The 72,089-nt window shown below is 35.0% G+C and overlaps 4 protein-coding genes across 4 annotated transcripts; 2 read left to right on the plus strand and 2 right to left on the minus strand.

Annotated features, from left to right (window-relative positions):
• The first annotated feature begins 19,829 nt into the window (after window positions 1–19,829).
• On the plus strand, window positions 19,830–23,777 carry LOC111895160 (aspartate aminotransferase, chloroplastic). The gene is made up of 12 exons (XM_023891260.3): window positions 19,830–19,989; window positions 20,981–21,052; window positions 21,137–21,214; window positions 21,292–21,486; window positions 21,722–21,760; window positions 21,857–21,946; window positions 22,033–22,141; window positions 22,231–22,340; window positions 22,435–22,578; window positions 22,724–22,890; window positions 23,110–23,374; window positions 23,457–23,777. Exons 2-12 carry the CDS (start codon window positions 20,981–20,983, stop codon window positions 23,586–23,588), a joined length of 1,401 nt encoding a protein of 466 aa, XP_023747028.1. The 5' UTR covers window positions 19,830–19,989; the 3' UTR covers window positions 23,589–23,777.
• A 1,210-nt stretch (window positions 23,778–24,987) lies between these two features.
• On the minus strand, window positions 24,988–28,025 carry LOC111895217 (probable receptor-like protein kinase At1g80640). The gene is made up of 10 exons (XM_023891319.3): window positions 27,605–28,025; window positions 27,292–27,459; window positions 26,969–27,216; window positions 26,752–26,884; window positions 26,578–26,641; window positions 26,391–26,487; window positions 26,163–26,262; window positions 25,643–25,761; window positions 25,449–25,538; window positions 24,988–25,348 (listed from the first exon to the last, which is right to left on the minus strand). The coding sequence occupies exons 1-10, from the start codon at window positions 27,762–27,764 to the stop codon at window positions 25,205–25,207; spliced, it is 1,323 nt and encodes a 440-aa protein (XP_023747087.1). The 5' UTR covers window positions 27,765–28,025; the 3' UTR covers window positions 24,988–25,204.
• A 9,958-nt stretch (window positions 28,026–37,983) lies between these two features.
• Window positions 37,984–38,882, plus strand: LOC111895224 (uncharacterized). Its single transcript, XM_023891328.3, has one exon. The coding sequence runs from the start codon at window positions 38,172–38,174 to the stop codon at window positions 38,664–38,666; it is 495 nt and encodes a 164-aa protein (XP_023747096.1). The 5' UTR covers window positions 37,984–38,171; the 3' UTR covers window positions 38,667–38,882.
• Window positions 38,883–47,935: 9,053 nt separating this feature from the next.
• LOC111895206 (uncharacterized) lies at window positions 47,936–48,319 on the minus strand. Its single transcript, XM_023891307.1, has one exon. The coding sequence runs from the start codon at window positions 48,317–48,319 to the stop codon at window positions 47,936–47,938; it is 384 nt and encodes a 127-aa protein (XP_023747075.1).
• Window positions 48,320–72,089: the final 23,770 nt, after the last annotated feature.

Here is a 72,089-nt window from a genome sequence, read left to right on the forward strand (position 1 = left end):
TATAAGGCGGTTCTGGACAACATCAAAAAATAAATATAATTTATAAGGCAGTTCTGGACAGCATCAAAAAATAAGTATCATTTATGAAGCTATTTTTATGAGGCGGTTTTGGACATTTTCTAAGACGGTCTAAGAACCGCCTCAAAAAACAACACTATTTTATAATGCTATATTTTTTGAAGCGGTTGAATAACCGCATCAAAAAATAAAATAAATTGTTTTATTAAACATTTTCTGTACTAGTGAAAGTTATATTCGGTATACGATTCTATTTAGTTTAATATATTCCCTTTATAATAATTAAATGTATGAGTAGTATAAATATGTGGCAAATTAATGAAAGAGGATAGGCATTACATTTAACTTCTTTCATGACATCAAAGGGAACCATCCATCCTGTGTAGCCTCCCTTTTATCGGTGTTCTCTTTCTTCCTTAAATATCAGGCACCTATTTTTTTTCCTTATTCTAGAAACACCATACGGTGCACCTTTACTACATAATTTTCATCACCAAAAAGACCCTATTTTCTACTTTTAACGCTCCTAAAATTTCTTCTTCCGCTCAAAGAGTACAAGTGATACAAACACATTTATTTAGTAGATTAATTCTTTTTTTTTTTATTGTGCATGCATTTGAAGATTGGCTCACGTATCCTTATTTTAGTGTCAAAAAATAATTCCTTTAGTTTATGTCTTCTATTTCCTGCAAGTATCTCTTCTTTTCCGGTTATTTTCTTAGGGGTGTTTTATTTAGCTTCTAATTGGATCCAAATGGGGACTAAGTCCAAAAAAACCAATTTGACATGTTTGATATTGCTTCAAAATCATTAGACTCTCTGTGAATGATAAACACCTGAGATTCGGTCCCCTCTTCAAAAATCAAGGACCGGGACAACGATGCAAAAAAGACCCACAATACTTGTATTGCCCTAATCTGATACGCTTACACGGCTTGCATCTCAGCTTCCCAATATCATGTAACAATTGGTAAATATCGGTCATAGTTCGGCCGTCAAACCATCAGGAACCGTTGGATATTAATGATCAATTGTGTGTAATTATATGTTTATAATGTATATTAAAAATATTATTTTTATAATTACCTTTTAGAACATCTCAAACTGCTCAAACTATCTATCATTGAAGATCGAATAGAAAATAAACAAAAAATTAATTTATTGGTGGCGTTAAAAATAAATTTTTGCATCAGATATATCTGAGAGTTATGGATAAGATATTTGAATAGATTATGTTCTTCTGACTTCGTGAATATAAAGAACGTCCAAAACAGAGGCCGTATGAGAAAGTTAACCCTTTTTAAAGTTTAAAAAAAAAATATCAGTTATCTGATTCTCCTGAAACAAATCATGCAGTGTTTTGTTTGGAATAACTGCGAACCTCAAAAATCACTGATGAGTACGTTTTTGAATTCGGAATACGGTATATTATTTTATTATATTTTTATAATATTTTTAATTTCGACCAAAATCAAATTTGTAAAATTTGTCAAATCGGATCCAATTAATCGCGAAACTTTAAAAGCTATTTCATGGAACTATATCGGAATTGAATTTCGTCTGCGTTTCTGGAATCACAACGACTGAGACAACAAGCATGTAGTTTCAGGAAAATTTCACGAAAACGATTAGATGGCACAAGAATCAAGAAACGGGATATCTATCATAAAATATAATAGTACATGTTTCTATCAAAAATATCTTCAAAAGAAAAGTCAACATTTGACTTGTATAATGTTCAGCCAAAGCTTCAAAATGAACCTACCCATTTCTTTTCTTCTAACATTCAGTGAATGTGATCCTTTCTCTACGCCTCGAACCTCTTCCCGCTTTCCTTCTTCATCTTCTTTAATAAATTGCTAAGGGAAACCACTCAACGGAAATGGTGTTTTCCGGCCACCAAGGAGGATAACATCTCTTCTTCCCTCTCCATTTGTTCCCGTTAAATAACAAATACAAACACCTCCTTCGTTTTCTGCTATTTCCCCCAATATCATCAGCTCGTTGAAGGCTTGGTCGACAAGTAGGGCAAGTCGGGAATCGCCTACAGCCACCTTTATATGCCACCATCTCCAACCCATTATTGCCACCACCTACGACGATTCAACCCTCGTTGGGCCTGTCACCACCATTGTTTCCTTTCCTCTCCATGTGACTGCGTAACCACCACAGATGAACCACCACTTGACCAAGTTTCTTTGCTGCCTTCGTGTTTCTTTTATGCTTTCGTTCAAGTTCCTTCTTCTCCGATTAGACAAGAACCGGAGAAACCTACTCCTTCAACCCTCGTTGTTTATGTCGAACAACAATAACCAAACACCCTCTAAGGATTGATGCCCCCTTTTGCCTACTTCCCTTCGTGTTTTCTCACTGACAATCATACTACGGACCTTGTTCCAAAACCAACATGTGTTAATATCATACGATCCATGTGGATTTTTTTTGCCACAAATTCAAATCCAATGGATCTTTTGAAAGATACAAATCTCGCCTTGTTGTTGACAATCATAGCCAACAAATTTAAATTTATTATGAATAAACCTTTACACCCCGTTCCCGAGTTCAACTTAACGAGAGAAAGGAAAGGAAATGAGTGGAAATTAGAAGAAAATAAAAGAAATTGGTGTTCCTGAGTTTCATTAAAGGAGAGAAGTGGAAGGAAGTGGAGGGAAATGAGAGGATCACTTTCCCTCTTAACTTTCCTTCTGATTTGGGAGGATTTGGAAAGAAAGAACAAAATGATTCACTTTCCTTCCACTTCTCTCCAACTCGGGAACACGAAAGAAAATTTTGTTTTCCTTTCCTTTCTCTTTTTTTCTCTCATTACTTTTTTTTCTCTTCTTTTCTTTTCTTTTGTTAAACTCAGGAACGAGGTGTTAGCCTCGTATTTAAACCAATTACCATACACTTCGTTCTTAGCATTGCTACCTCATTTTCTTGGCCCGTTTATCAAGTAGATGTCAAAAAAAACTTTTCTTCACAACAATCTAAATGAAACAATATATATGAATCAACCCATGGGATTCTGCCACCCATCTTATCAGGACCATGTTTGCTTATTAAAATATCTATCTATGGGCTTAAGCAAACTTCATGGGCAGGGTACCAAACATTCGTAGATTACTTCTCCACAATTATGTTTTATCATAGCAAGTTTGGTCATTCTTTATTTATTTATCGACATATCACAAATACAACATGCATCTTACTCTATGTCGATGACATTATCCTCACCACATCCTCTGATCAGTTGCACAAACAAATTATGTTTAACCTAGCCCATGAATTTTCCATGAAATACTTGGGATCCTTATCTACTTCCTTGGTATTGTTTTCAGTCGTCACACTCGTGGACTTTTTCTATACCAAAAAAAGTATGTCTTGGAACTCCTTGATCGTGTAGGGATGACATCATGTAAATCAACCCCCACTCCTAATTGATACCAAGGGAAATGTAAGCAATGGCACATGGCTACTTTACTCGGATCCCACTGTAACATATGATTCTCGGTACGTATTTTAATTGATTAAGTTTGGTTTATTTAAGAATCTACAGTTTTACTCCGGGAAAGACATGCTGGTTTGGGGGCAACGCACGAGCACGACTCTTATTGAGGTTTTCAACGCGCTCGACTTGATGGGCCAAACCCTAGAAGCCTTGAGATTTGGACATATTTAATGACTCAAACCTCTAGGGTTTCGTTATTCCCTTAACCTCCACCTCTAGAGAGCATTTATTGCAAAACCTAACCTCCCTCTATTGTATTCTTAAGCTTTGTGTTCTTGTTTGTGTATCTTATAAGATAAGAGAGAACCTTGTGGTGCAAAGAAGTTTGATTCAAGAAAGATCCAACCATATGCCCTTAAGTGTGTGTCCATAAATAACTGGCACAAGGAAATTATTGGGAAAAAAAATCAAAACTATTCCTATAAAATTAGAATATCGTAAGATTTGGAAAGTAAAACTCCATATAAAACCAAAAGAACCATCCTAACCAAATCTTTCAGAAACAACAAACCCTAAACTAATAACGTAAAAAAATACTGTTGCACACCGTAAGAAAAAACTTATCGACGAAAACTAAAGAATACGACGATCTATGTTTCTCCGGTCTCCTGTGCCGATCGTCGTTGGACGGTGCTTCCTCTACGTCGTTTCCTGCTCCGACAGGAGTTCGCCGATGCTTGCTCTACACGGCTACACAAGACTTAGCCAACCTTTTTGCTATTTGTCTCTCCAAAGTGTCAGTCGCCAGAGTTGAATCTTGTAAGTTTTTCTTTCTTTCTCACTCTTAATTATTACTCCTATTACAATCCATATTCTAATAAAAGAATAGATTTAATCTCCTATTGACAAGTGTCATACAATTAGAATTCATCATTAATGTTATATATCATCTATCATGCCACTTGTCAACCTATTAATTATCCATTTTAAATTTTAAATTTTAAATTTCACTCTAATTACATTAAATTAATAATTGATTATTCATTTTAAATTTTAAATTTCTCATTCTAATTACATTAAATTAATAATTGATTCTTCACTTTAAATTTTCCCACTCTAATTATATTTAATTAATAACATTACATTGAAAAATAAAATAAATTTAATACAGCTTATAAGGCGATATAACTTCACGTATTTATTTAAATCAACGATTATAATTTTATATAACTAAAAAAATACCTCTTAAGTAATAATTTATTTAAAATAATTGTTTAATAATTTTAATTTTTTAATATGAAATTTTAATTAATTTTATAACTGTGGTTCTCACGGGTTATAAACTAGTATTATTATATTTAAAAGTTGGAAGAAATATAAATGTGTAGGGCATAGGTAGTGCACAATGATTAACTTTGCAATATCTTTTTATATTATTTAATATTTATTGTTTTGCCAATTCCTAGATGACTATTTTTTATACAAAGAATAAGAATGTTAGTAACATACATAACCTTAAGTAGAAATTAAAAGAGTTTTGTTTGTTATAGATGTATATGTTACATGTTAACTTTTTTATATTTATCAATTATTTGTTAATTTTGTATTATTTATAAGATTATTGTATGCTACAATTTTAATTATTTTACTTGTATCAGGTGTTGGTATAAGTTCATTTGAAGGAAATATTTAAATCCGCAAATATGGTAGACCACTTAATCACCTTTAATTTGGCTACATGCCTACATCCCTTATTGATTCTTTAATCTAAGTAGCTAAATCATATATTCAATCTGAATATCTATAATACATTGTTCCAAAATCGGGTTATATTACCCATTTTAACCACATTGTATAACCCGTTTTCAATCATGTTTGTTTCGGATCTCCTAGTTTAAATGTCCGTGTCTCGTCCCTGCACTGGGGTGCTTTTCAGAAAATCAGTTATGAAATAGGATTCATTCAAACTCAAAAATCAGTCAACTCGGTCAAATCAATCAAAATCGGAAATTTTAACTTTTTTAAACAAACAACTATAATTGTTAAGCAATTAATTTAACATATATCATATATTTAGTTATTTATTAAACTTTTTGTTGTTTATTTTTAATTTGTTCAATTTAACGAAAAATGACAAAAACAAAGGAAAACTAAAACTTTGAAGATTATTGTAATATTAAAGAATGAATACAAAATTTTAAAGTTTAGCACTTTGAATATGTATTTTTCTAATTGATATTCATCTATTTTATTCTGAAGACAAAACTTCAAAAATGGTCCATGTGGTTTCTAAAAATATTAAGTTTAGTCCTTAAGTTCAAAAAATCTCACAGATTGTCCCTGTGGTTTCAAAACTTTTAACAAATGGTCATTTTCGCTAACTCCGTAAGCTTTTGGTCGTTAAGTAAAGGACATTTCTGTCATTTCACTACCACAAGGACCATTTATGAAGTTTTTGTCTTATTTAATATATATATATATATATATATATATATATATATATATATATATATAATTATTTAATATTAAAGGGTCTCACCTCCCCCTCTCTTTCTCTCTACACACATAAAGTAAAACATATAACTGGACTGCATTGGCTTCGCGGCGAGATATCAGCATGTGCACGGTTGTTTCTGGCGCCGGCGTCGTCTTTCTAACTTTTGAGATCCGACTTTTAGTAATCTCCGGTGACTGTCTCATCGACGGGATTCGTGATGGTTTCACGGTGAGATCCAGATTTTCTCGTGCCGCTATTATGTTTGGATCTCAATTATCTTTAATGCTGATTATACTAGTTCAATTTGATTCAATGTTTTCCTTCATGATGTAAAAATCGGTTGAAAGGTTTTCACCTTTTTGATGAATTTTGTGATGGGTTTTAGCCATATGAACATTCCTATGTGCACATACAAACCCTAATGCTTGGATCTAGGTTTCTCTAATTGAACATGCATTGAATCCAAGACTTCTAATGGTAATTCTAGTATAATAACATAAAAAATCAGATTTAGATGATTACCTTGAATCACTTGCTTGAATCTTCTTGTCCTTGGAGCTTTAGAGTCACAAGTGTCACTCCTCTAATGGCTTACAAACACCAACTAGCAAGAGGATGATTATAGAGAGAGGAGAGAGGAGGAAGAAATCGGCCAGGGTTTCTTTAGAGACAAGAGTGCCGATTTTCCTTAGCCCTTAGGGTCTATTTATACTAGTGAGGCTCCTAGGGTTTCACCCTTAAACCCTAATTGGATAACTTAAGCCCTAAGCAATCCAATCCCTTTGTGATAAGCCCTTGGACGAATTCTAGGCTCTTCCAAACCCTAAATTCGTCTAACCCTTATCCTTAAGAGATTATAGCCCAAAGTACAACTATCATACAATTGACAGTTTATGCCCTTCTATTTAATTAATCTCTTTAAGTCACCAAATTAATTCCTAATTAATTTATGACTTATATTAATCAAATAACAATATTATTATTCCTTATATTATTCTCATAATATATTAATAATATTTCTTCTCTCATTATAAATCATCCTGTCAAGTTGCTATGGTGAAGGCAACCCAAAAGGACCATGCTCAATCGAGTCAAATACTTTCCTAATATAGTTGCAGCCTTAGACACTATTCCAACAGTCTCCCACTTGGATAAGTCTAGTAACTATATACAAGTATAATCCGATTAGCAATCATAGCTCTCAAAGACGTTGTCAAACTCTGATCTTATCAATCATGTCCTTTAGATAAGGGATCGTACAGTCCTCTGTTTAGATATAATGCTGACAATTCTATGGAACCAATTTGTCCAACAATTGGTTTCTCGATCTCAGATTTATTCGACATAGAACTTAATCGAACACATCAATTTAGTTCTGACCGGGCCCGGCACATAAGTCAAATCAAATCATTGAGCGGCCGAGATATCGTTTTTACCCTCTTAGGATAAAAGTAACAAATAAACTTCGACTTAAATGCATTTACTTATTCATCAATCAACTATACACAACAATGTGTTTTATAACACCAAGTTACCGATGCGGTTTCGCATTATCAATGTACAACCAATTAACAAATAACAAACCGTATATCTAGGTTTTAAGACCATATGATATTATTGTCTTGCGATCACCCTTTTTATCACATTCCATAAGGTGATTACAGCAAGCGCGGGTTTGTTCCAATACTCAAAACTAGTTCATAAGCACTCATGAACGTTGCAGCAAATTTTTGCTATGTCTAATACCATTTAGACAATCTACACACCAATTCATGACAATCTTCATTCATACCTACTTCCAACATATGAACGATTGTGGACAATTTGAATAATTCGATTATTCTTAATAAACTCAATTATTCTGGAAGTCAAAACATGCAAAGTGAAACAATAGTTAAACAATTAACATAAGACAGTAACATTACTCATAAATAATACTCCTTTATTTAATCATCAAATGTTAATTACATTTATCTATTACACGTTTCTAATACTATCTAATTTATACTAATATCATCCTTCAGCCTAATACTCCTAGCATGCTGCAAGTGCTTAACCCAGCTCAGTCCCTTCGTAAGCGGATCTGCTGGGTTATCTTCTGATGATATCCTCTTAACCACGAGTTGTCCTTCTTCTACTCGATGTCTAATAAAGTGATATTTTCTGTCGATATGTCTAGATCTACCATGATCCCTCGGTTCCTTGGTCAAGGCAACCGCTCCTTCATTATCACAAAAAATTTCCATGGGATCCTTTATGGCAGGTACAACTTCAAGATCACCGATGAAGTTCTTCAACCATATTGCCTCCTTCGACGCTTCGCTCGCTGCAATGTACTCTGATTCGCACGTTGAATCAGCTACGGTTTCCTGCTTGGAACTTTTCCAAGTCACTGCTCCTCCATTCAGGGTAAAGACCCAGCCCGACTGCGAACGGTAGTTGTCCCTGTCGGTATGAAAGCTGGTGTCACTATACCCTCGCACCTTCAAGTCATCACTCCCTCCGAGGACTAAAAACCATTCCTTCGTCCTCCGAAGGTACTTAAGGATATTATTGACCGCAATCCAATGGGATCTGCCAGGGTTCCCTTGATATCTACTAACCATGCTCAAAGCAAAGGCTACATCAGGGCGAGTACAAGTCATAGCATACATGATTGAGCCAATTGCGGAAGCATATGGAACTCGGCTCATTTCTGCTATTTCAACTTCGGTACTCGGACTTTGAGTCTTACTTAACTTGGCATTAATTTGTATCGGTAATTCTCCCTTCTTCGAGTTTTCCATACTAAAACGTTTTAGTACTTTATCTAAGTAAGTGTTCTGACTAAGTCCTATTAGTCTCTTACTTCGTTCTCTCACTATCCTTATTCCCAGAATATAGGAAGCCTCTCCGAGGTCCTTCATAGCGAATCACTTCCCGAGCCAGGACTTGACCTCCTGCAGTGTCAGGACGTCGTTTCCTATGAGCAGTATGTCATCGACATACAAAACGAGAAAGCTAACTATGCTCCCACTGGCTTTGACATATACACATGATTCATCTTCGCTTCGTACAAATCCAAACTCTTTGACCTTCTTATCAAAGAAAAGATTCCATCTGCGAGACGCCTGCTTAAGTCCATAAATGGACTTCTCAAGCTTGCACACTCTATTCGGATGCTTCGGATCGACAAAACCCTCTAGCTGAGCCATGTAAACATCCTCAGCCAACTTCCCATTAAGGAAAGCAGTCTTGACATCCATTTGCCAAATCTCATAATCATGAAATGCGGCAATCGCTAGCATCACTCTAATAGATTTTATCTTCGCAACTGGTGAGAAGGTCTCATCATAGTCAACTCCGGGAGTTTGAGTAAAGCCCTTCGCAACCAATCGCGCCTTATACGTGTGTACGTTTCCATCCACGTCGGTCTTCTTCTTGAAGATCCATTTGCACCCAACGGTCTTACGTCCGGGCGCATTATCAACCAAATTCCAAACTTGGTTATCATACATGGATTGGATCTCGCTGTCCATTGCCTCTTTCCATTTCGCAGACTCCGGGCCTGCCATGGCTTCCTTATAGCTATTAGGTTCATCTAGATTTATTAGTGTACTATCACTAATATACGTGTCCCCTTCGGTAGTAATATGAAAACCATATAATTGGGGTTGAACTCTAACTCTTTCGGAACGTCTAAGAGGTAAGGACTCGTCAATCGGTTCAACCGGAGTTTCCTCCTAGGGTTGAGTGCTAGCGGTAGAGGTTCCTTCATCAATCGACTCTTGAATCTCTTCAAGCTTGATTTGTCTCCCACTGTCTCCTTGGATTATGAGTTCTCGCTCTCGGAAAACTCCTTTCCTCGCAACAAAGACAACATTGTCTTTCGGTCTATAGAAGAGATATCAAAAGGATTTCTGCGGGTAGCCGATGAAAATACATCGCTCACTACAAGGTTCGAGCTTGTCGTGAGTATCTCGTCTTACGAAAACCTCACAACCCCACACCTTGATATGTGCTAACGAGGGAGCTTTCCATGTCCACATTTCGTGAGGTGTTTTGGCAACCTTCTTAGTAGGGACTCGGTTAAGGATATGGGCGGCAGTCTCTAAGGCATACCCCCAAAATGAGATAGATAGTGAAGCACGACTCATCATAGAGCGGACCATGTCTAACAAGGTTCGATTACGCCTTTCTGCCACACCATTCAACTGCGGTGTCCTAGGTGGCGTCAATTGTGAAACTATTCCACACTCCTTGAGATAGTTGTGGAATTCAAGACTTAGGTACTCTCCTCCTCGATCGGATCGAAGCATCTTGATTTTCCTGCCCAATTGATTATCCACTTCATTCTTGAACTCTTTGAACTTTTCAAACGTTTCTGACTTTTGCTTGATTAAATAGATATACTCATATCTACTATAGTCATCGGTAAAAGTCACATAGAAGCGGTTCCCATCCTTTGTGGTTGATCTAAACGGTCCACATACATCGGTATGTATGAGGTCCAATAGACCCTCACCCCTTTCACATGTGCTAGTGAAGGGTGACTTGGTCATCTTTCCAAGCAAACAAGACTCGCATGTGTCATCTTCCCTAAGGTCGAATGACTCCAACACTCCATCCTTTTGGAGTTGGGCTATGCGCTTCTTGTTGACATGTCCAAGACGACAATGCTACAAGGATGCTCTATCCATACTATTGGAAGAATCCATGCATAAAACATCATTTCATAGGTTATCTACAATCATAACAGTTTCATAAATTCCATTACATGGTATTGCTTCAAAATATAAGACACCATTTAGATAAGCATAAATAGAACCATTCTCATTATTAAAAGAAAATCTAAATCCTTGTCTAAACAAACCATGAAATGAAATGATGTTTCTTGACATTTCTGGCGAATAGCAACAATTATTCAAATCTAAACATAAACCATTCCTAAGCACTAAAGAATACACTCCAATCTTAGTCACAGGCGACGATCTTCTATTCCCCATGATTAGATTTATTCTTCCATGCTCCACATCCCTATTTCTTCTTAGTCCCTGCAATTCAGAACAAATGTGGTAACCACACCCGGTATCTAGTACCCAAGAAATAGCATGAGATGAATCATTAGATTTAATTATGTATAGACCTGCGAAAGACGGGTTGATCTTTCCTTCCCTGATGGCTTGCAGGTAGTCTGGGCAGCTTCTCTTCCAATGCCCTATTTTGTGGCAATGGTGGCACTCTGCCTCCTTTGGGTTAGGTTTAGGCTTAGCGGGATCAACTTTGGTCCCACTAGAAGAGGAACCATCTCGGGACTTTCTCTTGCGGTAGCTCTTAGACTGAGCCTTCCTCTTCTTACCCCTACCTTGCCCAATTGCCAAAACAGGAGCAGCTGGTGGATTGGGAGTTGGTGCAACAAACTTGTCCTTGAGGTTGCTCTCAGCAACCCTAAGGAGACTTTGGAGCTTACTTAGGGTGACCTCTTCTTTGTTCATGTGGTAGTTCATCCTAAATTGGTTGTAACACGGAGGCAAGGAGTGAAGCACCATGTCGATAGCCAAGTCTTCCCCAAAGTCAACATTCAACTTGCGAAGACGATCGACATACCTTTGCATCTTTTGCAGGTACACGGTTAGAGATTCTCCATGACCCATTTTAGCGGAGATCATGTTAGTGAAGATCTCGTAACGTTCCTGCCTCGCGTTTTGATGGTATCTCTCCAACAAGTCTTGGTGCATTTCATACGGATACATGTCCTCGTAGGACTTTTGGAATTCGACGTTCATTGTGGCTATCATGATGCAATGAACCTTCGTTGCATCACGTTCATGACTCTCAAAAGCAGTCATTTCAACCGGAGTAGCGATTTCTGGGTTGATCTTCTCGAGCTTCTCATCGAGGACATACTCCTTGTCCTCGTAGCGAGCAATCGTGCGAACGTATCTTATCCATTCGCTAAAGTTCGTCCCATCGAAAGTCACCTTTTGGCAAAGGCTCATCAATGTGAACGAGCTAGCAGCAACGTTGTTCGTGTTTGACATCTACAAATAGAAAGGACAAAGATAGATTAGAATTTGAATCCTTAATTATTACCCAATAAGAAAAATTAGGGCTAGGATCCAACAACAATATTTACATATTAGAAAAGGGATGCCATAATCTAATATGCAAACAATTTGAAGGTAAGTGAATGACGATTCACTAATTCTCCACCATGAAAACATAACTTTAAGTTCTAAATGTATTGAGAATTCCTAGGTTTCGATGAGATTCATTGAACTTTTCAATGGCATGTTTAAATCTCGATATGCCCCTCTCGTTTGTGACTGGGATACCGAGGATCACAAAGTGGGTGTGAATTACCATGCAAATTCACATGGTGCCTTCATTGTAACAATCACCTATTCGATGTGCCGGTAAACCACACACGCTCCATCGAACTATGATAACCAATGAATCACCCTTTGCCACCTATGCTTAGAACCAATTAGTGTGCCGGTAAACCACACACACTCCACTAACTTCTTAGCAAGGGTGCAAAGTGTAATTTCATGGGATTGCATCAATTCACTTTTCCTAAAGTAACTATTTTTGAAAAACATGTAGTTACTTTGTATTTCATATTATACTTTTAATGAGGAGATGAGGTTGCCCTATCCTACCCGTTCGGCTAACGACCCTCCACCGATCAAGCAAGCGGTGGGTGTGAGTGTACACCCATTAAGCGCCATTTTATAGGCCGCAACCTTATACCCACCTTATAGACCGGCTTCGTGAATGAGACATACTAACGGTAAGACTAGCATTTTTAGTTATACATATATATACATATTAATCTTGTAATACTATATTAGTATAGGATTAAATTTTAAACTTGTAAAATTCTAGGGTTTGAAATTTAAATTGTCTAAATTAAACTTTTAATCACAAAACATAAATTTCAAAACTTGAGGGCAAGTTTTAAACTTTTCAAAACATGGGGAATCAAATAACAAATAATCCAAATTAACATTTAATCACATAATTATCCATATTTGATATATTTAATTATTTCTTGCAAAACAATTTACCAATTTAATTAATATAATTAATCAATTATCATATAAGGAAATTAATATTCAATTAATTGATAAATATCTTCAATTAGGTCAAGAATATACTCAAATATATCTTAAAATCGGATTTATATTGACCTATTAAGATTAAGGTAAGTTCCCAAAAGATAAACAGCAAGAAATCCCGAAATTAGCTCTTTCTGACGCTCGAACTCGCCGAGTATCACAATGGACTCGCCGAGTCCACTATGGAACTCGCCGATTTCATCAGGCAGAATGACAAAATTCGAATTTTGCAAGCAACAAACAAGTAATCAATGCATCAATTCAATAGAAACCAATCAAGGCCCTGATACCACTGATGGGTTTTAGCCATATGAACATTCTTATGTGCACATACAAACCCTAATGCTTGGATCTAGGTTTCTCTAATTGAACATGCATTGAATCCAAGACTTCTAATGGTAATTCTAGTATAATAACATAAAAAATCAGATTTAGATGATTACCTTGAATCACTTGCTTGAATCTTCTTGTCCTTGGAGCTTTAGAGTCACAAGTGTCACTCCTCTAATGGCTTACAAACACCAACTAGCAAGAGGATGATTATAGAGAGAGGAGAGAGGAGGAAGAAATCGGCCAGGGTTTCTTTAGAGACAAGAGTGCCGATTTTCCTTAGCCCTTAGGGTCTATTTATACTAGTGAGGCTCCTAGGGTTTCACCCTTAAACCCTAATTGGATAACTTAAGCCCTAAGCAATCCAATCCCTTTGTGATAAGCCCTTGGACGAATTCTAGGCTCTTCCAAACCCTAAATTCGTCTAACCCTTATCCTTAAGAGATTATAGCCCAAAGTACAACTATCATACAATTGACAGTTTATGCCCTTCTATTTAATTAATCTCTTTAAGTCACCAAATTAATTCCTAATTAATTTATGACTTATATTAATCAAATAACAATATTATTATTCCTTATATTATTCTCATAATATATTAATAATATTTCTTCTCTCATTATAAATCATCCTGTCAAGTTGCTATGATGAAGGCAACCCAAAAGGACCATGCTCAATCGGGTCAAATATTTTCCTAATATAGTTGCAGCCTTAGACACTATTCCAACATTTTGATCGACACAAAGGATGGAACGTTGATATATGATGCATGTTTGGGTTCTCTTTTGAGGCCAGGGCTTTCATGTTATTCTGATTTGCATAAATCGACGAACATGGTGATGAATAATTGCATTGAAATATCAAATGCGGATTTTCTTTACAGAGGAAAAGAGGTATAGCAAATTGAAATTGGGTTTTTTTTTCTTAAGTTTTTGGGGTATATTATTATTTGGGTATACAAAAAGGAGGTTAGATTCTGATATCAAGAAGCTAATGAGCTCTTGTTATAAGACAAACAACTCTTCCTCAAAGTATTTCTTTGAGGAAGAAAACGATCCTCTTCTTCTCGGCATATATGACGATGTCGCTCTAATTTCTCTGGCTAGGGTATCCAGATTCGATTACGTGTCACTCTCCTGTCTAAACACCAAATTCAATTTGCTAATAACCACCACGAACAATCGAAATGTCTTCCTTCGTATTTTTGCAGATTTCTGAGTAGATTTCAGGGGGATAAGCGATTTATTGGTGATAGATTTGGGTTTTGGTTTGTTGATTATTGATTTGTGTTCTCTTAGGGTTGAGAATCGGGAATGAGGGTTGTGATTTCAAGGAAGGAAGACCAATCAGGAGAGAGAGAGAGAGAGAGAAAGAGAGAGGGTGGGACCCTTTAATATTAAATAATTATATATATATATATATATATATATATATATATATATTAAATAAGGCAAAAACTTCATAAATGGTCTCTGTGGTAGTAAAATGACAGAAATGCCCTTCAGTTAACGGCCAAAAGCTAATGAAGTTAGCGAAAAAGACCATTTGTTAAAAGTTTTGAAACCACAGGGACCATCTGTGAGGTTTTTTGAACTTAGGGACTAAACTTGATATTTTTGAAAACCACAGGGACCATTTTTGAAGTTTTGTCTATTCTAAACTTTAATTAACTTATAGTATTTGTTATACATAAAATACCTTAAAATTAATTTGTTTATAATTACCCAATCCGAATAAGTACCCGCTGCTCTCTAGTCAACCGGCTCAAGACCGTATAGCAACTTTGCTACATTGATCTTTACCCAATCTCATATTGCATGTATAGTCGTACGTCAATTGTAGCCAAGTTAATATTTAAAGCTCGTCTTTTTAAAACAGTGATCGGCATGTCTATGATAATCTTTCGAGCAAGCAATGGGACAATACGTTTGACTCCTTTATTTTCAAATCTCCTCGTAACCATTTGTAGTGGACCTATCTAACAAATATACAATTCGTAAGGGGGCAAGATCATTTGGTAGGGGGAAAGTGCGAAACGTTCACCCTTGTAAAATGGATATTTGTAACTAAAAAAAGAAAGACTAAAGATTAGAGCCAAAATATTATATTTTATGCTAGTTTATATGTATAAGAATTTTGCGCAAAAATTAACTAAAAATTGGCAAGAACACATGTCGCACGGCCAAGTACATTCGGAGCCTGCAAAGATTTCATCTCATGTGTAATATTTAAATCTCAAAAATCACAAACAAATTTATAAAACAAATCATATGTATGTAGATTTAAATTATTCATAGAGAAAAACTTATTCAAATATGTCTATTTTTCTATCCTATTATCACGAGTTGATCGGTACTTGCTCGGCCGACTGCCGAATAGTGAGTATTCGGAAGTATTCGGGGAGTACGCGGATTCGGTAATTCATGTAGAAATGTTTTTAGAAAAATTATATATGTCAAAATCATTAGTTAAAATCACAATTTGGTTGAAATATATAATAAAATTAGATATATGTGAATACATAAAAACCGAAATAAACACAATTGTCTCATTTCGTGAATAATTACTGAAAATTTAAGATATATATGTAATAATAATCATATGTGTGTGTTAAATAATAAATCATTAAGTGTATTATACATATCAATCTTGAAATTCTTGATTTTTTCTCTTTTTATGACAATTTTGACCATTTGATCGAGTTTGATTTTGTTGACCGAGTAGGCCCGAGTAAGACCGAGTAATACTGAGTAGGCCCGAGTTAGAGAGATGTTGACCGATTTTGACTTAATCCAATTTTTTCTACTGAGTTCACATAACTCGCCTCAATGGACGGTCGATTCCGAGTACTCAACCGAGTAGATCGAGTTTTGCAACATTGGTTGAGACCGATCTTCAGTGTTATAAAATAAAAAATGAATTCCCATAAAAAAATGGTTCAAATTAGGGGAGCACGTCCCATCAGTTACGGTAGCTTTCGCAAACACCCTGTTAAATGCCTATGGGCACCGCAAAATACCAAAAACACATTGTTTTGACATTACACATAAAAATCTCATAGGATTCCCTTACGAAATATACGATTATTGATTGAACAATCTTTTATAGTTTAACTAAATTTAGAAAAAAAAAATTATTATTATTATTATTATTATTATTATTATTATTTTCCTTCTTTAACAAATATTGCTTGACCTTTATAATAAATGAATGTTTTTTACCACTTTTTAAATTCTTATTCAATTTGTCAAATGTCATTTTGTAGTTATTTTGAATTAACTTTTTTTCCACACGTCATTTTATGAGTTTTTTCTATTTTATTAAATTCTACATAATATTAATGTAATAATTGCAATAAATGTAGTAATAAACGGATATTAATTTCACTAATAAACTTATCTTTTAATTTCAGAATTAAAACTCATTAGTTTATTTTTTTTATTTAAATTATTTGTTTAAATTTAAAAGATAAAAAATATCTTCATTATAATAAATCATTATTATTTTTATTTTCTAATAAATTAAAAATTCTTAAATATTTTAACCTTTATATTTAATTTTTTTAAAATTAAAATATATAATACAAGAATTTCATAACTAATATTTTATTATAACATGATCTCCTTTGCATATTAGTTACAGACAAAATCAATAATATATATATATATATATATATATATATATATATATATATATATATATATATATATATATATATATATATATATATATATATATATATATATATATATATATATATATATATATATATTATAACATGATCTCCTTTGCAAATTAGTTACAGACAAAATCAATTAAAAAAAAAAAAATAACCCTAAGATGTCCGTTCATCCTTACGTGTAGCCAACACTCAGCACTCGTTGGCTTTCCAATTATTTTATTAGGTTTTATATTACAAATTAAATATGTATTTTGTAAAAAATCAATTTTACATTTCAAATACGTACGTAAAATTAGTTAAACTTTTTGTATTGAATTTGATATTATAAACATTTTTATATAATTCAAAAGGACAATGTACCGCTAGGCTTCAAGCCCACGAAATAAAAAAAAAAATATCACCTCGTTAAATCCACACTACTTAAATTGTGATCTATATTTTATTAAAATGTATACATCCTTAATTTTGATTTGTTTTAAATAGTTTGTTAACACTAAAGTATCTATATGCAAAGGCGGATCTACAGTGGTGCATAGAATTGCACCGACAACTACTAAATTTTTTCTTATTAATGTAAAAAAGTTGATTTTTTTTAGTGTGCACCTATAGAAAATGAGTGTATTACTATTACAGTTTATAAATTCAATTAAAAGTTACTGAGCCTAAGTTGGTCTAAGTTGCAAGGTAGAGTTTATCTCTTTAAATAGGTCTTGAGTTCAACTCATTCTCTCAATCTTGTTCGTTTGAGATTTTTTTTTAAACCCTTGGATGACATATTTACTTATTTAGTATCCACAATATATAAATTCAAATACTAAGACCAATAAATAGTTGGTGTCAAGTTACCAATAAATAGTTGGTGTAAAGTTAACTCATAGGTAAAATACATAAAATTTCTATTTAAAAAATTAATAACTTGATTTTAAAAAGTCAACATTTCATTATACCGTACAATTAATAGTTGCTACCTAATTCTCCTAATTAGTTTTATTATTGTTTTTCATAGTTTCAAAAGAAAATATAATTAAACATAATCATTTCATTTTAGGAAAATCCTAATATTTTAGGTTAGTTTACCAAATAATCTAATTTTTTTTTTTTTTTTTACAAAAAAGTTGTAAAAACCGGTTAAAGGTTGCATTATGATATTTTCTCATCGTTCAACCGGTAACAAGTTAATTTGTGACTATTTTCTAAATAGACCCAAAAGATTGAAACTTTTATGGCAAAATAGTTATTTTTATTTTTATTTTTTATTGAAAAATCAAATAAATATACTATTCTTTAAATTTGTTATTATTAAATAAATGCATATATAAATATATTTTAAATACATATTTATACATATAAAAATGTATTTATATGTAAAAATATACATGTAAATTTAATAAATACATATGAAAAACATATTTATATATTAAAAACGTTTTTAAAGTCTTTTTTTATTTAAATGTATTTATACGTTGTTGACAAAAGAACTAGATTATGATAGAACATATCCCTCTGACCATCATAGTGAATTAATTTATGTGCCACACCTACTATGAAACCCTACGTCCGCCCTTGTCTATATGATTTTTTTATTTGACAAATACTATATTTTATTAAAATGTATACATCTTTAATTTTGATTTGTTTTAAATAGTTGTTAACACAAAGACCATTTCCGACCTATTTCTATTTTTTTTTCAAAAATAGAGTAAAAAATAAGGTAAATAATGTTTCATCTTCAAGCTATTTTATTTTTTATCCAATTTTTATCCCTAAAAAATATATTCCTAATATATTCCAATCTTCCAACTTATATAAATTATCATACATCCCTTCTACTAATTTGGTTTTAACAAATATATAATCTATATTTTTTTATTACAATAATATTAAATAGATAATATTATATTTATAATACTTAATTATAAGTTTTTGTAAAATACGTCATTGTGTTTTAAAATTTCAATATGTATTTAAATTTTTATATGAATTTGATAAACAAAGAACAAACTTTATATTTATAATTAGTTAATATAATTTAATATATAACATAATATTCTAAGTATTAAATATTATATTTAATTATTATTAGTAAATAAAAATAAACTGGAAATATCTTAACATATAAAAAGATAAATTAAAACCGATAACTCAAAGTTTATTCCCATTTTGGAGGAAATGAATAATATAACATCCGCTGGTCTGCAATATTCACCCCGGCCCACAAGCACAAATCCTCGGCGCGGAATATAATCCCAAAGTACTCCAAAGACTCAAATATAGTAAATAAAGAAGGTGGTAAGACCCTTGCAGAGTTCCCCAACAGCATAGAGCTTGGGAAGCTCGGACCCGGTCAAGATCCGAACAACAAGGAGTACTGATTCGATCACTTCCTGTAAAGACCTTAATTATATAAGTATGTTCCGCTTCTGCTTTCCCGGTTAGTTCGAAGTTAAACTTTTTGAATCGAAACGAACAGATGACACAACGTTCCGAGTTCAGGTCTTCTTTCTATGCCCCAACTGGAGAAACTCTGATTCATTTCTCTAAAAGTGAATGAATAAATAAGATAAGATTGGAGATGAATGGGAGAAAAATGAAAAATGAAAAATAGAAAATAAAAATGAGTTAGATGCTGTAAAATATCTATATTACTTTTTTATTTGCCAAATACTATACAGTATTTTATTAAAATGATAAAAGAAAACATTAAGTATTTAATATTTTTGTAATTATTTAAAAAGAAAATCACTAATGAGCCGATATCTTGAAGCTATATCACATAAATAGGCAAATGAAGGAGATACCATTACAAACTAGTTCAGAGTCGTGACTCTCGATTGCATCGCTCACCCACTCTTCTTCATCATCGCCATAGTCGAATCACTCATTCTCTCTGCATCCGAACATAAGAAGCAATCAGGCAAGCTCTCCCTCTTATGCATAGATCATATATGTCTTCTGTATGCATCGCTTACTTGTAAATGTGTCAGTGATTCTGATTCTTCTGTGGTTTATCCGATTGCCAAGGGTTTGCATATTCTTGTTCCATTTAACTAATTCCCGATCATGATTATTTCTTCATTTTTCTTTCTGATTTAATGTCATCCTCAACACAATAATTTGTCTGGTTGAAATCATGGAAAACTTCTCTCTCTATAAAACGATTCGAACTAAATAGTCTTCAAGAGATCGCTATCGTCATGCTTTGGTTTATTCGTTTTAGATTATAGATTCCCGTATTTTGAGTTGATAACTTTGGTTATAGTATTTAATTTTGTGTCTTTCATTGTTGTTAATAGTGAGATTGTATCTGGAACATGCATCGGTAGTTGTAAGGTACAAGCATCCGATGCGTTGTTAGTTTCTACAACACTACAGTGTAGCATCTTAGTGATGGTTGTGATTATAAGAACTAATTGTGTTTAACATTCTTCTTCCATATCTATACATATGTTTGTGCTTGTATTACTTGATCTGAAATAATGTTAGTTTGATGGTTAGACATGATGCAAATTTTGCTTCTACTTTTTAAACTGAAATTGGTTTGAAAGATAATGAAAATAATTAGAAAAAAATTGAACAGAACATATATGAAAAACTCCAAAAGCTGCGGAAAAAACCACAGGCCTCCAGAGAGAAAAATCTACTATATGATAAATTGTGACAATCACATAATCTCTCAAGCCACCCCCAAATTACACCCATACTCTCCAAAGTTTTGACTAACACTTTTATACATGAAAAACTCCTCCAAAAGCAGCAAAAAACCACAGGCCTCTAGAGAGAAAAATCTACTATATGATAAATTGTGATAATCACATAGTCTCTCAAGCCACCCCCAAATTACACTCATACTCTCCAAAGTTTTGAGTAACACTTTTTTACACTCTAAAACAATCTATTTATTTCAGATGGCTTCGACGTTCCTTTCCCTCCCCTCAGTTTCTCCATCTGCAGCACAGTCAGTGCAAGACAAGTGCAAGGTATTGTTGATTGGTTATTTTTTTTCTCTGTGTATCAAAAACTCGATAAAAAAACAATAAAAGACCATTTTATTGTTTGATTAGGACAAAATGAAGTCTGGAAATGCTTTCAAAAGTGCTTTCTTTGGGAAAGACAAACAACCCCTCTCTGTGAAAACAAAGGTATATTGTTGTATATTTATCTCTCATGGTTATATATTTGTCTGATATTTATATTTATCTGTATATCGTGTTTGCAGTCTCATGGGCGTATTACAATGGCTGTTGCTGTTAAAGCTTCACGCTTTGATAACATAACAATGGCTCCCCCAGATCCAATTCTTGGAGTTTCTGAAGCATTCAAAGCTGACACAAATGAGTTGAAACTTAATCTTGGTGTTGGAGCATATCGTACAGAAGAACTTCAGCCCTATGTTCTTAAAGTTGTCAGAAAGGTAATATATGATATGATAAATTATGACAATCACATAGTCTTTTAAGAGTTAAGCCACCCCCAAATTACACCTACATTATCCAAAGTTTTTGACTAGCACTTTTTTACACTCTAAAACAAGAGAAGAAAAGGCAATATATGATAAATTACGACAATCACATAGTCTCTCATGTATTCACATGTGATGTTCATTTTTTTCCTTTTTGGAATGTTTTAAATGTGTAACTGTGTTGTAGGCTGAGAATCTTATGCTGGAAAGGGGAGAAAACAAGGAGGTATTTTACTACTTTTTTATGTCTAAAACAAATTTAACAATTGGAATTTGTGTTTTCTTTTTAACATTTTTATTTCATTTGATTTATTACATGCAGTATCTTCCTATTGAAGGATTGGCTGCATTCAACAAAGCAACAGCTGAGTTGTTGTTTGGAGCAGATAATCCAGTTCTTCATGAACAAAGAGTATGATTTAATATTTATTTTTAAAATAAAATAATTTAAGGTTCATGTTAAAATATAACTTTTTTTTATATATATGTAAAATGCAGGTTGCTACTATACAAGGTCTCTCAGGCACTGGCTCTCTTAGAATTGCTGCAGCATTAATTGAGCGATACTTTCCCGGAGCAAAAATTCTAATATCATCTCCAACTTGGGGTGAAAATTCTAAATTTTATAAATTTTAAATCTTTTCTAACTACATTATTATTTATTAATTTGTGTAAAAAAAAAAAATTAACTTTCAGGTAATCACAAGAATATTTTCAACGATGCTCGGGTCCCATGGTCAGAGTACCGATACTACGATCCAAAAACAGTCGGTCTAGATTTTGATGGAATGATTGAGGACATAAAGGTAATTTCAAGTTTCAACTACTCTATCTTCAAACGAATAATAAATGTTTACTTTGGATTTTGGAAATAAAAAAAAATTAAATTTATAAATTCAGGCAGCTCCGGAAGGATCCTTTGTGCTTCTTCATGGCTGTGCTCACAACCCAACAGGCATCGATCCAACACCTCAACAATGGGAGAAAATTGCTGATGTCATTCAAGAAAAAAACCATTTTCCATTTTTCGATGTTGCTTATCAGGTTTGAATCTTTAAAAGTCATAACAAACAATATGTTTGAACGACTAAATTTCATTTCTTCAAGCCAACCAAACATGATCAATTCCATTCCTTTAAGATTCCATTCCATCATATCAGACAGACCCTTAATTTTAATTTTTTTACAGGGATTCGCCAGTGGAAGCCTTGATGAAGACGCCTCTTCTGTGCGATTATTTGCAGCCCGTGGAATGGAGCTTTTAGTTGCACAATCATACAGTAAAAATCTCGGTCTTTATGCCGAAAGAGTTGGAGCTATAAATGTCCTTTGCTCATCACCCGATGCAGCTATAAGGTATTTAACTCATTAAATAAAAGGCCAAAATGCACAAAGTATCAACGTAATATACACCTTTTATCAATATAGACAATATACTTTATTTTCTACCCATAATATATTTGCAGTTGTATAGTAATGCTTATATTTTTTTACCAATAAAATCCATCTTTGAAAATGAGATTACTATATGATATTATTTTTTTGTATATACTTTTGATAAATAATTGTTTGTAGGGTGAAGAGCCAGATGAAGAGAATCGCGAGGCCAATGTACTCAAATCCACCTGTACATGGGGCCCGCATTGTGGCGAATGTTGTTGGAAATCCTGATTTTTTCAACGAATGGAAAGATGAAATGGAAATGATGGCTGGAAGGATTAAGAGTGTGAGACAAAAGCTATATAATAATCTCTCTTCAAAGGATAAAACTGGAAAAGATTGGTCTTTTGTTCTTAAGCAAATTGGGATGTTTTCTTTTACTGGTCTTAATAAAGCACAGGTAATGTACTAGTACAACTACCAATGCGTTAAGTACTACTACACTTTTTTTTTTTTGAGTTATTATTTGATTTTTTTTGTAGAGTGATAATATGACGGATAAATGGCATATTTATATGACGAAAGATGGAAGAATATCATTGGCTGGTTTATCTGCTGCAAAGTGTGAGTATCTTGCGGATGCTATTATTGATTCGTATCATAATGTGAGTTAGAAAATGGTGAGTATAAAGTTGGGGAGCATTTATTAATAATCAGAGGGAGGTGAGGGTTGTTTTTGTAATTTTGCAGAAATGTTGTAATAATGGTTTAACTTTGTATTGTGAGAAGACCCTTTCGAAGTTATATATTGAAGTCATGTTTCTTCCCCTGGGGAAGAGGCATGGGTTGGACCTTATCGAACATTTTCAATGGCAACAATTTGAATTTGTTTGTCAGACTAGCTGAAAAACTAACTTTTGTATGATGAATTAGTTGGTAATTGATAAACTTGATGATAAAGTGTGTTTTGCAAACTAGCTTTTGCTTAACAAGCTAGCTAGTAATCGATATAGTAATGGTGTTTGGTAAAATTAGCTGATAAGCAAGATGATAAATGTAAAATTATATTTAATGATATTTTGATATATAAGATTATAAGGGTATATGTGTAAAACTTGTGGAAATACCTCATAAGCTTAGCAATAAGCTATATCAAATTTTTTTTTTTAAAAGCTAGGTTGTAAATAACTTTACAGATCTCATTAAATATTATTTGTAATAAACTTAAAAATATATTATAATAAATAAAAACAATTTCTGTTATTTGTCATTCTCTCATGTATTAATGACATGTTATTTTATGGTAATTTTAGATTAAATTATATTAATTTCAAATTGTAGATTTTTTTTCTATTTTGTTAAATTTCATATAATATATAAATATTATAAATATAATAATAAATATATATCAAATTTATTAATGTAATTTTCCTCGTAATTTTTAAAATTTTAAATTGATTCCAATTATTTTAATTGTTTATTTATTTAAATTTAAAAGAAAAATAAGCATTTCAATTTTAATAGTTAAATATATTTTTTTTCTTATAAATTCAAACTTTCTAAATTTTAGATCTTCATTTTTTTAATAAACTTATATAGTATATGGGTTTTATAATTGGTAAACTAATTTATACACGACAAACATAGTCCCTAGTTTATGATGAAGTTGATTAATTCAAATACATGCATATTAGTTTTTAATATTGGCTTAAATGTAGAATTAAAGTTGTATATTGCTATTAATCCAATAAATACCAATTTCAAAATATTGAAATGTGATTACCATTTTTTGAAGTCCATAGTAATATGTATACACCATTTAGCTGTATTTGTCATTAGCTCATTAGCTCAATTGACACTTATCTTTTCTTAACCTTTTTAGCTTTTTTTTCATTATCTTGTTACTAATTTATGATATTTATATCAAATTAGGTTGGATTGAGATCTTTTGTGACATACAACATGATACTATTTGATCAACCATTTTTCCCAACTACTTCTTATAATAATATGGACCCCATCAAATGTCATACCATTATATTATATCATCACACGTCGATTGCTAGCAAAAAATTAATAAATTTATTGTTTGTCAATTAATTAATCAAATTGTTTTGTCTTCATATTCTTGTCCCACGTCTACAATTAGTGCTCAAAATTTCCCAAAAAAAATAACACAACGGATATAATTACAAGAACACAAGTATGAGCTAAGAAAAAAAAAACATTTTTTAAATCTATTTCTTCTTCACTAGGTAAGAAAAGAAAACAAGGTTGTATTTTATCAGTATCATGTTACAACCGCAGTTTCAGCAACTCTCAGTGTCCCTCCAAGTTCAACAGGGACAAGAGGAACCAAAGAATGTAAAACATCGGTTATCAATGGACGGTAACTCGGTTCCGATTGAACACATAACACCGCCACCGCAGCCACCTAAACACCACCATATTTTCATTTTTTTTAGTTAACCATCATGCATTAATGACTTGTACTCTAGGAAAAAAGAGTTGTACCATACATGGTAATTACTTACTTGATAAAGGTGTTTAAGATCCATTTTATCTCTAATCACAGGATCTATCACACTTGGAAGCTTTGATCTGTCCATTAGTTGTGGCATAGCCTACAAATTCATCAAACCAAAAAAAAAATCCATTTCAATGATTTCATAACAATAAAAATAAAGTCAAATTCACAAAAATTAATTAAAAAAAAAAAGAAACTAACCCAAGTGACAATAGATTCGCACTTTGATGATGTTAATTTTTCAAGATGCCTTCTTCCGAGTAGAAGCTCCAAAAGTACAACTCCATATGCATAAACGTCACTTTTATCCGTCAATTTCCCTTGTAAAATTTTAAAAAAATTGATTAAAATGAAGCATGTTAAAATGGTCAAAAAGTATACTCAACTACTTATAATCTTATAAATCAAATTACGCTAAATTACAAATAAACCTTTATATTTTAGACAGTTTTGTAGTTTAACCACTTATACTAATTTTTTTTTCTAATTAGTTATCAAACCAAAAAATATTTTTTCAAATTAACCATTTTAACTTGTCATGTCACATAATGTCAGGTCAAAATGGTTAAATTGGAAAATGTATGAAACTGTTATCCTTTGATTGGAAAAAATAAAGTATTAGCCGCTCAAAATATTATAATTTTCCCATCAATTTATTCAAGAAATGTATTATTATTTCAATGATAATATAAATTTTATAATCATATTTAATCAATCATACCATCTAAAAGATATTCGGGAGCCACATAACCCAATGTCCCCGAAAGCTTAATGTTTTTGCTAGTAGCCCCTTCCATAACCGCAAGACCAAAATCCGAAAGCTTTACAACAAAATAACCAACAATTATTATAAAATTAAATATATATATATATATATATATATATATATATATATATTTAAACTTTATATATATACATATACACACACATTAAATTCAATTACTAGTACCTTGGCATTGAAGCTTGAATCCAAAAGTATATTAGATGATTTAAGATCTCTATGAATCACCGATGGTTTGCAACGTTCATGTAAATATTCCAAACCTCTAACAAAAAATAAAAATAAAAACCCGAAAATAAGTTTTTTTTTTTAAAAAAAAGATGATGTCATTAATATTAAGACATTAAAAGCTCACCTTGCTATATCTAGGGCAATTTTCATCCGGCAATGCCATGTTAAATTGGATCCACAAGAAGGCCCTATAAGTTATAACCATTTTTTTGCATTAAATTTTTGGTACAAAAAAGATACAAACTTTAATGTGTATTAGGTAAGATATATGATTGAAAAAGATCAAAAAGTCACTCACCATGTAATTGGGATTCTAAAGAACCATTTTGCATTAATTCATAAACAAGTAGCTTTGTTTCATCATGAACACAATATCCCAATAAAGTAATTATGTTTGGATGTTGAATTTTACTCAATATATCGATTTCTGTCTGCAAAACCCAGATCACAAATTCTGAAAAAAAGAATCTTTAACGTCATGAAGATGAAGATCTTTAATGGGTATTGAAAAAAACCTGGAATTCTTTGATTGAGTTTTGAGTTTTGTTGTCGAGTTTCTTGATAGCAACTAATAAGTTATCATTGAGTTGAGCTTTATAGACGCATCCGAATCCTCCTTCACCTATAATTTCACTTTCTTGAAAATTCTTTGTTGCTGATTGTAATATGTTGTAATCCATTGTAGTTACGGATGTCTTTTGGGTGTTGAAAGTGGTATTTGTTCTACCGATGAATGAAGTCAATGGAAGCCCTTTTAAAGAATCTACACAAAAAAAAGGTGAGAATTTGGAGAAATGTAGCAGGAAAGCTAGAAATCGATTGGAAATAATCATGTTACCTAATCTTCTGGAGTTGATTTTGGCTGATTTGTATAGTTTCTTTCTGCGGCATATCCACAAACAGGTTAAGGGCAATAAGACGATTCCTATCAGAGAAGATGCAGAAACGAGTCCTATAACAAGCTTTTTGTTTGAATTTTGGTGGATTTGGATATCCGTATGAGTTCCTGATAAAATTTGTCGAACTTAGCAACATAATCTTTGCTAAAGATTTAAAAAATTTCAAATTTCGAAGTAAATTGTTCGTAACCCTATAAAACAAAGCTCAGTGGAATCACATACAAATAAAAATGGATAAGAGAGAGAGAGTACCGGGAGGGAGATCCGCCATTGAAGAGATGGGAGCAGCAGCAGGTGAAGATTCATGAACAGAGATATCAGAAAGTAATATTAACCTGGTGGGTCTGGCATCAATGGTGGTAATTTGAAGATTCAAAATCAAATTAAACAGAAAACCCACCAAAATTTTCATACTTTTTCTTCGTAATTTGAATCGTTTACGGATCTTGTAAGGTGTACGTGTTGAAAAAACGAAGATTTGTTAGTGGGTAATGTGAGGATTTACAGAGAAGCAGCCATGGATGTGAAGAATTTTGTTGCAGAAAAGTTGTTAGTGACGAGGAGACAGTCTGCTGTGTAACTTTGTTCGATAGAATAAGATACTTAGAGAAAGGACAGGAGATACTTGAAAAAGAAAAAAAGAAGAAAGAAAGAAAGAAAAAGGGTAATAATGGGATAACTCCTTTCCCCAATTTCTTGATGATATTTACAAAATTTAATATAATGACAAAATATTATTAATAATAGTATATGATTAATATCTTTTCAATTAAATAAATTTTGTAAATACATATATTTTAAATGTGGTTGTCACTTATGGTTGGCCAATTCATTTGTTTATTATGCCATTTGGTTTAGAAAATATTCAAAATAATCCACGTTGTCTGATTAAATATAATATATAGATAATAAAAATAAATCTATTTATTTACTTTCATAGTAATAAATGATTTCATTCAGGATAATCAAAATGCAATAGTTCAATGAAAACATATATTAGCAAGGTTTATAAAATAAAAAAACCAAAAATTTATATAAATGTATTGTGAAACTGATAGATAAAATCGTGAAGTTTTTATGCATTAATAATATACAATATTTAATGACATATTTGTAACCATTAAAATATTGTAAAATAAACCACAAATTCAATAAGATTGCCATTATAATAGAATAATGATCAAAACCAAAAGAAGTTAATAACTTATTAAGCAAAATAGAAAATATGTCTAGTGCTTATTTTGTGTACATTGGGAAGTGATTGACAATAAAAGAATGGTTACATTTTGAAAAAGAGGAAAAGAATAAAAATATGAAAATGGATTTATTTTTTTTAAGACAATTGGTTATGTTTCACGGAAAATGAGAAAAAAAATCAAGTTTTTTTGACTCAAAAGTCATTATTTCACGAAAATGTAACAAAAGTTTTGCATTTCAAAACCTTTAAAAGTCCGACATCAAACTTCCAAAAGTACCATTTGGGGACAAAAAGTATGAAAAGAAAAAATTAACTTTTTAGAGAAACTAGAAAAGGAAACAATCCTTAAGATATTAGGTTGATCCAAAATTCGAAATAAAGAAAATATATAAGATGAACAAAAGGAATTTCAGATATAGGATTCACAATCTAAAGCTACGAAAATAATTATTTGATTTCTATGCAAAAATCAAATTTTAAAACATAAAAACCAGATTTTTATTTATTTATTTATGTATTTATTATTATTATTATTTGCAATATATGCATCATGTATTTGTAAGGAAGCAAAAGAAAGACACACGATCCATGTTACAAGAAAGAAAGCGACTCCATGGAATCCATATGTACACATGAAGTAAGTAAGTGTATTTATCATTTACTAAAAATAGAGAAACAGATTACGAAATATGATTAGAAAGTTGGAAGAAGTCACACACATACGATTTCTAAGTTGAACAAGGCAAGCAATTGTGTTTTGATTTATTACGTGGGAGAATGCTCGCTTGATGTTTCAATGGGAAAATGACACATACGATCTATGAACTTTTAGAGTTTACCCTTTTAGTCACTTAACTTTTTAAGTGGCTTTATGAGGGAACAAAGTGCGTTGCAACCTAGCAATTTAGTCCTTATTACTTATTATACTTGGTAACCATACCACATCATCCCAATTTGACACATCATTGATGACATGGCCAAATTGTATTTACGTCCAATGACCCAAACGACGTCGTTTTGGAATATGAAACGTAGAGGCCACGTTTGCATTGTCCCCCCTGCCTCCGTATAAAAGTTGAAGATTGTGCCCTAAAATGGCATAATTCGAAACCTGGTTACCTTAACTTCAATATCAATCGCCAAAAGCATGCCATTACGATCATCTCCAAATCATAGTTGGTCACCCAACTACAGTAGACACATGGCTGGAAATGTCTCCAACGGAGTCACCAATGAAGATATGGCGATCAATCTGATGTAGACACTGTTGGAGGTGTCGCTTGTGAGGGAAGAGATTGCAAACGACCTTCGTGAACTAAACCGCAACATCACTAGAGACTTGGACGCCCTAAACCATGAAGTCGATGATGTTAGGGCAGGTCAGCTCGATCTGTCTAACATGGTTGTTGATCTGAAGAAGCATTTGTGTTCACTACAACCGTCATATGTCAACATCGTCTTGGGTAAAAACAAGTGCAACAAAGTCAAATGGGTTGTTGGGGTTTTTGCTATTGTTGTTGTGGGGGTGTTAAAACTTCTTTCTAAAATTGGCATATATATATATATATATATATATATATATATATATATATATATATATATATATATATATATATATATATATTTGCGGCTGGGAATACTTATTTGATTGCCTCAACCAAACCCTGTATATGTACCAGGAATAGGTGAAGTAAGAAATGTAAATATTTATAATATTATGTTTAATATTTTAGAAACATACCTTGTGTTGATCATAAATTAAAACCAAACCACTTCCTTCATTCTAACACTGCAAATCTTCTAAAAGATTTTCAATGAACCATTTTCAATTCTCCTTGTTTTCCACAGATACAACTGCCCAAACAATTAGGAATATTCCATTGTTAGCATCCCTACCAACAACACAAAGCAACCCACCTTGACAAAAAAATTTCATGAAACAACCATCCAAGTTAATGATCCTTCTACACCCTCCCCTCCACCCCTCTTTGACTGCACCAAAGCATATGTAAATCTTGTTGAAGTACCATCATGCATTGCATCCACAAAAATTTTAACAGTAGATCCAGGATTTGATCTTTTGATCTCCTCACCGTAAGACCATATTCTAGCATAATTTTCTACACCCGTGCCTTCAGCTAAACTCAATGCATACTTCTTGGCTCTCCTACACTGAATCATACTCACAACAATGCCAAAAGTGGGTTTCACCTCATCTCTAAGTAATCTGGCACTCATCTTTTGATTGTTAAAATATTTTTGGGTAAAGTGGGTACCTATCCATTTATACGTGACAAGTGATCCAAATTTGAAATTCTTTGCACAATTATGGTCACTAATAAGAGACATGATTTGGAAAGACTTATCATCACTCACAACCGTCATTTCATTAGACATAAAAAGGTGTAAAAGTTACATTTTAAGGTTCACATCTTCTCTCTTTCATTTTCCGAAAGCGAGTAATAATATTTTTCAGTTTTTACATTCTCAAGTGCTTCCTTCTCTATACTACTAATTAAAACATTATTCACAAAATCGTCACCTATTTTGTTACGCTAATCAATTTTCAACAATTTCATTCAAGAAAAACACCGTTCAACGGTTGCGGTTGTGATGGGAAAAACCAAAATTAGTTTTAATAATCTATAAACCAAAGGAAAAGAGAGATGTTTCCCTGTTTCCACCAAAAAATGAGAGAGATCCGCAATTTCGTTCAAGTTGACAAATTTCTCATCATGGAGCAAAGAGTGATAATAGATATCAAGCTACCTATTAAGATGCACCCTTTCTGAATCGTCAAAACCATTTTTGTATATCTCGCTTAGCATCAACAACATTGCTTTATCAAAACTAGAAAATGAGTCACAAGGACTCAAAGCCGCCATGTTCTCTATTAGTTTCATGCCAACTTCACTAAAACGATCCCTAAATTCTTGAATTTGTATATCCAAAACTGTGTTAAAAATAACCACTTTAAAATGATGTTGATTATTCATATTGGTTCTACAAGTATGAATTGTAGCACGTAATCGAATTTCATTATTACTTTTCTCAAGTTTCGTTTGCTTATGAAGGGCTTCACTAATAGATTGGTTTTTTCTCAACAACAAATCACACTTTTATTGTGTCTTTTAGTGATAACCGAGATTGTAAAAATCATTTGATGGTACCTCGAAGGTCGACTTGGGTTAAGAGATTAGTCGGTCTTGGCGGAGATTAATCGGAGACCATAGATTATTAATAAAATATTAAAATTAATCAAAGATTAATATATCCTAAGAAAAACAAGTACTTTAAAATTAGAAAATAAGAAAATTTGTTATTTGAAAAATACAAAAATATGAACAATTTGGTATAATATTGGAAATTTTGGAGTAAAAAAAAGTTGTTTTTTTTGTTTTGTTTCTTTTTAATGACTTTTTTTTTGTTGACTGATGAATCCCAATTTTTCGTCAAGCACCTCTAATCCTAGTTAGTTGGAGAAAGCCAAACGACTAATATACGATTAATCCCGATTTCTGCAACCTTGATGATAAGTTTGAAAATTACCCATATGTTTTTGGAATGATTTTTTACTCCAAGTGTTAAAGCCTTCGGTTGTAAAGGTATCTCTTCCACCTTGTTCCCCTTCCATGTCTCCAAACAAGTAGCAACACAAACAATATTCCTTCTTCTTTTTAATGCTATACTCTAACCATGGAAATTCAACAAAACATTCCACAACAAAACGTCTTAGCTTCTTACCAACTAATTTTGATTCAAAAGTATGCCCCTTTGGTTGACAAGGTCCTTTAGTCAAATATGCCCTCCCTATTTCATCTCTTTGATTATGATGATAAGATGTAATTTCTGTCCTATCTCTCGGGTCTGAAGGAAGATCATTCAAATCAAAAGTTTTTTTGCACTTGTGGTATTAGACTAGGTTCACTAGGTTGTGGTCCTTGTAGAACTTGTGATCTTTGAGTAGGTTCATTAGGTTGTGGCTCTTATGGAACTTCTTGTTTTATATTAGATTCATTAGGGTGTGGAACTTATGGACTTTCATTATGCATATTTCTTTTGGAAGTTCCTTCACCATTGTCATCTTGTAACATCCATAAAAATTCATGAAAATTAAAAACTTTTTCAAGAATTCAAAACCATTATTATTTACAAAATGTTTTCAAAATAGTATCATATCAGAGTATCCCAGAAATCAAAACATAAAATGTGAGGAGGTGCACGATCAAGCCTTCGCCTCTCCGCGATCATCCGAAGTACCTGAAACAAAATCCAAACTGTAAACTCGAAGGTTAGTGAGTTCCCCCAAAATACCAACGCCATACAAATCATAACCATATCATATCAAAAAAACAACATGCATATAGAGTCTACAGTAGAGTGGTTTGCCCTCACCGGGCCTGTAGTCTATCTAGCCCACTCTCAGAACCTTCAACATGTCTGGTCTGCCCACCCGAGCCTTCAACATGTCTGGACCGTTCTCCGGGCCTTCGGCCTAACTGATATGCCCTAATGGGTCTGCAGTCTTTCCGGTTTGCCCTGGGTTTGTTGGCCTTCAGCACAAAGCAAGTCTGCCTCAACCCAACCCCACATACACAATCAACACATAGATATCATAAGCTAGCTAGCATGTACAAACAGTCAGACCGATCTAATAGATCACGAGTCATAACATCATACTATATACTAGGATACCGACCTAGCAAGTCACTAACATATAATCATCCTATCTACCACAATATTGACCTAATAGGTCACTGAGCATATCATCATGCAATAACCAGGATAACAATCCAATAAGGGCCGACATTGGTGCCTTCGACCTTGTTAGTATAGTGGGGACAACTCACCTCACAATGTTGATCGGAACTGAAATATCAACTCTTGAAAACACGGCTCCAAACACTGACACCTACAACCACCATTGATCCAATTCCATAAATTCCCAAATTACCAAAATACCCTCAGAAGTAAAACTGGTCAACCCTTTGTCCAAGTCAAAGTCAATCGGTCAAGGTCAACACTCCATGTTGACCCAACTCATCGAGTGTAACTTACAGACTCGTCGAGTTCCTTCAGAACTCATAAAGTCGCGAAAACCCCAGTTAACTCGCCGAGTTACCAAGTAACTCGTTGAGTCCATGCAACATCTAGAGTATCGGGAAAACCCTAACCAACTCGTCGAGTCACCTTTCTAACTCCCTAAGTTCATATAGAATCTAGAAAGCGGGAAACCCTTATCCAAATCGTCGAGTTCCTTCAGCCATTTCGCATTCACCTCATTCCAGTCGAGTTCATCCAAACTCCAGATCTGGCTTTCTAGGGTGAAGTTACCAAGTAAAGTTGCTAACTTTACGTGCATGTAAAGTCTCAAAAGGCTTAAAACACCGAAACTAAGTCTAAGGAGAAGTTTAGGGCATGGAGAAGGGCCAAAGCTTCATAAAGCTTGAGTCTTTATGTCAAAGAGGGCCTAGAGGAGTCCAGATTTGAAGCCATGTTCTTATGACAAGCCAAACCCGAAAGTGACTCCATTTTGCACCAAAATGCCCATAAACTTGTATAAGAAAAGATCTAAGGAATGAAAATCCAAGGTAAAGACTTTTTACCTCTAAATGGATGCCAACACGATGTAGATGTTGGATCTTCAAACTTCCTCTCGTTCCAAGCCTCTAAATCTTCAATCCTTTTTCAAGAAATGCACCAAACACACACTTTAGCCTCACACACACTCAAATAGGGTTTAGTTCGCTTAGGGTTTGCTCTATGGATGTGAAAATGGTGTTTGGTTGTCAAACCAAAAAATAATGGGACAAAATAATAACAATAAAACTCAAATCATTGCTGCTTCATACACTAAAGATAGTATAGAGTAAGCAGGGTCGGTCCACAGGAATACGGGACTCCTTATTTAGCCATATTCTCACACATTATACAAACAATATTAAAATGGAGGATTATGTTTAAACTAAAATTGAAATTCATAAAGAAATAAGATTGAAAACAAAATTCAGTAAAAGAAATACATTTTTGATTCTGATTCCTATATATGTATTATGTCGAAAGATGTAATATAGTTATAACTCATGTTTAATCTAGGTTGGTAATTTAGATATTAATAAACTCTAATATCTAAGTTGACAAAAGTGTTTTATTCAAAACATGTTCTTCAAATAAAACTTCATTTAATTGATTCAATTCAAATAAGTTCTTGCATCAAATCATTAAATGACATTGAGTTCTTGCAACAATTACCAACAATGTTTAACATTCCTCTTAAGCTTGGGATTATGAACATTTAATCTTTGATTACACTTATTTTGATCTAAATACAACCAATCAAGTGCATGTTACTAACATCAAATCATAAAACATATACAAATTTTATAATTTGATTAACTAGATTGATAAGAACCCTAATTCAATGATTAAGTGAAAAAGAGAACCAATCAAACACATAATTAAGATCAAATCAAACAACAAATTAGCCACACATGTCTAAATTAAACTACAAATTAAACAAGTTTGTATCCTCAATTTGACTTACAAAATGCAAATTAAAGTGTTTCCAAATTTTAATCCACTTCCAAAATCTCCCAAAATCCTTTCTCTTCTCCCAAAATACGACTTGACTTCCTCTAGAATTAGACGTCTCTCTTTTGCAAAGGATGAAACTGTTTTAAAACTGACGACATGTTTACACGGCCCGTGTAAACTATAACTGATCATTTACACGACCGTGTAAATACAAAATAGTAGAATGCTCAAATCGGCCAAGTCTTCGAAGTACATTGCCAAAGAGTATGCGTTTACACGGCCCGTGTAAACTCAAGGTTTACATTTACACGGTCGTGTAAACTCCTATAAAGCCAAAATCTTCATTTTCTTCATAACTTCCTCCACGATGCTCTAATAGTCCCGAAACTTCGTCCATATCTCTTATTCATCACCCCAACTAAGATTCTACCTTCAAAAGTCCCTGAAATATCACAAAAGCGTGTGAATGGAATTGCATCATGAAAAATCCCGAAAAATATGCAAAATGCATGAGTTTAAACCTAAATGCAATGCACTTTTATGGATTAAAACTACAAAATGAATGCATGAAATGCACCTAACAGGTGGCAAGGGTGGCTGGGGGAAAGGACTTAAGGTCCTTTAAATAGAGTGCAAACCCTAAAAATGAGGGCTTCCATGCACAACCTTTACTCGTCGAGTTGGGTCCTCCAACTCGTCGAGTAGATTCTAAAATCCACGCGGCTTGATCAATCTCTACATGACGAGTTGCGGGCAACCAACTCGTTGAGTAGGTTCTGTCATGTGAGTTTAAAAGCTTTAAAATTTATACCTAGGAGTCGGGATGTTACACATGTATTTTTCTTTTATAAAATTTTTTAATAGAACCCTACAATCGAAATATTTCAACTATAAACTTGATTTCAAGTTTCAAATACAAATAATCGCTAACTATCAAGTGTTAACCCTAAATCCCTAATTAAACAAACATAATCACTATTCGTTAATTTTTATTTTTTCAAGTTTCAACAATCTAACATAATGCCAAAATCTCTTATAAATATGATAGATAATAAAGAAAAAAAATATAAAAAATTTGGTATATTTTAGTTATTGTTTTTAGTTTGATTTTCCTCCAAAAAGGTTTGTGAGATATAATATAAAAACTATATATATATATATATATATATATATATATATATATATATATGTGTGTGTGTGTGTGTGTGTGTGTGTGTGTGTGTGTCTGTGTGTGCGCGCGCGTATGTGTGTTATGTCATGTATGTGTATTATTTGTCTAGTTTCTTAATTCCTATGACCCTATTATTCCCATCATGGTTAAAGATAAACAAGAAAATACCATAATTGATAAAGTAAAGCTAAATTGAGCCAATTAATTAAAAGTAAACAAGAGACTTAGATGATAATAAAGTTTTTTTTTAAACGGCAATATATTAATGAAATGAACAAAACAAGGTAGTGTGAAGTTTGGGCATAATACAAATCAACAAGGACCAGACATGGAGCCATGGATAGTTAAAACAACTAAAAAAAGAAGCAACAAACAACAAACAAAGAAAGCAATAACACCACGAGGTCAAGCAACATAGGAGCTGATCAAATTTTCACTAGACCAACAACTACTTCATAATGGCTTGAGTTTCAGAGACCCGATAATAACAATGAACTCCAATCTTTTGTGAGTGGTGGTGTCTTTTACGTGAGATATATGTAAAAGATGACTCCCCTATCCTCATGAGATTTCAACAACACAATCATCCGGTAGTAAAGTAATGCAAATAAAACGCTCACTTGTCAATCATGTTCTCTTTGGACAATTGATAAAGTAAATTAACTAGGTTCATTGTTCGCCGACAGACCCTACTAATGCAACGATTGTGAACGATGATAAGGGTTGAGCAGAAGGGCGAAGGCATTAGGGGGTTCGATCGAGCCTTCTATTTTGTTTCCCACGTCATTTTTCTTGATAAATTGGTACACGATTTGAATTGGGTTATTCTTATCATTAAATGACCGGACATATATATTTTGGGCTATTTTAGAAGAATTGACTATTACATTTGAACTTTAAATATTTTAGATTTATAATATAGCGTAGCCCATATTTTTAATCGGGGTAGCACAACAATACAAAAAAAGTTTACGAAAAATATGTACTTCTAGACAAAATTTAAAGGGTCACACGGATTACTCGTGCAACAACATAGATCCTTCTCTGTAATACTCTTATCTTATATAAATATTATTTATTAAATGTCTAATAATCTTTTATGTATGATCATAAATGTTCATATATAGATTAGCATTATAAATAAACCGTAGTTAAAATATTTATTTGATAACTTCTCCTCTCAAAGTGGACAAGAAAAAAAAAAGGATTAAGCATGTAAACATAATATTTGGTGACAACGGGCTTAAGACAGTGAATGGGTCCAGAAGAATGAAGAAGGACAAAATAAAAAGAAGCGGTGGGACACTTGGACTTGGGAGTGGTATGGGCCGATGAGATGGGTCCAAATTATTAAACTAACCGTTTCTATATATATATATATATATATATATATATATATATATATATATATATATATATATATATATATATATATATATATATTAAATATAATAAACTAAAAAAATAAAATAAACTTCATAATAATAAAAATATTTAAAAATCATAAGGATGTATTTTATTAATATTTTGAAAATTAAAGTAAAACTACAACTTTTATCAAAACTATATGGATCAGTTTTACAATTTATTCTTGAAAATATATACGTGTATTCCACATTACTTGTTGACCAAGAATTCTCCGGGAATTGCCGACATATAACTCTATCCCACCGACTACCGTCCTAGGCGGCCACCGCCTCTATTTAACTATAAAATCATCGTCTGTCCCACTGTAACCTCATCTTTTTACAGCCGACTTTATTCTCTCCACTTTTTTCTGTTTGTTTTCATCCCTTTTCGTTTCAATATTTACAGGCTCTTGTGAGCTAGATACATGGGTGTGGATTTTATTCGTCATCCTCACGCTTGTTCAAGAAATCATCCTGATAATTTGTTCCCTACACAAGAATTATTCGATGCCTACATCAATGAGATCTCATCGAACGATTGAATTCAAGACTAATTTCATGAATCCCCGTTCTCAAACCCCAAATTTCACAGTTCCAGACAGCCGGAGACGAACACAAATACGTAAGAAGAATGACAGGAAAACGGAGGCGCCGTCTAAAAACCTTGTCATGGGACAGGTTACGATACTGAAACGCGGTGAAGTTTTGAATGACTCGTCGAGAATTTTGAAAGATGTGAATAGTCGTGAGGACTTCACCGGCGTAGCTTCCGTCGCCGGAGGAAAGGATTTGGTTGCCGATCGAGAAGCTTCGAAAGTTGTGATGAGTGGTCGGAGAAAACAGGAGAATAATAGGATTGCTCCATCAATTATGGGACCCGATGTGTCGAAGCAGATGAAGAAGATGAGTGAATGTTTTGCAGGTTTTATATTCTCCGATTCACCTCCTCCGAGTTCAGTTCCATTGCCTGGTTTTTTGAAAAGAAATTTGTTAAATCCATAACTGTAGGTATCTGGTTTAAGTATTTGTTAACACATTGTTTGCGGATTAGTCATATATTATAGTTAGGATTAGTTTATATTAATGGATAGTTGGTTAATTTTTGTGGAGTTCATAGAATTACAGTCTTTTGGAAATGTATATTTACTAAAACCCTAATTTACTTTTAGTTTTGAGCAAACTTTGATTGAAATACAATAGTCAATTTTTTTAAAAGTACTATTTAAATTGGCATTGTAATTTTTTGTTTATATATCTAGTGCATCCATGTGGCAGTTTCTCTGTACCAAGTACCTTATAGTTTGCTTTTCAATGGGGTGTTGGGTTCCTGTTTTTATAGACAAATGTAGGGTTCATGAGGATGATAGATTGAGGACATGTGATGATAGTGAAATTGGTTCCCTAGGGTGGAGGGAAAGTAGAGGAGTTTTGGGATGCGTAAGACGATTTAGTAAGAAGCATTTCCCGAGGACTAGTTGTTGATATTAGGGGGAATGACTTTAATTGTGAGATAGGAAGAGAGATAGATGATTATCCAATTGTGCATGATGCACAAACATGACCTTATTATCCAATTACCTAAAATGTCCAGTGACACTAACATTACCTTAACGAAAGGCTAAGGAACATAGAGACTCATGGTGGTTGAGGGAGAAGATTCAAATTAAATTGAGGGTTAAATAAATTGGGTTTAAGGAGTTTTTAGATGTTAATGAGGACGACGATATTACAATCTACATGTTAAGTCTCAACCCTTGAAGCACACCCAAAACCCACGATCAAAACCATTTAGGGACTAAATTGAAATAACTCCAATTATTTCAATCACAATAATGGGCATCACAATCTTCTCATTAATATTGAGAGATATTTAGAGATGTATTTTCCTTTTATAGTTCCTAATTTCAAGTTGTACATTTAGTATATAATTATATATTGCTTGTATCGATATTCACAATGTATCTATTGAATTCAAAATCAAACACAGAGCTCTCTGGTTCTTCACATGGTATCAGAGCTCGAATCAAATCCTCCTACAAAAACCTCTTCATCAAATACACTATTAATCTCCAGAACGACCTTATCATCGCCACGAAGCATGTCTGACTCAAACTTTCTTACCATCAATTCTTCCATGAAGGATTTGATCATCGTTAAGCTTCCACCAACCCTAAAACTCACCTCCTCTAATTACCTTTCTTGGAAAACTCAAGCACATGCCTATCTCTACAGTCTTGATTTATACAAATACATAGACAAGACATTACCGTCTCCTCAACCCACCGTTGGCACCGATGGTGTTCTTGTACCACACAAAGATTTTGCTCAATGGTTTCGATGGTTTCGTCCGGACCGATTGCTCTATGGAGCTATAGTTGGAAGCTTATCCCCTTTAATTGTTCCATTGATCACCAACACATCTTCATCTCATGATGCCAAGGAAATTCTAGCCAAGACCTATGCCTTTCCAAGTCTCGGTCACATCAAACAGTTGGAACATCGACTTAAACAATCCATCAAAGACATTACCGTCTCCTCAATCTACCCGACGGGGAAACCCGAAACCTGATCATTTCGGTTCGGGTAACGGGTTGTTATCGGGTTCGGAGCAAAGGGAGTGGTTTATCCTCGCCCCGCCCCGATGATATATATATATATATATATATATATATATATATATATATATATATATATATATATATATATATATAATGTTCGAATCCTTTTGATATTAATTGCACACATTTAAAAATAAAAAATACTTACTCTGAACAATCATTTTAGTTATTAACAATCTGGTGTGAATGATCATTTTTTTATGTTTTAACGTATTACACAAACTTAAATCAAATAATTTTTTAATATAACGTCCAGTTTATTTTATTAAAGTGATTCGTCATAGTTTTAATTTAGAAGGAAAGCTAGAACATGTGTTTTTTATAAGACATCGGGGTACTCTAAAACAGAATAAAGATTTCGTTATTAATTGTTGTAAACCCGATAAGATACCCGAAACCCAACGGGAAAACTCGAATCCCGATGGGGTGCCCCGATAAGATACCCGAAAAATATCGGGGCGGGTTTGGAAAACCATGCCCCGTCTCGAACCCGCCCCGTTGCCATTCCTAATTCTTCCTACTCCATGCCATTCCTAATTCTTCCTACTCCATCTGTAGGCGCTAAACCATTTCTTGGAAAGTGTCAATGGTATTTAAAAAGGGCATTCTCTTATAAATTGTTCTGTCTTCCGAACACCACATCCACGTGTTATTATACCCTCATTTAATCGTTGTTCACAGGGAAACAAAAAACAGGTTCACATGATGACTACAAACAATGGTTTCACAACCAATTGGCTTTTTGATAATGGTGCCTCTCACCACGTCACTAATGACTTGAACAACTTATCTCTCTACACCCCATACGACGGCACTGAGGAACTCGTCACCGGTGATGGTACATGTCTCAACATCACTCATATCAGTTTTCTTGTTATTAAAACTCCCAACACACCTCTAATTCTTAAAAATATCTTGTGCGTTCCTTCTTTATCTTGCAATATAATTTCAATATCTCGCCTATGTCTTGATAACAATTTTCTCATTCAATTCTATTCTTCTATATTTGTTATCAAGGATTGGAACTCCAACATTCCACTACCCAGCGGCACAACAACACAAGGAATATATGAACTACAATCCTCCAAATCGTTTTCACCTCTGGTTTGTTCCATGCATTGGACCGATTCCATGACCTGACACCATCGACTCGGCTACCCGCATAATAAAGTCTTTAAGTTTTTATCATCCTTTGTCTCCTTCAAATCTAGTTCTATTGAAACCTGTAAATCGTGCCATATAAATAAAAGTCATCGTTTACCTTTCTTTACATCTTCTTTGTCTTCTAATGCTCCCTTAGATTTAATATTTTCTGATGTTTGGAGTTCCCCTATTACATCCTATGATCACTACAAGTACTACACCATATTTGTTTGATCATTTCACAAAATACATTTGGCTTTACCCCTTACAAAGAAAATCAGACTCCTTAATAGTTTTTATTCATTTTCAAAACATTGTTGAAAATTATTTTAATCGGAAAATCAAACATTTCTTTTCCAAAAATGGTGGTGAATACATAAAACTTTCTTCTCACCTGTCTTCCTCTGGTATCTCTCACCTAACCTCTCCGCCACACACCCCGAAACATAATGGTTATGCTGAACGTCGTCATCGTCATACTGTCGAAACCGATCTAGCCCTATTATCACATGCACAACTACCGGACACCTTTTGGCCTTTTTCTTTCACCACCGTTGCTTATCTAATCAACCGCATGCCTACTCCCACCTTAAATAATTCTTCTCCTTATTTTTGTTTTTTCTAACGTCACCCAAACTATTCAAAACTTCGAAGATTTGGGTGTTTATGCTACCCATGGCTCCGACCCTATTCTTCAAACAAATTAGATCCAAAATAAATTCCTTGCATTTTTGTTGGATACTCTTCCACTCAAAGCGCTTACCATGCTCTTGATCCCATAACTTCTAAACTCTATACTTCAGGCCACGTAACCTTTGTAGAACATGAGTTTCCTTTCACTAAACTCACCAAATCAACACATTCTCCACCTGAACCTTATGTATGGCATCCTCTCATACTTCTTTCACCCCAAATTCCAAATTCATCAACCATACCCACCTCCCAACTCTCTCAAAACACCCCAACAGAGCCCACAGATATGTTGTCACCTTCCAACTCTCAAGACTCGCCTTATTCCAACTCTCCAAACCCACTGTCACCCCCACCCACTTCTCCTTCTCCTCCACATCCACCCCACCATCAAAACCCACCACCAGAGTTCAACCAAAACCAAACCAACTGTAACACCCATAAAATTTGAGCCAAATTAAAACATTTTAATTCATTCAAAAACCATTAAGTTCATACATCTTGTTTTCAAAATAGTTTAAATATCAGAGTATCCCCCATAACCATATCACATAAATCATAAAACATGAGAAGCGGTACGATCACGCCTTCGCCTTGCCACAATCTCCTGAAGTACCTGAAACAATACACTGAACTGTAAGCCTGAAAGCTTAGTGAGTTACCCCTAAAATACCAACCACACATAAACATACTCATAACATATCACAAATAGAATAACCATTCACATCGGGTCTACTATGTGACTGGTCCGCCCGCACCGGGCCTTCAGTCCACCTCTGAGTCTAGCCATGAACATCGCGTCTATAGTGTGATTCCCCCCCCCCCCCCCGACACCAGGCCTTCAATCCACCTGGTCCACTCTCTGAGTCTACAGTATGACTGGTCCGCCCACACCGGGCCTTCAGTCGGCCTGGTCCATGTCTGGTCCGCCCTCTTGGGACTTTCAGCCTATCCGGACTGCTCATTGGGCCTTCGGAATATCCGGTCCACCCTGGGTATGTTGGCCTACAACACAAAGCAGGACCCGCCTCAACCCAACCCCCGTTAAACAACCAAGTACACATAAAACAATTAATCACATAACAAATCCTTAACTAGACAAACAGTCTAACAGATCACATAGCGTATCAACATCCTAATCAGGATTCCAACCTAACCGGTCACTAGCATAACATTACCCTATACCGGGTACCGACCTTAACCAGGTCACTAACATAGCATTACCCTAAATACCAGGTACCGACCTTAACTAGGTCACTAACATAACACCATCCTAAATACCAGGATGCAGATCTAGCAAAGCAATAACATAACAAACAATACCCAGATTTCCATCCGATAAAGGGTCGGGCTTGGTGCCGTAGACCCTGTCGATATAGTGAGGATAACTCACCTGCAATTGCCAACTGAAGAGATAAGACCAAGCTGCTCCGACCACCGACACGAACTTCACCACAAAACACTACCAAAAAACCAATTCCATAAATATCAAAATTACCAAAATACCCTTGGAAGTCAAACTGGTCAACTCTTGGTCAAAGTCAAAGTCCTCAGTCAAAGTCAATATTCCTGGTTGACTCTACTCGCCGATTCAACCCGTCGACTCATCGAGTTCTTGTACTCAGAAAACTCCCATAACATGCCTCAACTTGCCGAGTTGCCCGAAGACTCGTCGAGTTTAACGATCTCGGAATTCCATCTTGTCCAACTCACTGAGTCGCCAACTGACTCGCTAATCCAAAGCTTTAACCAAAAGAGATTGGGGTTCTGCGACCTGACTCGCCGAGTCCAAGGCAATCTTCAACAGACTCGCCGAGTTGTTCTTCCAACTTGCCGAGTCCATGCACATGTTCATACAACTCGTCGAGTACACCCATGTGACTCGCCGAGTCTCTCTAGTTCTCAATCCATACAGTGGATTTTTGAGCCATGCAGAGGCTCCAATCCATAGATCCACTCTTTTACAGTCTAACCCTTACATAAAGTTGCAAACTTTACGTGAAACCAAGGAGATATAGGCCCAAAACACACTAGAGCTAGGGTTAAGGACTAGGGGGTTTCACCAACAACTCTTAGACAGGAGCTTTATGATATTCTAGGCCATCACAAGTCTAGCTCTGGAGTAGCAACCTCAGATCTAAACTCCAAACTCGAAATAGATCTCAAACAAGCTAAGGAACTCCAAATCAACCACCAAGGATGAACCAAAAAGGAAATAAATGAAGATAATGGCTCCTTACCTCTGAGATGTGCCCAAACTGATGTAGATTCAAGATCTACACAAGCCCCTTGATGCTAGCCTCTAATTTCTCAAGCTCTTTCCACCAAATTCCTCTTCCAAGCTCCAAACTCCTCAACAATGAAGTCTCACACAAAAATTAGGGTTTCTGGATCTCAAAAGGGTAGCAAAGAGGCTGAGGGTGGGTTATAATGTGTTTTATATAGGGCACAACCCCCGGGATTAGGGTTTTCCGTCTTCAGCACCAACTCGTCGAGTCCAAGCCGTCAACTCGGCGAGTTGGCCACTTAACCCGCGACAGAATCCCGCTCCGACTCGGCGAGTAAGCATGCCTACTCGTCGAGTCCTTTTCCTTAATTTATACTTTAAGTCCTTCAATAGCACATCTGGAATTTGGGTTTTTACACCAACCAAAACCAAACACCCGCTAGCACAATTTAGATTTTATTTTATACACCAAAATTGTTTCCGTTCCACCTGACCCGCCCACCATTACTCATGCACTTAAGCAACCATTATGGCGCCATGCCATGCAAGAGGAATTTGATGCATTAACACGTAATCAAACATGGTCACTAGTTCCTTCCAATCTTGCTCCCAACCTTGTTGGTTCCAAATGGGTCTTCTGAACTAAATATGAACCTGACGGGTCGGTTGATCGACTCAAAGCTCGCTTAGTTGCCAAAGGTTTCACCCAACATGACTATAGTGAAACCTTTAGCCCTGTTCTTAAACCACCTACCCTTTGTCATGTGCTTTCCATAACTGCCTCTCAACGTTGGTCCCTTCTCCAACTTGACATTAACAATGCATTTCTCTAAGGCACGTTAAACGAGGAGGTCTTCATGGCCCAACCTCCAGGCTATGCAGTTATCGCGGTCAAAATTTCAATAATAGTCACAGGCTGCTATTTGAAATCGTGGTTTTCGCGGTGGTATAGCGGTTTTTTTAATATTCATATAACTTAATAATATACATGTGGCTAATTCGCATACTATGTTGAAACTTGAAACTGCAATTTGTATGTCTATACTGTCTAGAAAAGAAAGCATTAGGCCTTTACCTGTTAGGCTTTTGGAAGCCGATTAAGGGAGAATGGAGTCGATGTTGTGGAGGTCGATTGAAGGGAAGTGAAGGGTGAAGACTGAAGACTGAAGAGTGAAGGACGAATTCAAGTTTCGTGGTCGATTAATTAAGGAATTAGGTCCGAAGAAGCAGCCTCGCAGTCTCAGGTTTGTTCGTCTTCATCATAGCAGCTCAAGCCTCAAGCCCTCGTCAAGCTATGTTCGCCTTTCTTTTGTGATCAGGTACTTTGTATGTGAATGATTTTAATTAGGTTATTTATTGGGCTATTTAAAATGTTGGTATCAGACTCACTAAAACTTGCATTTTCATTTACAAATTAATCAAATGGCCCAAATTTGATTCAAATCATAAAATATGAAAGAAAATGAAAAAGCGGCAATAGCGGTGCTATCTGGGTCCGGAAAATAGCGGTTAATTGCGGCACCGCTATTTGAAAATGCTAACTTGAAAATAGCGATTGTAGATTATCGCGAACTGCTATAGCGCACAATTGACAACATAGCCTCCAGGTTTTGTTGATCCCTCCTTTCCAAATCATGTTTGTAAACTAAACAAAGCCATCTATGGTCTTCGTCAAGCATCTCGTGCATGGTACGATGAGCTAAAATCATACCTCATTTCTCTTGGTTTCAAATCTACAATTTCTGACCCCTCTTTATTCCTTCTCACTACCAGACCCTCTCCCATTTATGTCCTTGTTTACGTTGATGATATCATCGTTACCGGTCCATCCATAAATCATATTGATCGTTTCACTCATCTTCTCGCACACAAGTTTTCTTTAAAGGACCTCGGGCCTATCTCTTTCTTTCTCGGTGTTGAATTCCTTCCCGACTCCCATGGTATCTTCCTTTCTTAAAAGAAATACATAATTGACATTCTTCATAAAGCTAATATGAGTGATTGCAAGTCTGTTTCCACACCGATTTCTTGTTCCGATGTGCTTACTTTACATGGCGGTAACCCACATCCTTCTCTATCATAATATTGAACACTTGTGGGAGCTCTACAATAGTTGTTTCTCACTAGACCAAACATTGGTTTTACTGTCAACAAATTGTCTCGGTTTATGCATGCTCCTACTTTTCAACATTGGACTGCCTTAAAGAGGCTTCTAGATTTTTACAAGGAACTTTACATAGAGGCCTTATCCTATGACATGACTCTCCATTACATTTACATGCATTTACAGATGTAGATTGGGCTGGTGACAAAGATGTTTACCGTAGTACCATTGGTTACATCGTTTATCTCGGTTCAAATCCTATATCATGGAGCTCAAAGAGACAAAGTACATTTGCACGCAACACTACTGAGGCATAATTCAGGGCCGTTGCTTCCACAACGACCGAGGTCCAATGGCTCTCCTCTCTTCTGTTTGAACTCGGCTATACACAATCCATTACACCAACTATATACTATGACAATCTAAGTGCTACAACATACTCGGCGAATCCTGTTTTTCATTCTCAAATGAAACACTTAGCTTTAGATTTCTATTTTATGAGAGAAAAAGTTCAATCCGGCACCTTACAAGTTACATCTCCGGTGAGGATCAACTAGCTGACTTACTCACCAAACAGCTGACTTACTCACCAAACTGCTGCTTCGACCACGTTTCAACCTACTTTCATCCAAGATTGGTCTCACTTTAGATTCATCCATGTTGCAGGGGAATGTTAAGTCTCAACCCTTGAAGCACACCCAAAACCCAACCGATCAAAACCATTCAGGAACTAAATTGAAATAACTCCAATTATTTCAATCACAATAATCTGGTCACAGGCTGTCACAAATCAATGTGCATCACCATCTTCTCATTAATATTTAGATATGTATTTTCCTTTTATAGTTCCTGATTTCATGTTGTACGTTTAGCATATATTGCTTGTAATGATATTCACAATGTATCAATTGAATTCAAAATCAAACACAGAGCTCTCTGATTCTTCACACTACATACTTTGAAAAACCATGAGAGAAGTCTGAGGATTCGTGGAGTAAACTTTCACCAATAAACCCATTAAACGACAAAAGATCTATCTACTTTCTTTTTAAAAAAGAGCCCATTAAAAGCAATCACAATTTCGTATTAAAAAATGTCAAAAACGCATCAACACTTTACAATTATCGACAAGTGTTAAAATTTATTATTATTTTTATTAAAAACACGTAAAATGATTGGAAAACTAATTATTAGACTTCCAACTATTCAATAAAAACAAAATACATTAAAACCACTATTAGGATTAATTACATACATAACAAAATCCTTTACAACATGAAACCCAATCCAAATCCTTCAAGATCAACTACCTTATCATCAATTTCCCCAATCTATCAATCTGAACAAGACCTCATAAACATTTGTTGAAACTAATTATGTAATCGACTAAAAACCATTTGCTTAATTACCCAATTCCAATTGCCCCTTCAAATTAATCGGAGCAATTGAACTGAATTTAAAGTTACGTATTCAACACCTGAATCGGAAACTAAGAGAGGCTCAAACCAAGGATCCGCCGGAGACCGGTGGTGGGATCATCGTTCCTCGCCTCCACAAAGTTCTTCATGAAAAAACCCGGTAAAGGAACAGAGCTCGGAGGAGGTGAATCAACAAACGCAAATCCGGCAAAGAATTCCGTTGTTTTAACCGATTTCTCAGAAGCCACTACCTCCGTGGTTCTTCCTTTCTTCCTTACTATTTTCTTCGGTGGTGTTTGTCTCCGGCGATCGGATACAGTGAAATTAGGGGTGGGAGAAGGGTGATTGTGTTTCATATGAGTAGGAACCATTTTAATGGTTTGATGAGTAGAATACAAATTATCATGATGATTGTTGAAAGAATCTTGAGGATGAAGAACAACAACACCACCCATGGATCTATAAGAAGAAGATTAAACTCTACAAAAAAACAAAAGTTGTAGGAGTTAGCGTTACAGAAATGAATGAGTGGTTGAATGAATTGAAAGGTATAGGGGAAGAGGCGTTGTTTTATAGGAAATGAAAAAGTGGGGTCACACGCAGGGAGGCCGAAGGTGTGAGGTAGGCAGAGTATAAGACGTAGTGGGGCTGGATTTACTTGACGCGGTCAATAATTTTGACCACTAATTTAGTTCCTAATAACTTTGACTTTCTTTTGATCTTTGACCTTAAATACCATATGTTCGGCTATATATTATCTTTGGATGTCGATCAAATTGTATTTTAAGTATCAAAGATAAACCCGGAGTCTAGAGTTCATATTACAGAAGGATCATTGTGTACAAAACATTTAGGAGGTGATTATTAATAATAACATTTGAATAATTTAAGATTGTGTATGAAAACGCCTTTTAAAATCCGTGATTTCGACCATGTTTCTTGAGGTATAATGAAATCCGATTTGTGATAATTCATAAATAAATCGATTTGGAATACATGCTTATTCCAAATTCTAAAAGACATAAGTACTTTACAATTATTTGTGTTTGAGAGAAAGGATGTAGAGAGATGAAGAAGTTTTCTCGTATGTTATATATCTTATGTGACGTTCACATCTTTTTTTATATGTATAAGACGATAATTAGTAGGGAAAACTACATCCTTTTAAAGGGGAAGGGTATCACATGTGGTTTGAGGATAGGTACCAATTGTACCAAAGAGATGTGATACCGTTGACGACGGATTGAGAGGGTTAATGAAATTTTGATTGTTGAGCGGGTTGGTAAACAAGTTAATATTGGATTCCATTGCCTTTATTTTGTTTGTTTGTTTTTTCATATTCTACACACACACACACACACATATATATATATATATATATATATATATATATATATATATATATATATATATATATATATATGTGTGTGTGTGTGTGTGTGTGTGTAGAATATGAAAAAACAAACAAACAAAATAAAGGCAATGGAATCCAATATTAACTTGTTTACCAACGGTTAATGAAATTTTGATTGTTGAGCGGGTTGGTAAACAAGTTAATATTGGATTCCATTGCCTTTATTTTGTTTGTTTGTTTTTTCATATTCTACACACACACACACACACACACACATATATATATATATATATATATATATATATATATATATATATATATATATATATATATATATATATAAAGGAAAAGTGAATATACCCTTAAGGATATATAAGCTTAGATACTCCAACTCATCATACTACATCATTTTGTATCATATATATATACATTATAATTGTCCATTGTTCTTATAATTCAACTTCTAACTTAATTTACTTCTAACATTTTTATTTATTTCATATTTATTTTTCTCTTATATAATTTTCATTTTTAACTATAACATATATAGCCTAGTAGGTGTTCGGCAAAAAGATGTGATATAAGATAAAAATATTAGTGAAATTTCAAAAATATTGAAATCAAATCAAGTTAGGGTCGAAGTTTAAGAACATTATAATAAATATATCAAACAAAAAGACCGTATTATGATGAGTTTGAGTATTTAAGCTTATATACCTTCAGGGTATATTCACTTTTCCCACATATATATATATATATATATATATATATATATATATATATATTGTTCTTATAAATTAATTTTATATTTTATGAATTAATTTACGTAATTTATATAATTTTTGTTTATTTTAAAATTAAAAATTAAATGAGTTGAGTGGGTTGGGAAGATAGGGTTTCAATGTATTATGGGTTAAGAGAGTTGAAAAAGAGAGGAAAGAGAAAAACTTATGTGGCGTTGATATAATAGTGGGTTGAGTGAGTTGAAAGAAAATGACTCTCTCATCCCTAATGAGGCGTGGATCTTAGTGACCCATGCCAAGGGCTTTATCCCTTGCACCCTGTTAGATGTGTTACCCCTAGACTTAGGGGGCAATGCCCCCAGACTTCCCGAGTCTTGTTAAGTTATCTGTGTATGCACTTCACACATTCTGCGTCTTTAATATAACCAAAATGTATTCGGCTTGTCTTGTATATAATCTTGACTACACTAAAATATTGATGAAACTAAAATCATCAACATTTAAGCATAGACTCCCCTCCTCCCAAATAGGATGTGGATCTTAGGGATCCCCGCCAAAGACTTTACCCCTTGGACCTTGTTAGAGGTGTTGCCCTAGACTTCAGGGGCGATGCCCCCAGTCCTTATGCACTTTACACTTTTTGTCTCTAATATAACAAAAAGGTATTCGGTTTGTCTCATCTATAATCTTGACTATACTAAAATATTGATAAAACTAAAATCACCAACGATTGAACATGAATTTATTGTCAGGTAGGTTTTCTTAATATTACTCGTTGACAAAAAAAAATTAACCCAACATGGAAGTCTTACATTAATCCTTCAAATAGGTTTAGGGGAGACAACATTGAGTTTCGATGGTAGAGATTGCGGTGATGGATCTGGTAGATGAGTGTCGAGCGAGAGAGAGTCGGATGGACAGTGAGAGGTGCCCCTTTAATAAATAAATAAAAGTACTAGATGTATTTTTATGTAAAGATAAAAAAAATATAAAAAGTAAAAGGAAAAAAAACAGCATCAATGATTTGGGAAACTAAAGTTCTACGATGTAAAAAGCACAAACTCAAAAAAGGGTGACTTCTCTTCTTTTTATAAAGGATACCAACTTCCTTTTCTTTAACAATTACAATGTAGAGGTTAGAGACATCAGACGTGGGAGGGTTGTATTCTTCTTTACTTCCTACAACCACACCCCCCTTTCACTTTTAGTGGCAATGTAGGTCCTTCAACACCACAAACTTCCATAGGGTAAAGCAAGTATAGCTTTTGTAAGCATTGACAACGTGTCGTAAATTGTCCTATTTCATAAAGTTTAAATTGTTAAGCTACGCCATTTTTAGTCAAACCTTATATCTCACTAAGCTTGTAGTTTATTATTTTAATGTGTTGAATAGATAGAATGGCATAAGAGAGTTCAAAAGGTGAAGGTAAAAATTCGGAGGCATGTTGACAATCAAAGTTTGTGTTGGTGGAATATTGACATGTTATATATATATATATATATATATATATATATATATATATATATATATATATATATATATATATATATATATATATATATATATATATATATATATATATATATATATATATTTTTTTTTTTTTTTCTTTTTTGAGCTTCAATCTTGGGAAAAATCAAATACGGGTCCCTACTCTTTGCAAAAGTTTTAGGATGTTAACAAAATGTTGGAGATGTTAGAGTATACGGTGTGGGTCACAACGAGAAACGAATTGGCTGAGTTAACACACGAAAACGGCGTCATGACATGGGGAACACCGTCCCCCCAACTCGTTGAAGCTCGTTATGGCACTTCTCGTGTTCGTTACCACACATTGAAACGAGAATAGTAACCAATCAAAATCATTTTCCTACCTCTATCTCTCTTTCTCTCTCTACATTTTTCTACCTCTTAACAAATATAACATTGGAACACCATTTCCTGCATGGTGTTATGGTGGTGTTAAGGTTGATGTGACATGTAAGATGTCGTTATAACACCGGCTCATACCCAATGCTCTTAAAGTCGTCTCAAACCGGGTGTATTTATAATAGACGATCATAATTGTATTTTTTTTAATACAAAAACAAATCTAATGGTAAATAATATATACAAAGAAAATAACTAAATTTGAACAAAAACATAATTCTTACCTTCATTAGTTATTATCCATAAAATATATTCATACAAATCAACTAGTTTATTCCAGAACTTTAAAATAAGTATGATATTGAATATAATTTAGATTTATATTTTACTAACAACTTTAACACTTTTATTTTAATAGATTGTCATTAAATAAAATAATTTAGAAATTAAGAAAAAAACTAATTACATATTAAATTACAAAAATAAATAGTACAATATTAAAAAAAAAAAATACTTATTTTATAATTTAGTGTGATTGGAGAATTTGGGATTAAAAAGATTTGCGGCTAAAAAGTTGTTGTTTTCCTGTTGTCTTTTGTTATGACGGGGTTACCTTTAAGATTACAAACTCTTTGGCTTTTGAAATTTAGGGTGTGTTTGACAGAGTAGTTGATAGCTGCAAGTGGTTAACGTGTAGCATGTAGCGTGTAGCGGAAAACGGAAAGCTATAATTTTTATTTGTTATATGAGTGTTTGACAAAAGTAGATGCAAACTTTTGAAATATACAAAATTACATAAAAAGACAATTGATTATATATATATATATATATATATATATAAAGGTAATTATAGAAATTTATTTCAAAAACTTAGTAGCATTTTGTTAAATGCTACATAAAGTATCTTTTAGATTTGTAACGTTTTGTTTAAGTTAAAAGCTAAATGTTCGTATTGCCAAACGAAATTTTTTGTTTAAATTAGAGCGTTTTGTCAAAACTTAAAAGCTAGAAACTCCCAAACGCTTCCAAAAACTTCGTATCATGTGATTTAATTAGAACCTCCGATCGCTTATTCGTTTATTGTTTATTATTATTATTATTATTATTATTATTATTATTATTATTATTATTAGTATTTAATAATCTAAAACAATCATAGTGCTTTACACAAAATTGGGTTAAAGTAATTAGGTTGAGATGAGTAAAAAAAATTATAATATTAATCCAACTACATCTTGTAATAGTTCAAAGAAACCCTCGATACATTCATTCTAGGACATACCTAATATTATCTTAAAGTCAACTTGTTTGATTCAATAGAATTATGTTAAGAGAATTAAATATAAAGAAAGAATCTTAATTTGGTAAAATTTATATTTATACATTAATTAGTATAATATTTAATAATCGGTTGTTTTTATTCATACATCATCACTATCTTTTTATTAATTTTTAAAAATTATTTTAGTAAACACACATTTTAACAATATACTACATCTTTTATATTTTATTAAACACACCTTTTAACAATTTACTTTATCTTTTATGATTTGATGTTGAAGATACATGATAAATAAATGTTTGTATGAATACCTTTAATAATATTAGGCTTGACGGAGTATGGGGTTGGCACCACTCGGTGAATTGCGTGACCTCTATTCGGCCATGGAGCTTGGTGAATTTCTGTCGATGAAATAGAAGAATTTACCAATTTTATTTTCTTTTACCATTTAATAAAATTTTCATTTTCAAAAAATACTATATTTTCAAAAAAATACCTCTTTTCCAAAAATATAACCGATTTTTCAAAAGTTTAAATTATAAACTCTCAATCCCTAGTTATAAATATCATCATCCTTCATTCTTCACCACGTTCAAATCTTTTTAATTCAATTCTCTTAACTTTTTTTTTATTTTTCATCTTCTTCGTAACCCAATCGCTAAAAAATGACTTGTGTTTGGTCAACTGATGAAAAGATCATATTGGCTCGTTTATGAGTTGATTTAACTGAAGAGACAACCAACATTAACATCAATGCAACTGCTTTTTGGAGTAGAGTCCCCAACAGATTCAATCACGAAGCCACTCTACCTCAAAGTAAAGATCAACTTTCTCCAAATGGAGATATACAAGGGCAGTTTCTGTTCATTTTAACAATGTGTTTCATACGGTGATGAGTGAAGCCGAGCAATATGAAAATAAAAATACTTTGTTTTGTGAATGCTCTCCACACTTTCCGTGAAAAAACCACTAAACATTTCCGATATTTTAAGTTTGACAAATTGTGAGGCAGTCCCCTAAATGCGCGTTAAATTTAAGCTCTTGTCTTCTAATTTCTAGTGGGTTGTATGTATCAATTTCTAATTGTGTTGTGTGTTTCAATTTCTAGTGGTGCTATGTGTCAGTTTAGTTTCAAGTGTGTTATGTTTTTAATTTCAAGTGTGTGATAATTTTTTTATTAAAATAATTTGTTTATATTGATTTCATTATATAAAGTAAATATTTTAAAAATAACATGACAAGCGTGACAACTCACGTCAGGTAAATGACAAAGTTTTGCTACAGTGTGGTAAATTTGATGTAGCGCGTACGTGTACTGTGGCAAATGTGACACCATTCCCTCCGGCCTTATATGAAAAACTTGATAAGACAAACAAAAATAATATTCTCTTAAAAGATCTTTTAAATAATTAATTTGTAGATTTTAAAAGCACATTAACCATTTATACAGGGATAGTGTATTTTGATTAGGGACTTCAATGAAGTTCGCGATGAATCTGAGCGGTTGGGTTCTCAATTTTTTCCGCGTACCGAGTTGGTTTTTAACCAATTCATTTATGGTCTGGAGTTGGTGGATATTCCTAGATTTACTTTGTGTGACAAATAGAGGTCGAAATTTAGTAAATTAGATAGGTTTCTTGTCAGTGATGTGTTATTCGGGTCTTTTCCTCACCTATCTGGTATGGTGTTGGAGAAGAAAATCTCTGATCATCGTCCTATCTTATTTTCAGAGCATATTGTTGACTATGGTCCATATTCATTTCGGTTGTTTCATTCTTCTTTTAACGTGGATGGGTTCGATGTTGTGGTTAGAGATTCTTGGAACTCTCCTATTATGGGGTGCTTAATCCTTGGGTTTTGTTCAAGAAGAAGCTACAACTTCTTAAACATAACCTTAGGGATTCGCATAATCGGTCTCAGTCACAGGTGGATGCGAGGCATGGTTGTTTATAGGATCTTATTAATTCTTTGGATTCTCAACTTATGGATTCTGAAGGGTCGACTGAGACTCGACAATCTAGAATTTCGGCTATTAACGAGCTTAGAGAGTTATAGCATTTATCTCAATTGGATTTAGCTCAAAAGGCTAAAGTGCAATGGGGAATAGAGGGAGATGAGAATTCTAGTTATTTCCATAGAATTATCAACTGTAAGCGTAGGCAACTAGCTATCTGTGGCATTGTGATTGATGAGGTGTTGGTGGATGATCCTATTTGGGTCAAACATGAGTTTTGTTCTTTCTATCAGTCTCTTTTTTTCCAGCCAGCAGGGACCTCGGTTGTCTACCAATCCAAAATTTTTTGCTACTTTATCCGATTCTCAAAGAGATCTTATACATGCTCCATTTTCAGTAGAGGAGATCAAATCTGCAGTGTGGGATTGTGGTTCTAACAAAGCTTCAGGAACATATGGTTTCTCTTTTTATTTTTCGAAGAAGTATTGGGATGTAATGTCCAAAAAATACCGAGTAAAAATTTATTTTAAATAAGTTAAAACTATTCATTCATTGTTCCAAAAGATGGTCAGAGTCAAAGTATTCTCAAAACATCAGAGTAATTCGCAAACATTCAGTGCGGAATAAATCTCCAGGGATGCAGTGCGATTAATCCAGGCCCTTCTTTTTGAAACCAGATGTACCTGAAAACATTTTAAACATAAACCGTAAGCACAAAGCTTATCGAGTTCCCTAAAATAGCACATACCATACAAATAAGTGGGCCCAACCCTAGGGTATGTTTCAACCTGATACATATCAATGGACCTAGTCCTAGGGTATATTTCAACCTAAGCATATAATAGTGGGCCCATCCCTGGAATGTATTTCAACCCAATCATACAATAGCGGGCCCAACCCTGGGGTGTATTTCAATTATGGGCCCATCCCCGGGGTGTATTTCAACCCAAACATACTTGTAAAAGTCACAAAAACAATTAGCATTCTACACAACATAATCTAGTGGGTCGACATTGGTGCCTTCGACCCACGAGTACAATGAAAAGACCCACCTCAATCGGTCAACGAACATATCTCATACACGAGCCGATGGTGCTAAAGTCTCTCCCACTAAACATATACAAAACCAAACCCTAATTAGCAATTAAGGTAATATCCTTCTTAACGGGTCGAAAGCCAATGCTAAACCTCATTTGAGCAAAAGACCATTTTGCCCTGCTAAGTGGTCAACCGCTCACAGTTGACCAAAGGTCAAACTAGTCAAAAAGTCAATGGTTAACGCCCAGCTAACTTACGCCCTGCGTAATGGTATGCCATGAGCACATAGAGTACTTCCTGTGTAACACATTGTTAATCCATTTCCATTTTTAGCTCTTAATCCATAAAGTCCGACCATCTATTGCTCAGATCTGGTCCTAATAAACATCTAGAGATATAGAGTTTCTAACTTTATGCCTTTGCATGGCTAAATAAAGCTCAAATCCAAACTCTAGCTTCCTAACACCTTCCGATGTCCGAAAACTCTTCCATGAATGAATAAAGACAATCAATATCCCATTTTTATGACTCCTCAACCTTAGAAACCACAAGGAATGACAACCACAAGGTCTGGAGTAGCTTATACTCACATGACTCAATATTATAGGACCTAAAAACATGAAAATCAAGAATCTAAAGAGATCTAACATATGGATCAACAGGATTCAAGCTTTATACCTCCTAGAGGATATTAAGGAAGAGTAGAGTATGGATCTACAAGCCTTCAACTCTCGAAGCACACCTTTAATGACTTTCTTCCTTATAAAACACACAAGGAAATACCCAAATGATTTAAAACCCTCATCGCTTAAGAGGGTGGAGGTTGATGATAAGAATGACCTCAAGGGGTTATAGTCCTTAAATAGGGCTCAAAACCCCGGAATTAGGGTTTTTACCCTGCTTCATTACGCCGTATGTAACATAAGTTACGCCATGCATAGCTTACTAAAATTGTGTCCCTCAGTAGCCACTACACCCTGCATACTTAGAGTACGTCATGCGTAGTACAAAACACCTATCTTTCAGCTCAACTTCAAATAACCATAACTTTGAAATATCCCAAAAATCAAGGTAAAATTCTCATTTTTAAATTCCAACCAAAAACCATAACTATTTTACAAACACGATGGTTTTCGAGGCCAACAAAATTAATAACCCTAAATCTTGTACACTAAAATAGTGTATAGTGGTAAAGGGGTCATATCTACGGAGATTGGTTCATTTTTACAACTCTATGAAAATCTCTTTGTAAAAATACTTGTAAAATGAATGACAAGAGTAAATTACACAAATGGTATCTATGGTTTAGGTTAATTTGCACGTTTGGTCCCTAACTTATTTTTTTTAACTCAAAAGGTCACTATTGTTTGTTTTTGTTACACGCTTGGTCCCTGTCTTACCTAAAAAAACTATTTTTCCCTTGATTTTTTAATTTATTTAAATAAACACACCCTCAACCCAACCCAACCCCCTCATCTTACCTTACCTACCATATTATTTTTCCCTATTTAAATAATAGTATTTTTAGGTAAAAAAGGGTCCAAGCGCATAACAAAAACAAATAACAGGGACCAAGTGCGTAACAAAAATAAACAGTAGGGACTTTCCGAGTTAAAAGAATAAGTTAGGGACCAAACATGCAAATTAACCCAACCCATAGGGACCATTCGTGTAATTTACTCAAATGACAATAACAATAAAAATGGGGGGTTTTGGTCTTTTGAAATAGTTGAAATAAAACTAGAATTAAACTAAGATTTAAGTAGACAATTCAACAAAAACAAGACTTTGATGTAAAATCAATAAGAGAAAGATGGTTGGCTTAATGTTTGCTCACTTGAACATTTGGTGAACATATCATTAGAATCCAATGGTGCAATACTTGTTTTAAATCCTTAATTTGGCTATAGTAATCCAAGAAGCTTGAGATTACGTAGACTTTTCTTAGTTGTTAAAATAGTTAGAGAAGCTCATAACAATTTCCTTAGTTAAAGTTACAATTTCCATTAAGCATGTAATTAGTGAAAATTAACTAGCATTAAGAACCAAAAAGTCACCAAATCCAAGAGGGGTCAAATGTTTTCACTTACATGTTGGAGAAAATGTCTTTGTGATTATGTGAAGTGAAAAATATGACAAGAATCACTTGTTGCTTGCTAATTTGAGGATCATTTACTTAATTAGGAAATTAGCTAACTAATCGCTAAAAATATATTTAAACACATGAATAAAAACATACAAGTAGTAAGAAGATGTTAAAATATAAAACATTCTCATAAAGATTCAAGAACAAGTTCATGGAGTTCTTCAACATTCAACCAACATTCAAATGATTTCACCAAAGTCAACCAAGATTAGTTTAGCCTAGCGTGGCTAAACTCAAGAAAACAAAGTAAGAGTACATTATAACAAATATCTAGCAAGAATCAAGAGCAAAAAGATGATGTCTTTGAGGTGTTCTTCGCCTTCAAAATGCTCCAAAATCTCTATAGAAACCTTCAAATTTCGGAGGTCTAGAAGTGTGCAAAAGATGCACACCAACCTTCCTCAAATAGTTCTCAATATGGAATTATGAATTTCCCCCCGCGTGTCTGTGTGCAGTTGCCTAGCTCTGCACGGGTGGCCCCTGATGTCAGTTTCTTTGAGTTTTGGGCCTCCACAGGTTAGTCCACTGGCCCATTTTGAGTCCAATAAGCTCCTATCCCATTTTCTTCAAGTTTTCTTCCTTTTAAGCCCAATTTGGCTTCTCCAAATCACTCATAGCTCGTGCACTTGCCCGATCAACAATCTTTGCACGCTCGAACATTCTTCCGTTTTCTTGCAAATTCAAAGCTCATCTTCTCCAAGGCTTCAAATAATCAACAAGCCCGCTCCATACATCCTCTCCACTAGTTATCAAGACCATAATCATTATTGTCTTCCAATTCCAATCACCTCCTAAAGACCCCGCTCCGCTAGTCTCCTTAAAATTTGCAATTATGCTCACGAAACTAGAAAGTACCCGAAATAGTCATAAAATAACAAAAAGGAAAATATGCATGAAAATTAGCTAAACTATGAATGAAATATGCTAAAATAAACTACAAAAAAAAGTAAATAAAATGAAACTATCACCTACATGACATAAGTTACACCATGCGTATCTTACTAAACCGGTGTCCCTCAGCAACCACTACACCCTGCATACTTAGAGTACGCCCTGCATAGTGCAAAACACCTATCTTTCAGCTCAACTTCAAACAACCATAACTTTGAAACATCCCAAAAATCAAGGTAAAATTCTCATTTTTAAATTCCAACCAAAAAGCATAATTGTTTTACAAACATAGTTTCTAAAACTAATAATCACAAATCAGAGTATCCCAAAATAAAATATCATAAAAATTAGAAAGATGTGCACGATCATGCCTTTGCCTTTGCCCCTGTCATCTGAAGTACCTGAAACACAAAACTTAAACTGTAAGCCAAAGATTAGTGAGTTCCCCCAAAGTACCACACACAACCAATACATATAACAATATGCATTTATGAGCCTTCAACCTGACTGGACCACCTTGTAGGGCTTACAACCTATCTAGACTGCTCTTCTTGCCTTCGGCCTGACTGGACTGCCTCGCAGGCCTTCATTCTATCCGAACCACCCTGGGGTGTCTTGGCCTTCAGCACAAAGCAGGACTACCTCAACCCAACAAACCATAACATGTGAAATATAAAATAACAATCAATAACTAGCAACACAAGTAATCATACAGATCTACCAATCTAACACATACTCAGTGAACACAGGTAATCATACACATCTACCAATCTAGCATATACTCAGCATAACAACAATCGAATATACTTGGATACAAAATTTGTAACATCTCAAAATCATAGTAAAATTTTTCATTTAAAAATACGACCCAAAATATTATTGTTTACAAATCATTGTTTCAAAAGTAGAAAATCATAAATCAGAGTATCACAAAAAATCATATCAAATCAAATGAAGGAAGATGTGCCAAATCACTCCCTCGCAGTTCCACGATCATCTGGAGTACTTGTAACATAAACTAAAACCGTAAGCCCAACGCTTAGTGATATTCCCCAAGATACCACACACATCATATAAATAGACATATACAATGCATGTTGGGCCCACAACCTCCTAGTTGGATTGAAACAACACTGGGTCCACAACCTCCCGATTGGATTACCGGCCCACAACCTCCCAGTTGGATTGTCTTGGCCTAAAATCTCCTGATTGGATTTCCCCGGTCTGTCTGTCTACCGCACAAAGCAGCGACCTCAACGCAATTAACATATGACGACATATATATATATATATATATATATATATATATATATATATATATAAACATCCAATACAGTTAATCATACATATCTAATAGGTCACTATAGCATATCATTATCCTTTAAACCAGGATAACTAATATATTAGGCTGACATTGGTGCCTTCGACCCCCAAGTATAATGAGGAAGAACTTACCTCACAATCAGACGAGAATAGGAAAAATGCACAACACCGTGAATAAATCCAAAAACTGGCTCAATGATCACCTAACCAATACCAAGGACCTAATGTTAATTAACATCTCAAAATACCCAAAATACCCCTAGGTCAGAACTCTGGTAAAAGGTTAAAGTCAACGAGTCAACTCAGCTGAGTACGCGGGGCATACTCAGCTTGTACGACAGGCGTACACAAGCCTTGACCGGGATTGGGCCGTTCACCCCGTATGCAATGCGTACTCAGAAGCTACACACGAGTACGCACTGAATTCCTTTTTTCCATAATAAGAGCTTAATGCATTAAGCTCTTATGTTCCAATTATAGATCCAAGGCTAAATTACCACTAAGAGTCATAACGTTTCCAACTTTATGACTTTGCATGTCCATTAAGTGCTTAATACCAACAATCCTAACTTCTTAATCCCTAAATACATTCTATAGCATGCATGGGGAAGAACTAAGCATCAAGATCTCATTTTTATGACTCAAGACCCCTCAATGGGTCTGAAAGGACGACTTATTTGGTTAAAAGCATGCCATGCTCAAGAATCACCAAGGTTGGGACCAAAAATGCCCTGAATGGAGGAATAACTAGATCTATAAGAAAAGATGATCAAGCTAGGATCTTTTTACCTCTTGAAGGTTGCTAGCAAGGTGAGAATCCCAGATCCAAACTTCTTCCAAGCACCAAAGTCCTTCCGCCTTCTTTTTCATATTCTTCTTCAAAAATACCACCAAAACACACAAATGTGCTCAAGGTGTACTCTCCACAATTAGGGTTAGATAGAGGGACAACTTTTAGTTAGAGGCTAATGAGGGTGAAGGTCTTGGGGCTATAAAGGGGATTATATAGGATGCAAACCCTCAAAATTAGGGTTTTGGTATGAATAGTGTACGCACCGCGTACATGCTGAGTACGCCCTGCGTACGCGCATGAACCCACGTTCCTCATGCATGAGTACGCCATGCGTACTCCTCGAGTACGTACGGCGTACGGACCCGGAAGGAAAACTTTAAGAGTTAAGGGTTAGAAATGAACCTTCTCGGAACGGGTGTTACAAAATCTAGTGGGCCGATCTTGGTGCCTTTGGCCGACAAGTATACTAAAGATGACTCACCTCACAGTCCAAAAAGATAGTTGAATAGATCACAGCTCAAACTGCTGACTCTACAGGTCACCTATACAAAAAATAATTACCTAATCTCAAACTACTGCTCAACATACCCAAAATACCCTTAGGTCAAACTTGGTCAAACTCAGCGGTCAAAAAGTCAAAGAAGTCAAACTTCAAACTAAGTAAGCCCTACATACTCAACATGTATTCATTTTGTACTCACCCATCCAAAAGCGGGACTCCAGTTGAGTACGTATAGCGTACTCAGATGTACGCCCAACATAATCGGCCATATAACAATCTTCCCATTAAGTGCTTATTCTCTTAAGTACTTTCGTCTAAAACCTAGATCTAATCCCAAATAATGTTCTAAATCATAAAGTTTCCAACTTTATGAACTTGCATGGCTATTAAGTGCCCAACACCAAAATCCTAACCTATCACAAGGTTCTAAGCCAACAAAATGCATGCATGGAGGGATATGAATGATCAAGATCCCATTTTTATAACTATAGACACTCTAAAATGTCCAAAAGGACAACTTATTTGGTCTAGAGTAGCTCATACCCAAATAGACCAAGATTATGGGACTAAAAAGCACAAAACTCCACATCTAGCAAGATCTAATAAGATAACCAACAAATTCATAACTTTATACCTTCTGTAGGTTGCTTAAAGGGGTGTAAAACTCATATCTCTAAAGCTTGGAGCTCCTTCCTTGCTCTCCAATGGCTTCTTTCCTTCAACATTGGAAACCGAACACCAAAATGAGCTCAAAACACTACCAGTGAAGATTAGGGTTAGGAAGGGATGAAGTGGGCAATGGAGGTTGATGAGGGAAAAGGCCTTGAGAGATAATGATGCTTAAATAGGGCTTAAACCCTAATAGTTAAGGTTTGAACATCGAGACGTACGCTCAACGTACTTGTGAGTATGCCCACCGTACTCACATGAGGCGCGTATCTTATTAATGAACCATGGGACCAACTTTGCAATAAAATTTCATCTCCGCCTCGGGTTCCCAAGTCTATTTGGAACCTTTACAATTATGTCATTGAACTTTGTCCAACGGAACCATCTTTTTGCGCAATCCCTTCGTCTTGCTATCCAGAATCACCACTAGTCTCTCAATATAATCCAAGTGATCATCAACAGGAATATCATCGAAAGGAACAACTTCTGAATCATTAGACACACACTTTTAAAGTTGGGAAACATGTAAGGTGTTGTAAATCTGACTGAGCTCCTCATGCAAATCCAACCGATAGGGTACCCTGCCTACCCTGGCTAATACTCGAAACGGACCAATATATCGGTTCCCCGACTTTCCTCTCTTCCTGAAGCATATTACACCCTTCCAGGGTGATATCTTAAGTAGAACCATGTCATCGACCTGAAACTCTAACTCTGATCGACTCCTGTAAGCATAAATTTTCTGCGGACTATGAGTTGTCTGCAACCTCTTCCTGATTTGTTGAATAATCTCTGTCGTCTGAAGAACTACTTCGGTCTTTCCTATGACCCTGTGACTGACCTCTTCCCAACAGACTGGGGCACGACACTTCCACCTATATAGAAGCTCAAATGGCGGCGCACCGATACCAGAGTCATAGTTCTTGTTGTAAGAAAACTCAGCCGTAGGAAGGTAGGAATCCCAACTCCTACTGAAATCTATAACACAGGCTCTCAACATATCCTCAATTGTCCGGATGATCCTCTCGCTCTGACTGTCAGTCTGTGGATGATAAACAGTGCTAAAATGCAATCTCGTACCCAGTTCCTCATGGAACCTCTGCCAAAATTGAGAAGTGAACCGAACATCTCGATCAGATACAATGGAAACTGGAATACCATGCCAATCAATGATCTCACACACATACACATCAAACAATTTCTAGGTCGAGGAGCTCTCCTGAATAGTTAGAAAGTGGGGAATCTTGGTCAGACAATCCAGTATAACCAAAATCGCGTCAAACCCCTTAGAAGTCCGAGGTAACCCGGTGATGAAATCCATGGTATCTATTCCCATTTCCATATGGGAACCTCCAATGGATGAAGCTTGCCATGCGGCCTCTGGTTCTCGACCTTGACTATCCGACAAGTCAAGCACCTCTCAACATACCAGGCCATCTCCCTCTTCATGCACGACTACCAATAGCTAAGTCTCTAATCCCGATACATCTTGGTGGCTCCAGGGTGTATTGAAAATTTGGACTTGTGAGCCTCCTCCAGCACAATCTGTTTGATCCCACCAAAATCTGGTACATAAACCCGACCGCACCGGGTCAATAATCCATGACTATTGGTAGAAAACTTGTCGATCTCATCCCCTGATTTGCTCCTGCCTCCAATTCTCCTTCTTGACTCCCTCGGCCTAAGCCTCCTTAATCAAATCTAGAAGTGGCGAACCAATCGAAATCCTCATACACAAGTTCCTAATATAAGAACTATCCAACTTGCGGCTTAAAACATCAGCGACCACATTCTCTTTCCCTGGATGGTACAAAATATCACAGTCATAATCATTGACCAAATCAAGCCACCTACGTTGTCTCATTTTCAGATTTGGCTTATCCATAAGATATCTCAAATTCTTGTGACCAGTATAGATGGTACACTAGACTCCATACAGATAATGCCGCCAAATCTTAAGGGCAAACACCACCGCCCCCAACTCCAGATCCTGTGTAGGATATCGCATCTCATGCGAATTCAGCTGCCGAGAAGCTAAGAAATAACCCTCCATTGGTGCATAAGTATTACCCCCAAACCGGTGATAGAGGTATCATAATATACAACAAAATCCTCAACACCCTCAAGGAGGATCAACACTGGGGCCTCACATAACTTCTATCTCAGTGTGTTGAATACAACCTGCTGCTCATGCCCCCAATAGAAATCCATGCCCTTACTTGTCAGACGAGTGAGGGGTACATCAACCTTGGAGAATTCCTGAATAAATCTCCGATAATACCCTGATAAACCCAGAAAACTCCTGATCTGTGCGGGAGACTTCGGAACCTCCCACTGCATACCAACCTCAATCTTGGCCGGTTCGACCAAAATCCCATTCTGGTTAACGAGGTGTCCTAAGAACTGGACCTCCCTTAACTAAAACTCACACTTTGAGAACTTGGCATACAATCGTTCCTGCCTTAAAACCCTTAGAAGCTCTCGAAGGTGCTCCTCATGCTGCTCCCTGGTCTTGGAATAGACTAGGATATCATCGATGAGCATGATAACTAACCGATCGAACATCAGACTGCACACTCGATTCATCAGATCCATAAATGCCAGAAGTGTATTGGTGAGCCCAAAAGACATCATCACGAACTCATAATGACCATAACGATTCCGAAACGTTTTCTTCTCCACGTCCTCCCCTCTAACCCTCATCTGGTGATACCCGAACCTCAAATCGATCCTGGAGAACCAAGATGCACCCTGCAACTAATCAAAAAGGGAATCAATCCGTGGAAGTAGGTAACAGTTCTTCACTATTAACTTGTTCAATTCTCGGTAATCAATACACATGTGGTGAGACCCATCCTTCTTCTTCACAAACAAGATCGGTGCTACCCAATGAGAACTGTTCGGTCAAATGAACTGCTTTCCAACAGCTCCTGAAGCTAAGAGGATAACTGTTGCATCTCTGGTGGTGCCAACTGATACGACGCCTTAGAAATAGGAGCCACACCGGGAACCAAATCATCCCTGAACTCAACCTGCCTCTCAGGAGGCACACCGGTTAATTCCTTCGGAAACACATCTAGGAACTAGCTAACTACATGTACATCAGAAACGGAAACCTCCTTCCCGTCCCAAGTGTTAACCACAAAAGACCAACTCACACCCGTTTCAAAAAGCACAAGAGCAGGCAAGGAGTTTACTAAGAAGGTACCTAGAATAATCATAAACATAGGCATACCATAAAATAATTAACATAATAATGAATCAAAACATACCAGTAACGACGCCCGACACCGTCGTGGCCTCCTCCGTTGTGCGTTGGAAATCACGACTTGGAGCCTTCGAGGGCTCCGTCCTACCCCGACGTCTATTTGTGATCCTTAAAGTAGTTGGGTTTGGAGCCTGCACTGGCCTGACAACAAGTAAGGGACACTGTCCTTCATATGGACCACCAAATCACAATGGTAACAAATCCTGGTGCTCGGTACTGGGGCTTGCTAGCGACAATCACTCGCATAGTGCCCTTCCTTGCCACATTTATGGAATCCAAAAGAAGAAGAAGAAGAAGAAGAAGATCGACAAAAATCCTTATGAACCTTGCCATACTTGCCACAAATGCGACCTCTCTAACCTCCTGACTGTGAATCAGCAGGCTTGAACCGCTTCACTGCAAGCTGGGACTGAACCGGAGCCTGACGTTGCTCCCTCGTCTGGGTCTATATCTCAATCTCTCGCATCCTTGCGACATCCTGAAACTCAGCGAGGGTACTGTATTGCAGGGTAGACACAAACTTCTGAATATCCGTCTTGAGCATGCTCAAGTACTAAGTCATCTGGGCGTGCTCCGTAGCAACTAACTCAGGGCAGAGAAGAGCCCTCTCTGTGAAAATCTTGGTGATCTCCATCACCGTCATAGTCGTCTTCCTCAAGTCCAGGTACTCCTGATCCAACCTTTACCTCTCCACCAAGTGAACATACTGTTGGATCATGTGTCTAAGCCCATAACTATATTTGGTATGTACTTGACCCGATAGTATCAGCGTCCTTTTGGGTTGCCTTCACCATAGCAACTTGACTGGATGAATTAGGGAGAAAGAGGTTAATTATGATTTATTAATATATTATAGGAATAATATATTAAAAGAGAAATCATATTATTTAGTTAATATTTGTCAATAATTAATTTAGAGTTAATTTTGTTGTCAAAAGAGATTAATTGAAATAAGGAGATTGGTATTGTAATTATAAGATAGTTACAAAGTTGGGCTTAGGATCCCTAAGGAAAGGGATGGATGAAATCTTATGGATAGCCTATAGGGATTTCGTCCATAAGGGCTTTCTAGAAAGATCCTATGGGCTGATTAAGGACTAAGCAACTGGATTAGGGTTTTGACTGAAACCCTAGTTGCTTAACTATATAAGGACCCTACGACACTCCTAAAATCAGCCACTAGAAATCCTAGAAGGATCAACAACCAATTTTGTGTCTCTCCCTCTCTCTCTCTCATGCTTCGAACTTGCTCTTGGTGTTTGTGATCTATTAGAGGCATCACATTTGAGGTGCTAAGTTCTCAAATGTTGAAGATCAAGCTAGCTACAATTGAAAGGTAAGATTCTAACCTTGTATTAGATATTAATTTCAATTTATGCATGCTAGATTAGGGTTATAGTCTTGGATGATTATCACATGTACAATTAGAGAAAACCTAGATCCAAAGCGTTAGGGTTGCATGTGAAGCATAGGATTGATGTAATGCTCATAACCCATCAGTGGTATCAGAGCCTATGTTGTTTTTCTATTGTATTTGATGCTATGCTTAAGTTTTCAAAGATAAAATTTTCGTTTTTTTTATTCTGTCTGATTCAACGACATGGGATGGGACCCGACGAAAATTTTTAGGATTTTGGCTAAGATTGGATTTGGATGATTACCATAAATTGTTTTTCTAATAAAAAAAATTCGTTTTTATCTATTATGGTAATGAATATCTTGATCTAATTAGAAGATAATTGTGAAACTATAAGATAATTATTAGTTTATATGATAAAGATAATTATTTGTATTATTTGACGTGAATTATCTTGCCATAAATTGAATTAGGTAAAATTTAGATAATGAAAAAATTATTTGATTAATTAAATTATATTTTAATTTGATCTAGAAGGTTTTGAAAAGTTTCAAAGCTTGCCCTCAAGTTTTGGAATTTAAATTTTGATTAAAAAGTTTTAATTTTGAAATATTTAAATTCTAAACCCTAGAGTTTTAAGAGTTTAGAATTCAACCCTTATACTATTGTAATATTAAAGGATTAATAATTATATATATGTATAAGATGAGTTAGTATTACCATTAGTAGGTCTCATTCACGAAGCCGATCTATAAGGGGGTATTAGGAAATTGCCTATAAACTGACGGTTGAATGGGTGTCCACTCTCACCCACCGCTTCCTTGATTGGTGGAGGATCGTTAGCCGAATGGGTAGGACAGGACAAACTAATTCCTCATTAATAAGTATAGTGATATATAAAGTAACTAAATGTTTTCACAAATTCCCAATCTTAGTTACTTTAGGAAAAATGTGAAAATGATGCTATCCGATGAAATTGCACTTTGCACCTTGCCAAGTCGTTAGTGGAGCGTGTGTGGTTAACCGGCACACTAATTTGGGACTAGCAAGGGTGGCAAAGGGTAGATCGATGTTTATCATAGATCAATGGAGCGTGTGTGGTTAACCTACACATTGATTAGGTGATAAATGACATCAAGAGTACCAAGCACATTTGCATGGTTATTCACATTTTGATCCTCGGTATCCCAGTCACAAACTTGAAGGGCACAATCGAGATTTAAACATGTCATTGAAAAGTTCAATGAATCTCAAAAGAATCGAGGGATTTCAATTCATTTAAAACTTAATATTCTTTTTCGTTTTTCATGGTGGAAATTGGTAAATCGTCATTTACCTACCTTCAAATATTTTGCAATTGAATTACAGCATCCCTCTTCCGAATTGTGAAATATTGTGTTGGGTCCTAGCCCTAGTTTTTCATTTGGATGTTAAATTAGGGATTATTATATAATCTAAACTTTGTTTCTTTTCTTTTTCAGATGTTTACCTCAAACAACAACGCTTATGTCTCGAACCCTTCTGGCTCTTTCTCACTCATGAACTTGTAAGGGAGGGTGATCTTTGATGGATCCAATTAATGATTTGATTCACAACATTCACATGGTCACATGCTATGAGGACAAGGAGTATGTTCTCGACAAGGAGCTGAAAGAGATTGACCACAACGCTGCTACTCCCGAGCAAATCGCTCAATATGATGCTTATGAGAGGGTCGCGACAAAGGTGTCGTGTATCATGCTCGCAACCATGACCACCGAACTATAGAAGTCCTACGATGACTACTATCCCTACGAGATACACCAAGATTTGATGGAAATGTACCATCAAAGTGCGAGGTAGGAAAGGTACGAGATCATCGCCTCCATGATTACTACAAAGATGAAGGATGGAGAGTCTATCACCGCCCATTTACAAAAGATGCAGAGATTTGTGGACCGCTTGATGAAGTTAAATGTCAACTTCGACGCAGAGCTGGCCATATTTATCATTCTACACTCTTTGCCTCCTTGTTATGATCAGTTTCGTATGACTTATCATATGAACAAGGAGGAGGTCATTCTAAGCAAGTTTCAAGGCCTTCTGTGAACTATTGAGAGTAGTTTGAAAGGCAAGTCTGTTGCATCTACTCCTGCTGTTGTTGCCCATGTCTTGGCAATTGGACAAGGTAAAGGGAAGAAGAAGAAGACTCCTTCTTAGAGCCACAAGGGAAAGTCTCATGATGGATCCTCTTCTAGTGGGATCAAAGGTGGTTCTGTTGCTCCCTCTTCCAATGTGAAGGATGCAGAATGCTTCCACTGTCACGAAAAAGGCATTGGAAACGAAGCTGCCCAAAGTATCTACAAGACATCAAGGATGGGAAGATAAAGTCCACCTTCGCAGGTATTTACACTATTCAATCTAACAACTCATCACATGCTATTTCTTGGGTCCTTGATACAAGATGTGGTTTTCACATTTGTTCCAATTTGTAGGGTCTAAGAAGAAGTAGGGATGTGGAGCATGGGAAGATGAAATTGATCATGGGGAATAGGAAAGCGTCGCCTGTCACCAAGATTGGAGTTTATTCTTTAGTGCTTAGTAGTGGGTTAGGTTTAAAGTTGAATAATTGTGGTTGTTAGTCAGAAATGACACGAAACATTATTTCTTTTCATGGTCTGTATAAACAAGGTTTTAGATTTTCATTTAACAATGAAATTGGTTCTATTAATGCTTTCTGGAATGGTAATTTCTATTTTGAAGCATTGCCTTGTAATGGTGTATATGAAACTGTGATGGTTGTAGAATTCTCTCAAACCAGGGCCCTGATACCAACTTGAAACATCCCAATATCTAGGTAAAATTCTCATTTTTAAATTCCAACCAAAACCCTAATTTTTTTTTTTACAAAAATAGTTTCTAAAACTAATAATTAAGAATAAGAGTATCCCAAAATCAAATATCATAAAATTCGGAAAATGTGCATGATCATGCCTTGCCTTTCCCCCGGTCATCTGAAGTACCTGAAACATAAACTTAAACTGTAAGCCAAAGTTTAGTGAGTTCCCCCAAAGTACCACACACCACCATTATAGATAACAACATGCATATATGATCCTTCAGCCTGACTGGACCGCCTCATAGGGCCTACAAACTATTTAGACCTTTATTTGGGCCTTTGGCCTGAATGGACCGCCTTGTAGGTCTTCAGTCTATCCCGAACGCCTTGTGTGTCTTGGCCTTCAGCACAAAGCGGGACTGCCTCAACCCAACAAACAATAACATGTCAACATATACAATAACAATCAATAACCAACAAATAGGTAATCATACAAATCTATCAATGTAACACATACTCAGAGAACACATGTAATCATACATATCTACCAATCTAGCACATACTCAACATAACAACATTCAAATATACCAGGATACAAAATCCAGTGGGACGGACTTGGTGCCTTCGACCAACAAGTACAATGAGGAAGACTCACCTCATAGTCCAAAAAGATAGTTGAATATTTCACAGCTCCAACTGCTGACTCTATAGGTCACCTATATAACAAACAATGACCAAGTCTCAAACTACTACTCAAAATACCCAAAATACCCAAAATACCCCTAGGTCAAATTTGGTCAATTTTAAGGGTCAAAAAGTCAAAGAAGTCAAACTTCAGACTGAGTACGCCCTGCGTACTCACCCATCCAGAAGTGTGACTCCAATTGAGTATGTGCAGTATACTCATCCAAATAACAATCTTCCCATTAAGTGCTTATTCTCTTAAGTCATTTCGTCCAAAACTTAGATCTAGTCTTAAATAACGTTCTAAATCAGAACGTTTCCAACTTTATGACCTTTCATGGCTATTAAGTGCCCAACACCATAACGATAACTTAACACAAGGTTCTAAGCCACTAAAGTGCATGCATGGAGGGATATGAATGATTAAGATCATGTTTTTATAACTCTAGACACTCTAAAACGTCCAAAAGGACTACTTATTTGGTCTAGAGTAGCTCATACCCAAATAGACAAAGATTATGGGACTAAAAAGCACAAAACTCCACATATAGAAAGATCTAATGAGATAACCAACAAGTTCAGAACTTTATACCTTCTGGAGGTTGCGCAAGGGGTGTAAAAATCAGATCTATAAAGCTTGGAGCTCTTTCCTTGCGCTCCAATGGCTTCTTTCCTTCCACAATGGACACCAAACACCAAAATGAGCTCAAAACACCACCAATGGAGATTAGGGTTAGGAAGGGACAAAGTGGGCAATGGAGTCTGATGAGGAAAAGGCCTTGGGAGATAATGATGCTTAAATAGGGCTCAAACCCTAAAAATTAGGGTTTGAACATCGACCATGTACGCTCGACGTACTTGTGAGTACGCCTAACGTACTCACCTAAGGTTCGTTTCTTATTAATGAACCATGGGACCAACTTTGCAATAGTATTTCATATTAAGGGTGAAAAAGGAAAATACATGAACAAAAGTGTTACAAACTTCTTCATTCCAACTCTGTTTTCGGCAATCCATATATGCACAGAAAGGTATTGAAGAGCACCACAATTCTTTCTAATCACTTTTGACTTAAAAAATAACGAACTAAAATCCTTAATTCATGAAAGAAGTCTGAAACGTCACTTTTCCCATTTCACCCTTTGACTCCAAAACATAAACCAAGGGCTTGGATCACATAACCAATATTATCAACATCCAATAGGGTCTAAAGCATATTACCTTGAAGCCCAAAGCCTTTACTTGATCCACTTATTGTCCAAAATCCCGAAGTAAGAACTTCTTGAAGTAGGATGTTACATGGGAGGCAGGGAAGGATGATGTGGTTTGATTTGTGACTTATTTTCACGGACATCATGATATTTCTAAAGGATGTAATGCTTCTTTTTTACATGGATTCCTAAGGTTAGAGATCCTAAGTCTGTTAAGGATTTTAGACCTATCAGCTTGATTGGGTGTCAATAAAAGATTGTTGGTAAGCCTTTAGCTAAAAGGCTTGCTTTGGTGATTGGGCTTTTTGTTAGCTTGGAGTAG

The sequence above is a fragment of the Lactuca sativa genome, chromosome 6, assembly GCF_002870075.4.
Source record: "Lactuca sativa cultivar Salinas chromosome 6, Lsat_Salinas_v11, whole genome shotgun sequence".
Classification (NCBI taxonomy): domain Eukaryota; kingdom Viridiplantae; phylum Streptophyta; class Magnoliopsida; order Asterales; family Asteraceae; genus Lactuca; species Lactuca sativa.

Coding starts and splice junctions, on each gene's coding strand:
- LOC111895160 (XM_023891260.3), top strand. CDS start 20,981: ATGGCTTCGACGTTCCTTTCCCTCCCCTCAGTTTCTCCATCTGCAGCA. Junction 22,579..22,723: donor TTTTCGATGTTGCTTATCAG/GTTTGAATCTTT, acceptor ATTTTTTTACAG/GGATTCGCCAGTGGAAGCCT. Junction 23,375..23,456: donor CTGGTCTTAATAAAGCACAG/GTAATGTACTAG, acceptor TTTTTTTTGTAG/AGTGATAATATGACGGATAA.
- LOC111895217 (XM_023891319.3), bottom strand. CDS start 27,764: ATGAAAATTTTGGTGGGTTTTCTGTTTAATTTGATTTTGAATCTTCAA. Junction 27,460..27,604: donor AATGGCGGATCTCCCTCCCG/GTACTCTCTCTC, acceptor AAATTTTATCAG/GAACTCATACGGATATCCAA. Junction 26,263..26,390: donor ATTCAAGCTTCAATGCCAAG/GTACTAGTAATT, acceptor TTTGTTGTAAAG/CTTTCGGATTTTGGTCTTGC.
- LOC111895224 (XM_023891328.3), top strand. CDS start 38,172: ATGCCTACATCAATGAGATCTCATCGAACGATTGAATTCAAGACTAAT.
- LOC111895206 (XM_023891307.1), bottom strand. CDS start 48,319: ATGGGTGGTGTTGTTGTTCTTCATCCTCAAGATTCTTTCAACAATCAT.